Below are 72,089 nucleotides of genomic sequence, written 5' to 3'. Positions count from 1 at the left end.
TAATTTCAAAACCGAACTCTTCTCGAAATAGCCAAATGTTGAGTTCGGTTTAATCGCAAAATATTTTTTTTTTGCGAACTTACCGAACTCTGTTGTTTAAAGTTCGGTTACAAAATATTTTTCCTAATTGCATATATGCATATATAAGCCCAGTTCGGTTGATTCGCAAAATATGTTGAAGTTTGCGAACCAACCGAACTTCTAACACTAGGTTACTTTTAACCTGCAGTTCGGTTGGGAATTTTTTTTGCAACTAACTGAACTATTAGGTTCGGTTGGGAACTTGGTTGCGTTCAAGTTTGCGAACTAACCGAACACACAAGATGTACCCAAATAATTTTATAAGCCCAGTTCGGTTGATTCGTAAAATATGTTGAAGTTTGCGAACCAACCGAATTTCTAACACTAGGTTACTTTTAACCTGCAGTTCGGTTGGGAATTTTTTTTGCAACTAACCGAACTATTAGGTTCGGTTGGGAACTTGGTTGCGTTCAAGTTTGCGAACTAACTGAACACACAAGATGTACCGAAATAATTTTATAAGCCCAGTTTGGTTGATTCGCAAAATATGTTGAAGTTTGCGAACCAACTGAACTTCTAACACTAGGTTACTTTTAACCTGCAGTTCGGTTGGGAATTTTTTTGCAACTAACCGAACTATTAGGTTCGGTTGGGAACTTGGTTGCGTTCAAGTTTGCGAACTAACCGAACACACAAGATGTACCCAAATAATTTTATAAGCCCAATTTGGTTGATTCGCAAAATATGTTGAAGTTTGCGAACCAACCGAACTTCTAACACTAGGTTACTTTTAACCTGCAGTTCGGTTGGGAATTTTTTTTGCAACTAACCGAACTATTAGGTTCGGTTGGGAACTTGGTTGCGTTCAAGTTTGCGAACTAACCGAACACACAAGATGTCCCAAATAATTTTATAAGCCCAGTTCGGTTGATTCGCAAAATATGTTGAAGTTTGAGAACCAACCGAACTTCTAACACTAGGTTACTTTTAACCTGCAGTTCGGTTGGGAATTTTTTTTGCAACGAACCGAACTATTAGGTTCGGTTGGGAACTTGGTTGCGTTCAAGTTTGCGAACTAACCGAACACAGTACCCAAATAAATTGTTAAGTTCAAAGTTCGGTTACTACGAAATTTATCCTAGGTAACCGAACATTACACTGTACGACCAAAACCTCCATGAACGAGCGAGTTCGGTAACCTGCGTGTTTGGAAAACGTAACCGAACTACACTTTCAGGTGTGTTCGGTTACATGTTCTTGACATATGGTAACCGAACTGGTCCAAATCTACATAAAAAATTTCATTTTTTTGAAAGTTTGGAGCAATTCAACCAACATTATCTAAGTTTGAAGCATACCTGGGTACCCAAATACCCTTCCTCCGGTTGTGGTTGGTCAAATCCATCGTTTTTCATGTTTTCCTTTTTCATCTTCTCTAACTTTACTCTCTCAATAATTCTACTTCTTTAAAAAAAAACCATCTGATTTTTTAATCTCACTATCTTTAACTTAATCATCTCACTAATCACTACACTAGCTATTATTAACACTAACTAATCATCATCCAAAATTAATCAGGAGGGTATTTATGTATTAATATAAATATCTAGATAAGGGATGACCTAGATTTACTTCTAATGTTTTTACCCAAAATAAAACCATGATCCCCTAAAAAAAAAGCATGGTCCCCAAAAAATGGTTCTTTTTTTTTAGGGTTTTCTGAAGTTGAAAGCTGTTGACGAAAGGTGGTTTGTCATTGATGGACAATCTTCCCCTTGATATATCATTAGACATATTTTCTCGATTATCAGTTGATACAGTCTTGAAATGTCAACGAGTATGCAAAATATGGAGGAACCTCTTATCACTTGTAAAACCAACTTTGCTGCGATGCACTTATTGCGACACACTCACTATCAAAAGATGTTCAACAATGGTGTTTTTGCTAAGGTAAGTACTCAAGGTCTTATTTTCTTAATTTGGTCAAAGGAAAATAATATAAATATGTACCACAAACTGTATTATGGAGAGTATGATGATACCAATGTCAACGACCAGTGCCTTCAAAACACACTTAGATTGATCAACCATCCTCTTCTAATCCAACGGAATTCCATCATGGTTTCAAGTTCTCTAGTTGGTTCTTGCAATGGTATCATTTGTTTATCTGTTCTTAAGGACGGCTTCCAAGAACCAATCCTTATATGTAATCCCATTACTGGAGAGTATTTGTATCTCAAAGGATTCAAGGAAAATAATGGGTCCTGGGTTAATAGTATACATGGTGGTTTTGGTTATATTCCTCAAACCAAAGAGTACAAGGTTGTTAGAATCATATATAGCAATGGTTCTAGTAGAGGAGCTATACAAGGATATACTCTTGGTGCTGGCAGTGGGTGGAGAAATAAAGGGGTAATCATGCCCCGGTTAGATTCATTACATGGTGTCTATTTTGATGGAGCTATTTATTGGTTAGCTGGTATGGATGGAAAAGAAATAATGGTCTTCAATTTATCAGAAGAAAAGTTCCATGTCCTCCCTCCGGTACCTTTTCCAACTTGTCGGCACACCTCTATTCTCGGATCATTTGGAGAGTGGTTGTGTGTTAGTGCCTGCAAATGTTTGGACGCCGTTCCGTGTTTAGATATATGGACTTAAAAGAAGATATCATCGGAGGAAAATATTGCAGTTACTGATAACGAGGCCGAGTCATGGATCTGGTGTAAGGAGTTCATTATAAGAACTCCGCACGATTCATTCTCTTGGCGTTATATACCATTCACAGTTACAAAGAGTCGTTTGGTTTTACTCAAGTATAAAGATCGTAGGTATCCTTATGAACAAACGCTCTTTTGTTATGATCCCAAAACTGTAATTATGAAAAGACTTGGGAGTTGGAGTTCATTTGAAGCGATACCTCATACAAACAGTTGTATTTCGTTGCAAACTTTAGGAGAAGCAACATGCAAGAAAAGAAATGAATGGACGGGCTAGCTTTAGTCCTTACCTTTGGAAAGATAATACATTATTAACTACTGAATTTCAGTATCAATCATCTGCGTCGAGAAATTTAAACCTTTATGAATTCTGTTTTAGTTTCAGCGTTAACGTGGAAGTATTGATTAGCATCGAAAAATTTAAACCTTTTCTTTGTTTATTTACAATTCTTGTTGAAATTTATGAACCAGTCGGTTGATTCTGTATATTGCCTCATTATACATGGTTGCATTTTAACCCATCCATCTCATTAAAATAAAATGTATTAGCTTTGTTTAATGTAGTTGATCTGTAAGACTGACACATAATGCCAGTTTTTAGTCCCACATTTTCGAAAAAGATAACAACTCTGACACGAAGAAACAACTATATATATAGACAGAGTAGTTTAGGGTTTCAAAGAACAAACTTTTGATGAAGAAGCAAAATCCTCTGTGTACTTCCAATTATTAAATTGTTATTCTAGTGGTTCTTACAATTACTACGTCTGTAACCCGCTCACTCGTTGTTCAACCATCTTACCGGTAGCCAAACCAACCGATTATGTTCAACCCGGCAGTATATGTGACTATTATCTGTGCTATGACCCCTTAATTGGAAAACATATGGTGCTGTGTTGTGGACCTTACAAGTACCCTTTGCGAAAAATCAAAATTCTCACGGTTGGAGATTGATTAATGGGAGACAAAGGTGGAGACGAGGACAATTCATGGAGAGATATAGTTGTTCCAGAAGATTTTCGACCATGTGACGCTAATGGTCTAACTGTCCGTCACAAATATGTATATCAGAAGGTTAAATCATTTGATTCAGAATGGTACCTACTTCGCCTTGATGCTAGTAGGGAACTTTAAGACAAAATCAAGATCAAGCTCCCCGACGAGTTCGCAACTTTGAAGTTCAAAGAAGATCTTACTGTGTTCGAGATGGATGGGTTACTGTGTTTATCGCATTATAATATTGAGACATGAGTTAAAAGCATGCATGGACTTTGGAGAAGAAAGATTATGTTTGTGATGAGGATGAGCATAAATGGGTGGAGATCAGGTTGAACATCAATATGAAGGAGACCTTTGGAACTACTAATCTGTTTATTATGCTTTTGGCGGTTCTTACAGTACCTAAAAAAAGCTGCTTTTCAAAAGTTACTCTGATACCGGTGCTTTTTCGTATTCCTCTTATGACATTGAGTTAAAACAGTTGGAGATCATCCATGGCCCAACAAGTAGTTTTGATCCATTACATTGGCATGTCAATAGCTTTGCTAATTGTTAGAATCTAATTATTTACAAAGTTTCCTTCCTAATTTTTAACCTATTACTGGCCGCACCATGTGTTCATTGTTTAACAGCATTCCAGAGAAGTTCTATTACTTTCAGACTCGAGTGTTCGTACGTTTGCAGTATCAATTTAAAAACGTGGATCATTTTCCAATCGCTAAACTTGATTCTGCTTTTTGTCAAACGATATGCTTCTCTAAGAGGTCAAGGCAGCTATGGCGTGCACAAAATCGGTGTAAAATCTGGACACACCAGCGTCCCATTTGTATAGGCATGAAAGTTTACGGAAATAGAGAAAAAAATGGAAGTAATAGTAAATGGGAACTTCTTAGACTACCTGTGAATTCTTTGGTTGTTGTGTTGAGAAACTAAATCAAAATAATTAATGATACATATCAAGTAACCAGTTCAATAAAAAACTAAACCATATTTTTTAAAATAGGTTTACGAAGAATTAAAATATTATTATTTTACATTTCTTTTTTTTGATCGGTCAAAGAGAATAGATTAAAATACACATAAATCGTGTATTGATACAAATGACAAAGAACAAAAAGCCCACACAAACAAAAACAAAACTAAAGTAAAGAAGTTCCCAAGAATTCAAAGTGTACGAGCAAAAGAATACAGCTTGTGAAACCTAACAATTGAAGAGCCGCTTGCGGACACTGGCTATTGTCAACTGTCTGACTCGTCAGCGTTTTCTATAATTAAATCATCGTGGTTCTTGGCAAGGTCTCTAAACATTTTTTCACGATTAGACTTTAAAGTTGGAAACTCTAAACCCCATAAAGAAGCAGACTCCAATAACTTATCTTCTGATACTTTGTTACTGGCTTTAGATTGAGGGAGCTTTTTCTTCTTTGAACTTGAAAGGGTACTGTTTGTACCCAAAATTAATTCTAGGCACAAAACATGATGATTTGATGATGATTAAATAAATTAGGGTTATGAAACAAATTGAAGACAAATAAAGCGGCACAAGAATTTAACGTGGTTCTGCAAGTTGTGCCTACATCCATGGATGGAATCCCGTAGGGAGAGATTTTATTGATATGATGATCACAATAATTCTTGGAAGGTTAGCAAACTTGAAATTCCATGCCTTTTGAGTTGGATTTTGGGCTCTATTTATAGGAAAAAAACCCTAATTTGGTTCCAGAATAACCCTAAATTTGTAGTTATCTAAAATAACCACCTGGATTTGTACTTATCCTTTAATATTTGTGTCTATCCTTGAAGATCCATGTATATCTTGAAAGATTCTTGTATATCTTCACATGATTTGAGTCTATCTTGAAAAACCCTTACATATCTTCACAAGATTTATATCTATCTTGGAATATTATTATCAATCTCCCAAGACTTGTGTTTATCTCAAAATGAATTCCAAAATAAGTCTTTTGGGCTTCCATAATAAGCTAACCTAGATGGGCTTCTACGATAAGCCATGGGTTTCTTTGATAAACCGAATTGGGCTTCCGTAGTAAGCCATGTGGGTTTCCACAATAAACCAAACTGGGTTTCCATAATAAGTCGTGTGGGTTTCCACAATAAACCCACTGGTTTCTACAATAAACCAAATGGGGCTTCCATAATAAGTCGTGAGTTGGTTTCTTTAATAAACCATCGGACTTCCTTAATAAGTCCGGTTGGGCTTCGTCAATAAGCCATAGTTGGTTTTTTTAATAAACCACTGTACTTCCTTAATAAGTCCGGTTTGGACTTCCTCAATAAGCCAGAGTTGGTTTCTTTAATAAACTGTGTTTCACCGCTATGCAATAGCTTGTGTGGCACGCACGCGCACCATTTTAATGGGATATAAACATCGACACTCTTAATTCTCGACTTGTTGAAGAATTAAGAAAATCAAAAGATGAATTAACTTTCATTGCTCGTTCAAATCCGCCCAAAGCTGTGTTTTTGGCCTTGACCATCTTGTTGCGAGGGTTCCCCCAAGATCGGCTTAATAATTCAAGGCACCAAAAATATGCTTAACCATATCACAAGCCATTGCTCCTCAAGAACCAAACATATTAAAGTACCAACAATGTACTAAACATTCAAAAAGACCAAACACGTGGGCACAAGATTTCCTCTTGCTCTTCCTTTAGCTAACCTATAACTTACGTGTTTGTCTTGTAAATATTCGAACGTTGCATTCTTGAAGCCATGTAACTTCAATTCTTGTATTTTTTTGCAAATGTACTCTTTATTAGAACTTTCATTTCCTAACTCGCATTTCTTGTAGGATATTGCGAGAATTGTTTCTGTGACAATTCATTTCCTTGGTTTTTCTCTTTGATAAAAAAACACTTCAATTTGCTAAACTAGTTTATCTCTTTTAATAGAAAAACCATCGAAACATCCATATAAAAATTCGGTGTCTGGATTAGATTAATAACTCAATTTCAACTTCGAGAACATACCTCCCTCGAATGCAGGTTGCTCCCGTATCTTACTAGGCACATTGATTGCCCATATGCTCCCATACTGGTTTAGAACTTGCCAACTCAATGCTCATGTGTCTGCGAATAATGAATGTACGACAATCTCTGGTGTACAGGTTGACTGTCATTAGCTTTTTGTCATACATTTTCTTTCTTGATAAGCAAAATACTTCGCCTTTGTCTGTCTCTATATTATAAAAACATTCCAAGTACTTCCTCCAGATGTGTCCTTAAATATTTTCCTTCGTTCCTTTCGCTCAATTTTTGCTTCAGCTTAATTATATTGTAACACCTTGTTTTCGCCTTTCTCTTTATTAGAAATACATCGCAACAATTTCCTTAATAACCAAAATACTTCGTCTTTGTCTTTCTCTTTTATAAAAAGACATTGCACGTATTTCTTTAATAAATACATGCAAAAAGTGTTCTCATTTGTGATTATAAATTCGATTTATAATGTAACAACTAGTGAGGACTTACCTCCCCGGTCATTCGTTCCTTCCATCTTAGTCGCCCCCAATACTTCCAAGGATATTGAAAAGGATGCGTCCTATTGTTTGAATTCCTTAACCATGTTGGTTTTGATTGCATGCTAGGCGTCACTTTAGCCTCCCCCGTTATCTGTAGAGATATTTCCAAGAGGACGCCTTCTTTCCCCGTATCTTTGACCCTGATTATACCTCCGTTGGTTTCACGAGTTGTCACTTCGTGGTTCATAATTCCTCTACCTTAGTTCGATGTACCTTGGATGTCGATCGATCCACTCTTGATATCCACTGGATACCGCTACTAATTTTGCAAGAACTGTATTTGATGGTTCTCCTTTTTCGAACTTTGAATCTTTTTCTACTGCATTTGCCATCCTTGGTAAAAGACGTGAATTTCCTTCTTTGGGCAAAACTTGTGTAACTCCTCCAACCTCTCTTTGCTTTTCCTCTAGAGCGATATATTCTTCCTTGTACTCTCTCAATTCATTCATTGTCAACGAGTCACGGATTATGAATATTTGAGTTACAAGAGATATTTTGGAATCAAAGCGTTTACAAATGCTAAAATGAAGTTCTTCGCATCGACTCTTCCAGCAAGTTCGCTGCATATCGTCCTCCATCTCATCACCAGACCTCGTAAATTCTCCCCAGGTCTGCGTCTCAGATTGAACAAGGTTTCTATTCCAATCCTTAGCATGTTATTGCTTATGTACGTTGTCAGAAATATCCTTTGCAGGTCTCTGAATGAAGAAATCGATCTCTCTTGCAGCCCGTCAAACCATGCCAACGATTCCCCAGTCAGTATAGTAGGGAAATCCTTACACAGTACAGCCTCGTTTGGTTCCCATTGCATTAAGGAGAGGGTATATTGTTTTAGGTGTTGCAATGCACTTTTAGATCCACTGAATATGCTTCCAAAGGTTGGAAATGAATACCTCACAGGAATCCTCTCCTCCATTCCTTCCCGTGTAAATGGGGATTTTCCAGCCTCTTTTATTGCCTCTGCTAGTTGCACTCGTCCACCTCTTCGGGAATTGTTGATCATAGACCTCATATCACGCAATTCATCCATAATCGCTTGGTTAATATCATTTCCGCCTTTGTTTTTCCTATTCATTCTTTCCCCTCCATTTCTCCTATCATCCTCGCGCCTTCAATCTTCTTCACATCTCTTATTTTCTCCGCGTCTCCTATCTTCTTCATATCTCCATTCATCTTAGTGTACTCTTTCTTCTTCGCGTAATCTTTATTCTTCGCGTAATCTTTCCTCATTGCGTACCCTCTCCTCTACTTGCCTTATATTCTCTTCAAATCTTCGTCTCTTCTCCTCCCATATAGTTTCTTCTATTTCTCTCCTTATTTCCCTCTCTTCGTTGCTTTCCCTTTGGCGTCTCCTCCTTCTCCTTTCTTCACTCCATCTTCATCATTTTCCAGCATCTCTTCTCTTTGGTGAAAGTTTCTCCTTGTTGACGAACCGGTCCCCGCATTCGATTCTCCTACTCGTTGATCATGTACGGCTCTTTCATCATTGAGCTGACGATTCTGTTGCGTCAAAGTAACGTTCTGTCTTGCGAGCCGGGTTCGTTGCTCCACCAGATATCTTTCTCTTTCTCTTTCTAGGCAAAGTACTTCCCTTAACTACTCCAACGTCATATTTTCTTCATTGACATCTTCCTCTCTTTCCTCTTCTACATGCTCTTCTTCTATAGTTTTGCCAGTGTCAGTAGTATGAACCGATCCTTCTCGATAAGGATTCTCATCAGGATCATCATTTTTCTGTTGATTTGCACCACGTCTTCCTTCCATAGTTGACGTTTCTCCTATCTCCATTTTTCTTCCTCTTTTTGCCGCTAAACGCTTGCTTCTTCTTGATGCTATTACGTGTTTTCTCGATCTAGGACTCTTGCCATCAACCAACCTTTGTCGAGTTAGCCTTTTCTCTCCGATTTTCCAACGTCCTTTTACTAAGTGAATCCATCTCTTGCTCGAGCTCGAACTCAAATCTTGGATGGAAGAAACAACTCGTTGAAAAAGTTTTTAAATAAGAAAACTCAAGAACAGATTCAACTCTTTATCAAAATCTCAAGTGAGAGTAAATTCTCAACATGAGTTCCCTGTTTCTGTATGCCAAAATGTAACTACTGAAAATCCAGTAGTACACTCAAATAATAAATACAACAACTCTAAGATATTATCAAGCAAACGAAATAGAATGATACTTTATTAATTTAATCGAGATGATGATGATACTACAAGAACTGAGACTGACAAGAACCCTAACTTACTTTCACTCAACATGACTTCTCCCCACCCCAAAAATCCAACCCCTTTTACAATGAACCAAGGTCTCTATTTATAGGGAAAACTAAGTAGTGGGATACAACTCATTTCACTTCGTCGGAAATCACACATTTCACGTGATTCTGCTTTATACTTCTCCCAAGCCATTTTCAATAAAGTTATTCCAATCCTTTCGCCGATATGTTCGGTAATTTTTCGGTACAGGTGTCATATTTCTTGTGCAACAATCCTGACTTCGTTTATCACTTTTTTCTTCGTGAGATATCTTCTAGCTCAAGTAATAGTACTTCGTCAAGTATCCCCTCGTGCACATCTCGTAGATTTATAATAGAACTTACTTGGCAGATCTGATATTCACTAAAGTGGCTCTGACATCTGATTTGACCTATCACTGACATTTCTTCTCGAGATTGATAAAATGTCTCATACTCTGGGATTTACTTTGTTATCTCGTTCAACCACGTGGCGAGTAGGTTTTCTGTACTTACAGTGAAAATATCACTTTTCATGAAACAGAGGGAGTAATACATGGAGAGAAGTTAAAATGCACTTCACAAGTGCTAATTTACCTCTTTTGAAAGAGAGCCTTTTTTCCACAAAGAAAATCTAGCATCAAATCTTTCTGAAACTGGATTGAGATAGATTTAAATTCTAAGGGCATGCAAAAATATATGAACTGCACAACCAATTCACTAGCCCAGATATTAATATCTGACACATCTCCAATAGCAATTGCTATGTTGAATAGGAGTGGTGAAATTGGGCACCCCTGCTTTACACCTCTAGTTTTCCTGAAAGAAAGAAAGCTGAGGAGTAACAAAATTAGCTCAAGGAACCTATCGCGCGCACAAAGTCAGCCTATAAAATCAGGACTCACCGGCGTCCCATGAAAGTGTGAAAATACACAAGAAGAAGAAAAAAAAGTAATATTAAATGGGAACTCCTTAGACTCAAACCAAGCACCCTTAGTTTGTTTTGTTGAGAAACTAAATAGATATAATGAAACATCAAGGAACCAGTTCGATGAAAAACTAAATCTATTAGTTATTTAATTTAGTTGATTTCTAAGACTGATACTTGTGATCCAAGCACCCTCCGCCCATCGATGAATGTGAGCCAGAACAGAAACATTAGGAACTTCAATGATGTGGATTGTCTTTTCCAACAATTTTAGTATCCCCTACGATTTCCTAGCAACATGATTTTTTCTTCTGCTTTGCATATTCTTTGATACAATAAGATGTGCCAAATTATTTGCACATGATCCTGAAATCTTTGCATTTCTTCTGGCCAAGTAGGCGCTTGTACAGGCGAACCGCCAATAAGTGGTGCTTCTGCAGGAGAATCTGCAAGACTGACGCACTTATCCCAAGCATTTTCTCCCCATGGATGAAGGTGAGCAAAAGCAGGAATAGTTGGATCTTCAAGAATATTAATTATCGTATCCCAGCAATACTTTGTAGTTTGTATAATTTCTCGGCAACATACAACATCTTTTTCTCTTGGCAAGCTATTTGTTATTATAAGTGTTGTTAATAAATCTGCGCACAGTCCCGTAATGCTACAAATGTGTGGGCAATGGATTAACGGATGGTGCTTCTGCCGGAGAATTATGGTTGTGTTCGGTTTCCCTTGCACCATGTACACAAATAAATCCTGATGCACAAACAACAACACTGAAGGCCACAACCAAGGAAATGTTAATCAACTTCGCCATTAGAATTCTTGGATTAATGTATCTTTCACTTCTGATTCGTTTTTGGATGGCTGAATTGTTTTATGTAAAACCCAGTTGCATATATATCTATTTATATAGTTTATTGCAATATAGTGGCCTAATGCGGTTTCAACATATGTTCTTTTAAGTGCTCATTAATGTAGTTTATAACGTTTTCGATGTGCATGTTTTGATATGACCATTTAAAAAAAAATTGAAGAGGCAGCTTTCATCGTCAAGCTTAACTGACGTTGCAAATATTCCTAATTCCGATACCAACATGGGAGATGAAGCTCAATACCCAAAAATACTCGTGTGCCTGTGTCCTCCGGCTACCTATACCCGTAAGAGCCCAAATTCCTGTTACAGGGCGCTCTGGGTCACCAGGCATGTTCTTTATAGTTTAGATGGATAGGCTCAGGTGTTTCCTAAAATTTGATAGCTGGTGTGATATTTGACCAAACAATCCGGCTTGGTACCTGTTTGAGTTTTCTAAAGAATTTTAGTTTTACATTGGAGTAAACTGTCATGGGTTTTGCTATATGTTAATTAAAATTCTTATTCTCATATCGACTCTACATTTCAAAAAATTAATTACTTAAGATTACTTTAAACCAGATTCATTCATTCTCCAAATTCCAAAACAGGAATTAAATTAGTAATAAAGGACTTTAGGGGTGCAAAAAGCATGTTTCATTAACCTGCTTGCTGTGGCCTGGTTAGTGGGCTTTGACAGACTTTGGGCCTTTGAATTTTTGGACGCCATTCTTTTTTGTGAGGTTTTGTAAAGTTACCCTTTAATTAAATAATAATTCTAATTTTAATTTTCTATTTATTTTTTTATATTTATTACATTCTTTTATTCTTATTTTTTATTATATTTTTCTTTGTTATAAAGAAATTGAAAAAAAATATTTTTCCTTTTTTGTTTTGCGTTTCTTTGTATTTGGTTTGGCTAGGAGAAAAAAAATCTAGTTGAACTTGGTCTACTGGGCAAAAATAAATATAACATAGACGAATCTCTATGTTGTTCGAACAATTGAATTTATAAAAAAAAAATGAACCATTGGATTAGGCTAGAATAAATATAAACAAACAGAAAACACAAAAAAAAAAAGAAAATCGGCTAGGAAGAAAAGATAAAAAATGTAGCCGACCCTCTATTTTTACACTAAAATATGAATAATCATTGAATTCGGCTCGATATGTTGTTTTTCTATCTGAATTAATAATCCATTAAACTCGATTAGGAAATAAAAAACTAGTTGAACTCGGTTAAAAAAATAGAGAAAACCTCGTAGAACCAAACCTAACGAAAATAAAACCAGAATTAGAAATTTTAGAAATCATTGCTTCAATGTTACGGATGTTTCACCTTTCTCTGGTAACAGTGGTCGGCGCTTTACTCCGGGTATCGACATATCCAATGCCATCACTCGCAAACCTACCTAATATTTGGATAAGTGCTCAGATCATGGATATGTTTCTGGGGTCCTGGCCTTTTCTACTTTAGGTGAACTGGCTGAAAACATGATGGTTTTCTTGAAAAGGTCGAGGAATTGCATAGCAAATTATGACCTGAACTACAAGATAGGAAATTCTCATTTTTTATAGATTAGGTATTTCCACTCAAAAGGGTGTGGGGGCTCAGCTTGTTGTCAGGCTATGTTCCACCGATGTTGTGATTATTAATAATAAATGCACTTGTGGCTCTCTTTTCACAAAATAAAAATTAAAAAAAAATCAAATTTTAAAAACTTAAAAAATTTAAAGGATTATAAAATTAAAAATAAAATAATTATAAGAATAAAAAGGCATTTTCGCCATTAACAAAAATATACGGATAAAAAGTGTTTCGAATTACTGCCGAATGACCTAGTAGAATGAAAATCATGGTCTCCTCCAAATTGGAATGGTACCCAAAAAATCATCATTTACTTAACATGTCCGTCATGGTGAGATTTTTGGATTGCCGAATATGAGGCCCGGTTACCTCCCTGCATTATTATTTTTTTTTTGAAAATAAGGAAATATATTACCGCAAAGAAAGCTAATTTGTAGATTCAGTCTCATTTGGAACTGACTCGTGATGAGTCATCTGTCTGATGGCTGAATCTATATGATTAACCTCTACTGATAAGGATACAGAGTTGGAATTAATATCACATATATCATAAGCTTTGAAGTTATAGTTGGAAATAAAAACATAGGTGCATCATGAACCAAAGAAAGAATTTCAACTTCATTTCTTCCTTTTTCCAAGAAATCAACTACTTAGTTTGCTCTTCTGTCCACAATTTGAAAATCTCTAGAATATACTAGTTGTTTTGCCATCTTCTTAACTTCCCCTAGAATTGTTATACATTGCCACTGGATTGTGGTTTCCCTGCCTTGTAAATACATAATAGTTGTTTGATTGTCTCCTTTTATGAACATATTTTGCATATTATTTGTAATGTCCCAACTTGTTGTCTATATCAATGCTACAGCTTCCGCTTCTTCAGCCGAGGAAGTTCGGCAACTCCCTATTCATGCGCCTTTGAACGTACATGTCCAGTTGCACATAATGAAATCGGATCCAGCGTCAGTCTTAACAGAAATCCAGGATGCACCTCAAGTAAACTTATAAGTATTGAATATGGAAATGTCTAGTAAAACTGAGCCTGTAAATTGTTTCTGCATTTGTGTACTATTGTGTTCAGGATTTTTGGATTCCAATAATCATAATGCGTTATATCTAATGTTAATTGCTCCGGGCACCTATTTTTGTTCTCAAAGATTCTATGACACCGTTTTTTCCAGATAAACAAACAATTAGTGGCAGCTAATACCATTAAGATTGAATTCAGATCCCCTTTGATCCATTCATTGTATATATCTATAAAAAATCTTAGTTAAGCTTGAGTTAGAATATATTCCCTGTGAAGGCATTGGAGGTAAGTTTCATACTGTTATTGCATAGACACAATCAAAGAACAAGTGAAAAGTGAAATCTTTAGCCTACAGGAAAAACACACATTTCTTTTCGACTTCCGTTACTGATCCTAGCTTCAGTCTTGTAGGAAATGTATCTTACAACGATTTCCATACGAATAGCTTAATCCTCTGGGATGTTTCCATATTCCATATACCTTTCTTGAACCTTTTAGTTCTGGTAGCAAAAAAACCAGATCGGTTTTGGAATTTAGCATACACAGATTTCACCGAAAATTTTATTTCTAGTCAGGTCCATATGAGTTTCCGAAAATAAAATTTTCGCAGTTTTCCATTCTCAGTTAAGTTGAGTCGGATGTTTAAAATTTCCCTAACCTAAGAGTTTCCGAAAATAAAATGTAACAAATCAATATTCCACTTTTTAGTGTCACTGTCAATTAACTGTGACACAAGTATTATTTTTTGGTTTCCCCTGAGAACATATTTTTCTGGTTGGGATCTCCTCTCTGTTTGGCAACGTACATTCTCCCAAATGTTTATGGAAGTGCAATCACCGACTTCCCAAATACTGTATGTTTTGATGTGTTAAATTTCCTGCAAGATGCACCTCTATATCCAAAAAGTTTTAGATTTTTTTTTATAATGGAGTGCTCTTGTTTTTCTTTTTAATATTTACCTTTCAAAATTTGTGGCCATAAATCCTCGGGATGGCTTACTAATTAACCTTCAAACTATTCTGTTAATCATGGTTTGGTTAATTTTATTAGCCTCAAATTAACCCTCCCTCGTACAATGTTCCACATATATTGTGGAAATATTTGATATAAATTACTTTACAGTTAGTGTGTTTTTCCTATTTGATGTCATTTAATTTCTTAGTAATTTTTTTTTTAGGGAGAACAAAACAACCCACACTAAATATATGCATGGTAAGATAGATTTGTTCTAACATTTTTCAAAGCTGAGATAAAATTGTCACTAAAAAAAGAAGAAGAAGAGGATCACAATATCTTTTTCCCATAATAAGAATCAAAATTCCATTACAAAAAAACAAAAATAACCATAAAAAAAAAGCAAAAATTAAAAAAGAAAGATAAGAACACGAAAAATTCAAAATTCAATATTCAATACAGCTTAAACACTTGGCACTAACTGGAACGACACTGTTGGTTTTTGCGTGCATGAATACAAAACGTTGAACTTCCCAATGGATCAGGACTGGTAAAGTGTACTTAATTCTAAAGTAACTGCTACTAGCACCATTGTTGTACGCTACTTTTAAAGTCCTCCTTCTAGGGACTAGTGAGCAGTGAGTGACTCTGTTGTTGAAGAAAACGCCCTCTTGAGGAGAAGGAGAAGAAGAAGAAGAAGAAGAAGAAGAAAATGGGTAGGAGACCAGGAGTAACAAAGAAGAATCAAGTAGGAGCAGAAGGGAAGAATGATCAGGTTTTTGTACACTTTTCTCTAACTTAATTTCATTTAAACTCAACAAAGTTGTTCATTTTGTTCTGTGTTTGAAATGTTCTGTACAAAGTTATTCATAATGTAGCTAGATCATTTTTTTGGTCAGTAGTAGTGTATGGGTTGTTTTTTCTATGATTGTTATGGCATTGTATGAGGATACCTTGTTGGTTATGATTGTGAAATTTAAATTCATTCTAGGTTTATGTTGTATACGATGCCATTGTTGCATGTTAGTTATTTGTTGGTGATGGTATTATTTTTGATTCTTGGGGTTTTGGCTTTTTAGAAGTTAAAAGATTTTGGGGGAATGGGGTTAATTCCATTATTGCATGTTTGCTTTTTATTATTGATGGTGTTGATTTGGGGTTTCGATTATTGAGGAGCTAAAGATTTTGGGAGAAATGGAATTAATTCTTGTATGATTTCAGTGGTGCATGTTCGCTTTTTGTTGTTTATGGTATTGATTTGGGGTATTGAGGAGTTAAGGACTGAGTGGGAAATATTGGAAATGAGGTTAATTTTTTTTTTTGTAATGAAGATATGCGGGATTTTGATGGATCCTTTCTATGGCAATTGTTGCATTATAGGAAGATTTTTTTTATTTTTTTCATTGTGGACTAACTTGAACTTATCTGTTTTGTGCTTTTGATAGTCTGTCAATGAAAATCCGTCCTCGATTGCAAAGGATGGTACTACTGAAGCAACGGCAGAGTTGACCGGAGTAGCTGCAACGGAGGATGGATCACTGCAGGAAACTAAATCAACTAGGAGATCTAAGCGACTTCTTAAGGCAACATCTCCTACTGAAGATTTAAGTATCCAAAGTGAGGTTGGAACTGTAGAAATTGTGTTGGATAGTGACCCCAAAGCAGAACAAGATCTCCCGCGAAATCCTGAAGTAGAGAAAAAGGTGTCTGACGAAATAGAGCGCCTTTTTAAACTCGTTGAACAACAACAAATGAAAATTGATGAACTGGTAATGGGGATTATTTGGTGTTTTTCATTACACCATTGTTCCTAATTTGTGGATTTGTATTTTTTTGATTTGATCTGTTTTTTTTTTTAAAGCAGGCTGCTGAGAAGGGCTTCCCACTTGAAGATCTAATTAGTGTGGCTGAAATTGGGCTAAAGGCAAAAGCTAACAAGTACAAGAACATGTATGCAGATGCGGAAAGGAAGGTATTGCCATGGCTACTTTACTTCTTGTTGGTGTTGTTAAAAGAAAAAAAGTGCAAAACTTTCTTCGTGATTGAACTTGTAGTTTCTGTTGTGTGATAGTGGCCATTGTATTGCTTCTTCCTTTTCAGATCCAGGGCTTGCAGAAACAAATGCATGAGCTAACCAGAAAGTTGGAATGTGCTAATGCCAAACTTGAAGGGGTGCGTAAGCATTTTAATTTTAATACTACAATAAGCTGAGTTTACATTATAATGTTCAGTAGGTGAGAAGGTAGATTCTTAAAACGCATTTGACAGTAAAAATAAAATCCAAAGTAACTATACTGTAGTTTCATCAGCTAATTGCCAAGAAAACAGGGTTAGCAAAGCTTTTAAAGCATCAAAATTTCAAGGATTTTTCAATGGTGTTATCTATTTGGAAAGTTTGAGTATGTTCGTGTTCAGTTGATGTTCTGGGTCCTCTTCTTTTTTTTTCTCAGTATGAAATGGGACAGCAGTATATGTTTGAGGTAATTGAGAAGTTCAGGGATGCATCTCTCTTTGCTGGTCTAACAAAAACAACCGAAACTACAGTTGAGCTTCCATCAACTGGTGATGGCGCTAATACTCTTAAGCGCTCAGCTCAAACAAAAAAACCAAAAGCAGCCAAAAGAAAGAAAGTTGGTGATATTTCGAACCTCTCGCCTGAAACAAAATCTCAAACAGCCACAAAAAGAGAGTCGTCATCGTTAAAGGTAGTGCAATAATCTATATCGAGTTATTTTGCCCAAATTTAGGAAAGCCAACTTTATCATCTGACAGAAATACAGTAACAATTGTGACAATCTGTTTTACTGTTTGTGCAGGTGATGGGAGTTCTCTAGCAGGCACCCAAAAGTAGGAATCAGAATCTGTCATCGGGTCGACTTTGGTCAGAAATGTTCTATCCAGTTTTCTTTTTCTTGCAACAGCAAATTTCTTGGTTAGAATTCCGTAGAAAAAAAATTGTCCATTTTAACCCCTGATGATTGTTCTGTTAACGTTAATATATGTACTTATCGGTTCAAGAAAGTGCTGAACTCAAACAGCTTCTGCTTTAATGTTAGTTTTCGCGGTTAAATTTGCATAGTTCTTGCAGTGAAACGCTATCTTGATTGTAGTTCTTGCTTAATTTTGCATACTTCTTGCAATGCCGATTTTAATGTTTACAATGGGACAAAGATTGAACATTCATCATAAATACGTGCACAACATTTCACTTGTTGATTTGGGCTGCTACTGCTCTTCATGGTCACGACACTGCAAGTAGATCACACTGATCCGTTCCGCTAGAACTATAGAGCTTTCTAGAGCTCAACCTGGTGTAGTCTAATTGGAAGCCGGTAGTAAAGGTCCCAAAATTTGTTGGGGTAACTTAATGTTCCAAATGCTGAACGGAATGAAGATTTATGACACATGCACATCAAGAACGCTATAAACTAATTGAATGAGTATTTAAGAGAAAATGAAACAGCCTTAGGTACTACTTCTATATAAATAGGCACATTGAATCCATTTCTACATCAAACAATCGTTTCATCCATCCCCAATACATCAGTAGTAAGAAGGGGAAAAAAAACATATAAACCACAATGGCGAAGTTGATCGATGTTTCATTAGTTGTGACCCTTTATGTTGTTGTTCATGCATTGATGCTATTTTCCGTAAGTTGTGTGAAGGATATCAACTATGATAATTCCCCTGCAGAGGCACCTTGGGTAAATCCATTTCCAAAACAATGTAGGGTGCTACGACCATGTGCAGAATTTTTGGGAAACCTGATAATAACAAGAAACATGCCAACCCATAGGGATATTGCATGTTGTCGAGAAATTTTACAAAGTACTAAATTCACATCTTTGAGAAAGATTCCTTTCCTCGCTTTCATCCTTGGCACAAGTACCATCAGTAGCTGATTCTCCTGAGCCAGAGGCATTTAGTTTCCCCGAAAAATGTATTATTTCAGGAGACGCTTCACAAATTTTGGATCGCCTTATTGAAACTAAGACTTTGCCAAGCAAAAAAGATGTTGCGTTCTGCAAAGAAATCGTAAAAACTACCAAGATGTGCTGGGAAAAGACAATGGATTTGCTTGAAAATCCTAATTTAAATCCTCGACCTTTCACTAACCTTCATCCATGGGCAGAAAATACATGAAACGAATGTGTTAGTATTGCAAAATGAACTAGTTTAGATAACTAGTGCATCTACGCGGATGTAAAACAAATATGCATCTCTTTTTTCTTATGTGCAACCATAATGAATAAAAATCATTGAATTTTACGGCAAACTACTTAGTTCCAAGCGTCTTGGTTTGTTCGTCAACAAAAAATTTGTTGTGATTGGGAGAAAATTTCAATTCGTTAGTTTGTGATTCAGTTCTAGAACACTCAAAACTCTTTGTTTACTCAAAAATTTACCCCTAAACAAAAAATATGATAAGGAAACTAGTATGTATATATAGTGCATCTGTTACAATCATGTGTAGACATGAAAAGACATGCTACAAGCAAAGAATCTACAGTCAAATTCTTTTTTCAGTATTGGTTTTTTTGATCGATAAAAGAAGGGATTTTTTTGATCGATAAAAAAAGGAAAATGAAGACGAGTATCACGACAGCAAAGGTACACGTAAAAACCTACGAAATGGGGTATTTGTAGCCATCTTCTTGAACCGTTTCATCGAGACATTTTTATGTGTAAAAGAAGGTGCTTAATAAAAGAATATATAATAGAAAAAAAAGAACTGCCTCGGTTTTTGGACAGAAGAGAAGAGACTATTACTCTTTCAGTTTAGACTATTTTTAGACTAAAAGGAAAATGTGATATTATCTTTTTTTCGGGAATCAAAGAAATAATATTATTCTGACTTTCGAATATTATGATGATTAAAGAAGTCCTTCGGCAAAGAAAAATTGCATTTGTAATTATCTCAACGGATAAAGTCATGTTCATTTTTTAATTCTCTGTTCTTCTAATTTATTCCATTGAATTATAGAGATTTTGTTTGTCATGGAATTAAAAAGCAGAAGAAGAAAACAATCAAACAATGACGGGCGTCTAGCTCAGCTGGTCATCTCCGTTTTCCAAAATTTCATGTGTTCCAGGAGGTCCCAGATTCGAGCCTCCGATTTCAATTAATGTAGTGGTACGTTGATGGAGCTTAGTTTATTAGACTTCCAAATAATTAATGTAATACTCTTTATCTAATAATAAATATATCCAACAATTAGATTGATAATTCAAAGAATTTTGAGTTGAAAAAATCGGGCCAAACGAGTGAATAGAAATAAGGATAATGCGTCCGGTGCTATTGTCCCATTATTTAACTCGTTGATTAGCTCAATTGTCCTCGACTAGTTGACTCAGTTAGCTTTCTTTTTAATGTTGTATCTCTAATTTTTTTCCTATAAAATGTTTAGAAAGTCGGTTTTTTTTCTTTTTTTTTAGCCAAAAAACCTTTCGCTTTTTGAAAAGTCGTATTTTTTCTTATAAAATATCATTTCAGTTTTTGAAATTACCAAGAAACTTGTTGTAATCATTTTAGTTTTAAAAAAACCATTCTTTAACTATAACTCTTCAACATTACTGCAACTGGTCTGGCCAACAAGTCAGCTATATTCTTCAGTAAAAATATTCCAGTTGAGAGGTATGAGGAGGTGATTGAGAACTAGGAGTCAGTAAAATGAGCAATAAAGATAAATATTTGGGTTTTCAAATCTTAAAACAGGGGAATAGATATGCATCTCATAAATTTCTAGTGGAGAAGTTTGATGTTAAACTTATTGGATGGAAACGACATTTTTTGTCACACGCATGAATGACATTACCAATACAATCTGTGCTTGCTCTGCTACCTTTTTACTTTATGGATGTAAGCTTAATTCCAAAAGAAATCATCAACAACCTAAACCGACAGTAAGACATTTCTGGTGGGGTCATTCAAACGGTAGAAGGAAGATGCACTGTTTGAAATGGGATGGTTTATCACAAGCAAAGAAAAGGGTGGTTTGGGACTGAGGTCTCTAAAGCTACTCAACAAAGCTCCAATAGGTAAGCTGACATGAAGATTTCTACATGACTCTTTTTCTCTTTGGGTTTTGATATTGAAAGCAAAGTATCTCAGGGATGTTTCCTTTTGGTCTGCAAAGAAGCAGAAGAAGTGCTCTTCTACTTGGGCTGCCATGTTGGGTTGTAGAAGATACCTGAAAGTGGGGTGTCTTTGGCTTGTGGGTGATGACAGTGACATTAGAATCTGAACTGATCCCTGGATTTACTCCTGCCTACCTACCGAATTCAGGAAGCTTACCTCAATTAGAATTAGGTTGATATACAACAAATGGAAACTGGAATGAAGAACTTATATATCAAAGGTTGAAAAATATTAGCTTGAATCTGATCATGTTTTCATCTAACGATGAATGTTGAATGCTTTGTTACCAAGGTAACTTAGATTACAATTCCTGATTTGGACAATATATAAAGAGGAACGCTAGCAACTGGGAAACCTAATCCTCACACCTCTTGTGTGATACTAGTTTTATAAGCTAGAGTCGATTCTCCTTTAACCTTAGGTTTTTCACGAAACCCTATAGGTTAACGACTTAAAGAATTCATTGGGATTGTGAAGCCAGACCCAACTATTTTCTCTGTAGTTGCGCGATCTGATCTTGTTGTTTTATCATGATTGAGTACAATCGTAAGATTGGCTTGAGATTTATATCCCCGACAGGCAAGATGGAAAAGTAGTCACAAACACCTTCGTCTCATCGTTTGTGATTCCATAATATCTTGTTTCGTTAGTCGATTAAGATTATTGTGAGGTAATTGATATTTCTAGGTTGTTCTTCGAGAATATAAGTTTGGTATATCAATTTGTTCATGTTCACCTTTATTTATCAAAATACGGAACAACACTCGTAGGTATTTCTGTGGGAGACAAATTTATCTATTCCTATAGACTTTTCTGTGTTAGACAGATTTGTTTATTAAAGTTTTCAACTTTTTGTCGTAGCAACTCTTAGTTGTGGGTGAGATCAGCTAAGGGAATCAATTGCATAGTATCCTGCTGGATCAGAGACATAAGGAGCGCAACTGTACTTGGAATCAGTGTGAGATTGATGTGGATTCAACTACAGTCCAGACCAAAGTTAGTTTGTAGTAGGCTAGTGTCTGTAGCGACTTAATACAGTGTGGTGTTCAATATGGACTAGGTCCCGGTGTTTTTCTGCATTTGCGGTTTCCTAGTTAACAAAACTACTGGTGTTTGTGTTATTTCTTTTCCGTATTATATTTTTTTATATAATTAAAATATCACAGGTTGTGCGTTGAATCGATCAATTGGTAAATCCAACCTTCGGTTGTTGATTGAAATTGATTGAACCTTGCACATTGGTCTTTGGTACCGTTCAAGTTATACCTATTATATTCAATCGTGATCGCAGATTTCTATTTGCTGATTGTAGATTGAATTGAGAGATAAAGATATTAACTCTTTGATATGCTTTATTTTAAGATTGAGTATGACTGTCTAGTTGATTCTCTTAAAAGTATATTGGAGTTAGTCCATATAGATTACTAAGCGAAATATTGGGTGAGGTTGTTAGACCCCCGCTTTTTCAGGGATCTTGGTCTGCATGGTTACACAAGTAAGTTTTTCAAAGTTTTTTAGGAAACAACTCATACTCAATTTATTGCTATGGTCAAATTTTTTTTCAATAATCTGAATTTACACTCACTCATGAATTATAAAAACCTCACTTTAATACCTAAAATTAACCACCCATCAAAAACTTCACAATTCAAACCTATAGGAATCTGCAATGTCACATATAAAATCATCGACCAAAATCCCGGTAAACTGAATAAGATCACTCCTCCCTTTCATAACGTAATTCCATTCCAAAGTGATTTTATTCCTCAGAGATCAATACACTAGAACATAGTAATTGTTGGAGAATTATTCCACCATATCAGAACTTCATGCCTCACCAAAGACCCAAAAATAGATCTCAAACTAAATATCCAAAAAGCCCACGATCCTGGATTGGGAATTCATCAAGTTGGGATTTCCAACAATATTTGTGGATTATATCATGTTGTGCATCAAAATTGTAACATACTCAATCAACATTAGTGGTACACCACGTGAATACATCAACTCAACAAGAGGCATTACTCTTGGAGACCCTTTTTCGTCCTATATCTTTCTTGTGCCCAAATCCTATCTAGTAACCTGGGAAACCTTCAAAACCAGCAACTAGTAAAAGGTCTTAACATATCGAAAAAACACCACCCATCGTCCACTTAATTACGCTTATGACCTTCTAATTTCAAATCCTCTACCCAAACCAACAACCAACTCAAGATACTACTTCAATCATACGGATCTTCAGCAAGACAGGTAATAAATACCTCCAAATATGTTATTATTCATCACCCAAGACTAGACCCAGCCAAAGTGACCGAGCTGCAGAAAGTTTTCGACGTGCCAACTACATCGAACCCCCCTACCTATTTAGGGGTTCTATTTAAATAAGGAAGAGCTTCTATACAAACCTTTGAACCCATACTTCAAAGATTGGCATGAAAAGCAAAGGGATGGATGACAAAATGTCTAACCCAAACAGGAAGAATGATACTCATTAAAACATCGCTCACCCCCATAGCAAACAACATTATCCAAATACGAACTCTATCCACCGAAGTACACTAACAGATAGACAGCATCACCAAGAATTTTCTTTGGGGACATGAATCGTCTGTAAAAAATCTTCATCCAATTGGTTGGGATAGAGTAACGACACCAGTTTCCGAAGGAAGGATTGGCATAAGTAAAAGTAGTGAACATTAACAAAGCTCTCTATATGAAAACAATATAAAATCTGCATGAAAAACCAGACTCTATCTATGGGAGACTATTCAAAAAGAAATATCTCAACAAGCGACAATCCTATAGGGAATTCATACCATTTCATCTTCTTTAGGTGCTCAATGGATGAAACTAGCAGTCCTAGTACCAACAATGCAACAATTCATTTTATATAGTATTGGAAATGGTTTAACAACACCCATAAAACAAATTATATCCCACACTACCCAAACCTAAACCCAGCGTTATGCAACCCCATCAGAACAGTGGAGGATACCATTGATCCAATCACATATAACTGGATTCAAGAAAAAAGAAACACTCTCCCCCATTTTGCATATAAAATATCCCACTTACCCCATGATAACCCCCAAGATAAAATTATCTCGCCCCATTCAAAATTTGATAAATACAGTACATCTTCGGGATACAAATGTCTAACCCATAAAGTTGGTCAACCTCATCAAAACCCCTCCCAGATACTAAATTCTTGTGGACACTACCGTGTCCACCAAAAATTCAGCTTTTCTTGTGGAAAATAATAAAAGAATGGCTCCTAACCTTCACTATCCTACATCGTATCCATATGACCAACTCATACATTTGCCCTAAATGCAACTCTAATCAATAATCGGTGAACCACATACTACTCCAATTCCCAATAACGGCCACATTTTGGAACACCTTACTCACTCAACTCTCCAACACACCTAACTCCAGTTATAATCTCACTATCGCCTTAACTCCTCAAACAACCATTCACCAACTCCTACGACAATCTTCTTCAACACCTTGCATATCCTCACTGTATTTTTTACTATGGATCTTATAGAAAGCAAGTAAAGTGCGGGTATACCGACAAAAACAAACAACAATAGATGAAATTATGGCTTGGGCCCTAAAAAAACAACATGAGTACTCTGAGCCTTTGAAATCATCACCTCCTGTGCTACCCGGTGACTCACCGGTACCTAATCATTAGGCCTGTCAATGGAAGAATATCCGTCGGATATTTAGAAATCCGATATCCGACATGTTAAGCACTATCGGATATTCGATATCCGATAATATCCTATAGGATATCAAAATCAGATATCGATTCCGATAGGCTAAGATATCGGATATCCGATAAATATCCGATAGTATATGGTTATAACAAAAAAGCTTAAAAACCCTTGTAAAACATTTTCATAATTGACACTTATCCGATAATATCTGATACTAGACTCGAAATTAGGATAAATTACAAATAAGTTCCTATACTATCGGATATTAACATTTCGGATGGGGTCTAATCCGTTTCTGATATGTTAAGGAAGAAATATCCGATAAAATATCTGATCCGATATTTGATATCCGATAAAACGGATAAAATCCTATAGGATCTCGAATACTCGGAAACGGATACCGGATATCGGTCAAATATTGACAGGCCTACTAATCATTCTGAAAACACCAGAATGATATCAACAATCTCCGTGGGATTGTCCTACCCGAACCTGAATTGGATAGATATCAACACTGATGGGGCCACCCATGTTTTGCAGTTGCAGGCTTCATGTGCAGAGACTCAGATGCACGAATTATGATGGCGTTAGATCAACCTCTGAGATTACAACTGTCTTAATAGCGGAAACCCGGGCTCTGCTCCTAGCAACTAAGTGGCAATAGAAAGAAAATGGCAAAAGGTGCTATTTGAGATAGATTCATAAAACCTTCTCAAATTCATCACATCCCCTTCTGCTCCACCGTGGTACAATGCTGGAATGGTTAATAAAATAAAAAATAGGACGCAACAAATTCGCCACTCAGATATTCAACACAACTAGCAACAAGGAAACCAAGCGGCGGATGAAAGTCAAATGTGAGATCTCTTAACCAAAATTTGGGACTAGACAATCCCTTATTTTATTAGTTAAATTATTTTCCATGACTCAGTGGGTACTAGATATCCACGCCAAACTATAACCTCGCTAGCCCTTCTTATATATAAATGCATGCTTCAAAAAAAAACAAAAAAAAGAAGAAGTTGCTATCCCCCGGAACTGCATATACAACATTTTAATAATTCATTTGCACACTACTATTCTTAACGTGCACAACACTGGTCATGACATGCATATAAGCCATCAGTATCTTTGAGCAAGTGTGGAATTAGGACTAAGAAAATTCATTTCTTTCACTACCTTGTTCAGTCAGTCCATAAAAACAGTGTGCATTTTAGGCTTAAACTCGGGGTAAGAACTAAGAAAATGCTCTAGCCAGCGTCATAGAGAAAGTCCGGTTTGACCCAGTCGTTTAGATAGGTCAGTAAAAAAATGAACATATAATGATCATGTGTAACTAATATTCTAAACACAAATTTTATGAAAAGTGTGTGTTCTGAATGGATTTTTGAGACACCATATACAATCCAAAATCCGTTCGATGCCACAAATTTCATCAGCATCCAGTCTACTAACGTACGGGTCGGATACCACCGGCAATAAGAAAAACGGAGCGGCCGGATCGAATTCGTGGACTCGGACTCAGATATTCACCTCTACCCAAAATAATCCCAAGCCCAGCTAATCGTTTAACCGAACTTCACTCTCCTCCAACTTGACCAATATATTTTGTCTCTAATCCTCCTGTTAATGGTTTAAGGAGTTTCACTTCAACATCAATGGAAGAATCATTTCTGGGCGTTTTAAAGACCCAACCTTGCTGATGAAGTTCAACTACACTTCTTCTGACATCTCTCTGTTTCCTTAAAACAGAGGAAATGGAACGCAAGGTAACATACATTGCCAATCTCTTGCAATCATGTATACACAAGAAAAGTCATATTACAAACAAGATACTACATTGTCAAATTTTAAGAAATGGGTTATTCGGAGATATCTTTTTATCAAACCGTCTAATCGAAACATATTCTGTGTGTAAGAATCTAGAGTCGGCACAGAAGGTGTTTGATAAAATGCCTAGTAGAAATGTGTATACCTGGAATGCTATGGTTGGTGGATTATCAAAAGCTGGTAAAGCAGAAGATGCATATGATGTTTTTGTGAAAATGCCCGAGAGAAATGATGTTTCGTATAATACGGTGATTGGTGCGCTAGTGAGGAATGGATATGGAGAAAAGGCGCTGGAGTTGTATGGTTTGATGAGAAGACAGGGTTTTGTTGCGTCGCATTTTACGCTTACTAGTGTTTTGAGTGCATGTGGGAGTTTGGTGGAGGGTGAAGAGGAGGGTAGGAAATGTCATGGTTATGTTATCAAAGTTGGTCTTAACTGTAATGTGTATGTTGAAAATGCTCTGGTGGGAATGTATGCAAAATGTGGGAGTATTGTGAATGCAATTCGTGCTTTTGATGATATGTCTTGTCCGAATGAAGTTTCGTTCACTGCTTTGATGGGTGGACTGGCACAGACAGATCGATTTGATGAGGCACTGGAAATGTTTGTGAAGATGCATAGAAAAGGTATTCTGATTGATCCCATCGCTTTTTCAAGTATTATTGGTATTTGTGCTAAAAGAGAATCGTGTTTTCCGAATGAGAATTCTGGGTTCTCATCTCGTAATTTTTATGGACAAGGTGTACATGGTCTTATAATGAAACTTGGGATTGAGACAAATCTTCATGTAGCCAATTCATTGATCGACATGTATGCAAAACATGGAGATATGGCAAATGCTGAGATGCTTTTTGCCAGTTTGGCAGTAACAAATGTTGTTTCTTGGAATGTTCTAATAGCTGGTTATGGGCTGCAAGGGAAAGTTGACAAAGCTCTGGAAATGGTATTATTGATGGGTTGCCATGGTCTTGAACCAGATGAGGTCACCTACGTAAATGCTCTTTCAGCCTGTGTCAAGTCTGGGGACCTTGAAACTGGTCGTCAAATGTTTGGTAAGTTATCAAATCCAAGTATAACATCATGGAATGCTATTGTTTCTGGATATTCCCAGCTTGGTAACTATGGGGAGGCTATCAACTTATTCAGAGAAATGCAATTCTTAAATACACCACCTGATCGAACCACCATAGCCAGTATTCTCAGTTCGTGCACTGGAATGGGGGTCCTTGAGTATGGCAAGCAGGTCCATGCTTTTTCAATCAAGGAGAATCTCCATGGTGACATTTTTGTTTCAAGTGGATTGATTGATATGTACTCAAAATGTGGTAATATTAAGACAGCGATTTATATTTTTGGTAAAATGCCGGAACGGGATATTGTCTGTTGGAACTCAATGATTACTGGCTTGTCTCTCAATTCTTCTAATGCAGAAGCTTTTACTATCTTTAAGCAGATGCGAAAAAGTGGCATGATCCCCACTGAATTCTCTTATGCTAGTGTGCTCAACTCCTGCTCTGGATTGGCTTCTTTATCTGAAGGGAAACAGGTACATGCTCAGATTACAAAAGATGGATATACAAATAATATTTTCGTAGGAAGTGCTCTTATTGATGTCTATTCAAAATGTGGTGACGTTGATGGGGCCCGTATATTTTTTGATAGCATGTTTTGTAGAACTATTGTTGCTTGGAATGAAATGATTCATGGGTATGCACAGAACGGATATGGAGATGAAGCTGTTGAACTCTTTGAAGATTTAATTCGATCCGGTGAGAAACCTGATTCCATAACATTCATTGCAGTTTTAACAGCATGTAGCCATTCAGGGTTAGCTGACACGGGAATGGAAATCTTGGATTCCATGAAACGAGAGCATTCCGTGGAGCCACTGGTGGATCATTACACTTGCGTTATTGACTGTTTAGGTCGAGCTGGGCGATTTGTTGAGGCAGAAGTTCTTATTGATAAGATGCCATTTAAAAATGATCCTATAATATGGGAGGTTTTACTTAGTTCTTGTAGAGTTCATGCTAATGTAAATTTAGCCAGAAGAGCGGCAGAACAACTTCTTAAGCTGGACCCACAAAATTCGGCCCCTTATGTGCTTTTATCCAACTTATATGCATCTTTAGGAAGATGGGATGATGCATTAGCTGTTAGGAAACTAATGTGTGAACGAGGGATTGAAAAGAGTCCGGGTTATAGTTGGATTGGTTCTCGGAACGGACAAAATTGTTTTATGGCTGAAGATGATCTTAATTTAGTTAGTGATATAGTTAGATGAGTAAATAACAGGACAGTACTATCCAGGGAAGTACAAGAATGTATCAACAGATGAAACTTGAACTGCCGGATGAAGATATATACCGTAAGCGGCAAAACATCAGCTCTTTTTTTGAAGTCTCCACGAATTACGCAATTTCATAGACTCCGGGCTGTCTTTTCTAAGAAGATTTAGAGTGTCGCTTACTTAGCACAAAATCACAAGATATATGTATCAACAGATGAAACTTGAACTGCCGGATGAAGATATATACCGTAAGCGGCAAAACATCAGCTCTTTTTTTCAAGTCTCCACGAATTACGCAATTTCATAGACTCCGGGCTGTCTTTTCTAAGAAGATTTAGAGTGTCGCTTACTTAGCACAAAATCACAAGATATATGTGCATTTGGGTTAAGAGCTTGTGAATAACTCAGGCATCTGCCAACTTTGTCTACGGTAAGTTAAGTTGGCTGTATCTGTTCATTTACTAATATCTTACATCTCTCTTTATGTCTGTTGCTTGTCATATACTTGTGCTTAAATTTTTTTGGTAAATTAAGAAGCAGGCTTACCTTGGACATGCTAACCTCTTTTGATGCTTTGTAGAGCTTAATGGTACCTATATTCTGATATCGTTAAAGTTGCCTAGTAATTTCTTATACAGTTAGATATTGTCTGTTCAGTAGTTTCACACTTCAAAATCTTCCAATTAGGTTGGTGACCCGTAGGGTTTACTCTGTAGTAGTTCTCTATTAGTTCGACCAAGAATCGAATAATGTGCTTGAGTTAGACTCATCACATTCTTATCAATTTTCAGTTGCTGGCTTGAGGCATGCTTCCAAAGTTTGCTTTTTTGATAGATTTGTCCGTGTGACACATCCTTTTACTTGTTATCGTGTGCTAATTTGCTGTGCTCCATCATTGTCTTCCAGAAGGATAGCCACATTCTCTCTTCCAGCTTCCGCATCAGATATATCTCCAAGAAACTCCTGGAAAAGCATATTGAACTATGGTTGGTCACAGAAGCTCAAGTATGATGACAGATCCTCATCTTGGAGTTGGTGCCCCATCTTTTAAGTCTTCCATGCTGGTACACATTCTATACCCTCCTCTCTCAGTTCCCTTGTAGAATTCAAGTACATTCTTAAGTTCTCTTTTGGGGAGACTTCCTCGTTAAAATGAATTGTGGTCTACCATGGCTATGGAATCTATGAAATAGATCGATAGTTGTGCATATATACGGATAAATTGTTAGTGATATGATACCCTAAGACACATTAGATTTTGTTATGAACCTCTAGATGAAATTCTTAAGCTAGTTATCTAGTTTTTCTACCTAATTTTAAATTTGGAGACCTAATTTGCTAATCATTTTGTCTTTTAAGGCCTGCTGGATGTCCATTTTTGCATAAAACATGACATGCTGACATAAATGAGTGGTGTTACTGTTGAATGTCAAATAGTAATGGATAATGGCTCTCTACTTCTGAATTTGGAAAATTAACACAGTGAAACCGTGTAAGCATACTGAGAGTTTTCCAAACAAGAAGTCTAACCTTCTAAGTAGTAGGACTTGAATAATTATGTACAAATAGTTCTATCCTTACTTCAGTCTGCCTCGTAAAACGGTCTGATATTGTTTGTTTAGGTGTATGGCCTGTGCGAACCCCTGTCTAACTATGTAAAATTTTAGAGTAAAGGAAACAAGGTTTTACGAAGTTTACAATTTTGGTTAAATTTTATTTAAGATGTATTACATTATAAAATACATCCATGTTCGAATCCTTCTTCCGGCTTAGTGGGTTGAAAGTGGGACTCACGCTTACAACCAGGAAAATAGCAAGGGGCCAAGGGCGAAGAACAAGTCAGCGCAACCATGTTGACATCTGGTACACGTTACACAGACCAGTTAGCCAGCCTTCTATTTTCTCTCAGTGTCAGGCTGATAGACATTTGATCCTCAAACAATATATCCTTTCAAGCTTCAAATATTTCTATAGAAAAACAAATTAGAAGTAAGAGTTTTGTTTTCCTTGTCATCTGGCTGTTGTTTCTTGTTCTTTGTTTCTTTGTTTTTGCCATTTATACCGCTGGGGACCAAAGAGAAGACCTAATGAATGGTCCTGAATATACTTCCATAACGTGTGAAGTACTAGATATCAATACTTAGTGATACACTGATACTTGATGCACATTCTTAGCAGTGTTCTGTATTTGAAGAACATTCAAAAGGCCGTAAAGAATAGAGGTTACCGGCGGAATTCCTCATCTGACAGTCTCTAAAATCTCTGTGTATGGTACATATGTAGTATAATCTACAATGATTAACTGTATGATAATGAGATACTACATATATGCATGTGAAGGGCTATTATGACTGTCATGTTGCACTGTAGAGTGCAGATAGTTATATAGAAACACCCAAGGGAATGTGTGATTGCTTTCCCTCTAGCTTATCAATTTATAGGGTTCCACTGGTTCAGTATCAGTCAATTAATATTGGTATGACATATTGTAAGTGCAGGAAATATGTTGATGGCACTCATTCAAGTCTGCACCAGCACCATAGTTGGTAAATACATTGAAAACCCAAGATTTCTGTACTCTTTATGTTCCATTTTGTTTTTGGTTTTTTTATCAAGGGAAATCCTGGTGAAATATCTCAGTCAGCATCTCACTAAGTTAGTTCAAAAGAAGCAGCTTTGAGGGAATAGTTTTGTTTAAAATAAATTAGAAAAACACTGGCATGGGGCATCATATAGTGAATGCATTGTGTGAATTGAATGTTAGCTAGTGAGTGATGAACAGTCTTATGAACACTGAAAAACTGATGGGGTTTTATGTTTTGGTTGGTGGATGTGTGGGTGGTGGTGGGTTTTTTGAGTTTTGTTATTTGAGAAGGAAAGATGATGGATAGACAAAAGGGATGTAAATTAAATGTCATTTGCTTATTCTTTCTCTTATGTATTTTCCTTGTCTGTTTCCTGTTCTTGTGTTTTTGGAAAGTGTGTTTTGTCAAATTTCAAGGAATGATGAAGAAAGAGGGGGTGGATGGATGGTATAGTCAAGGATAATGGGTCCTTGGTCTTATTCTCTCTGAGGTCTGGAGAGGACCATCAAAAACAACACACATTTTACAGAGAGAGGGAAGAGAAAGTTTGTTGCAGGAGACAGTAAGTAGCATGGCAGGGGGGGAGTGAGAGAGGAAGGAGGAGAAGAAGAAATGTCTGATAATATTCTGAATAGTCCTCAAATGTTCTCCTTGTGTTGGCATTGTCCAATAAATGCTGCAAAATGGCATTCAATTGAATGAAGATTAAAAAAAAAAAAAAAAAGAAATGAAATGAAATTTCTTGCAATTGTCATTGTGGGGTCAGTCAGAGGGAGAGACACTGTGAGATCAACCCTCAGCTGCTGCTGCTGTGGTATTCTGATGCTGCATAGACGAGAGTACTGATTACTGAGACTACAGAGACAACCCGAAATTAATGCTTACTTCTGAAATTTTTGCATAATCTTTTTTCTTTCTTTTTTTGAAATTTTGATTTGGTTTGTGATGAATATATTCCAACAACATTCAAAGAATCCCTTTCATTTTGACCCACCCTCTTTTGATCCCTTTACCATGTTTCGCTACTCTATAGCCTAATACAACAAAACCAAAAACATCAGGTCGACTGGTGGTCAATCCTCAAATGTAACCTTTGGATTTTTGTCTTTGTATGTAGTAAAAATCATTCTTAAGTGACCCAAAAAAAAAAACTAAAAAAACTTCAAAAAAAAATCGATCCAATAAACTATGACATTCACAGCCCAAATGAAGTAAGGTTCTCGGAGAAACTCCAAATTTTCTCTCCAGAGGTTAGGAGAAACCCATCTTGAAGTAAGGTTCTTTTGAAGAGGGTCATGCATCACACCTGATTTCCCAATTACTATAGGGAGCCTAGTTAGTAATTCGGGATTCGGTAAACGTACGGAACGGCAAACGTACGAGTATTATACGGTTTTGTAAAATTCAGATTCGGTCCAAAATTCGGTCAACGAGACGTGATTCGTCAGTAATTCGGAACGGCATACGTACGTGTATGATTCGATTTATAAATGTGAGTTCGGCTCTGAAAATTCGGTATCTATATATAACAAATAATTTGTATTTATAAGGTCATAGACCAATTTTTATGCATATGTGTGAGTTATTTAAAGAAAAAATAAACTTAATATGATGATATTAATAATATATACAACATTAGTTATCCAAGAGGACGTCATATGGTGGTTTAGATGCTTGGTTAGTGAGTTTGAGATCTCTCTCACCTTCACCTTCAAATCTCTTCAGTCGTTTTTGTTTCATAAAAATCACAACACGTCTACTATTCGGTCGTGTATGCTCGGGAGGCAGTAAATCCCAAAAAATGGAGTCTTTGAAAAGTAAAAGCTAAAGAATTTATGGCGAATTAAGCGGACGTATCATTCGGGATACGTAAAATTCGTGAACGGTTCGCGAATAATTCGGAAATGCCACATAATACGCGACTTGGGTTCGGAGTTGCAAACGTACGCGAATAAGACGGTAAAATTCGTGATACGGAAAAATTCGCGAATGATTCGCGAATCATTCGCGAACTTACTAACTAATTACATTCTTGACACATCATACATGGGTGAAAAAATGTAGTAGTACTAGTTAGTAAAAATGTAAAAAATAAATATGTATATACGATTCATTAAATGTGATGATATGACAAATGGGAAAGGAGTGCGAGGTGCATTTAAGGATAAAATCATCATTACAAAAGTACGTCATCATTTGTCTATGACATCTCCCATTCTTTTCTTTTTGACTCCACATATTTTTATCAAACAAGGCCTAGAGAATAAAAAGACATGTATATCCCATCAACAGCATCTAGCTATAATACAGTAGCTAGGTTTTTAATACTGTTTCTATGTGTTGTTGGGAGGATGATGCTTGATGCATGAGAGAATTTTATGCATGTTTAGCCTTATAGCTAGCTGCTACTAACCTTCCTAGCTACTGTATACATTATCTGATCATGCATCTTACTCAGTAAAGCTTTATTCAGTTTGTTTGTTCTAATTCATTATCTAGCTATCCCTTGATCGCGTCCAACTTTCACAAAAAAGAAAACCACGATTTCAAATTAAGATAGTCATTGAGTAATAAATTGCCCCACTGAATTGGTGTGAGTGTATTGTATTTGTCATTGTGACATTTAAGTTTATAGATATCTGGAAGATCACAACAATTAAGTAGAGAAATGAGGAGTAGAATACAGTATACAGTACCATCACCCGTGTTCCTAGTGAGTTTTATTGTGTCATGTCTCTCACAATTGGTTCTAGAGATAAGAAAAGGAGAGTACAATTCAGGTCAGAGGCTCAGGGTACATTACTTCTTCAACACCCAATCTTTGTAGACGTCATGATTAGTGATTTTAGCTATAGGGTTTAGGGTATTTGATCATGATCAAGTGTAAAGTCCAATAGTTATAAAAGAGTATGTATGCCTATTTATGTAACCTTACATATAATCAAAATTTTACTATGTAAAGTAGGGAAAAAAATCACTTTATTGGATTAGTCTTGTCAAAATCATCAACCAGTGTTTTGACTGAAAGTTAATAGTGGTCAAACAGATGCATAATCCTCTATCCATACTACAAACTTAAGTTTACCATATTTTGAAGATAAATTTATATCTTTAATTTGAGTGAGGGTTGTCCAAGACTACAAGTGTCCAGTAATGTAGTTCTCTAAAACAGATGCGTGTAATTTCATGATGTTAAGTAATTAGTCAAGAAATGTGATATTTTCATTAGTTATCTAGTTCAAGCATCAGTTATCTAGTTCTTTCTGTAAAAGTAGTCTCAAAAGGAATAAATCCCTTGTGAGTATAAATGAGAAATTTGATATGGAAAAGCCTTATAATCAATTGATATTGAATTGTGTGTATATATGGGTGTGAGGCAAACTTAGCAAGAAGAAATAAAATGGTGGAAAAGGAATTTCACCAAGAACTATAAAAAAGAAAACCCAAAAAAAAATGTATAAAGTCAAACATTGAATGATGAAAAAGATCTCTATTTGTAGTCCAATTTTATACAACTTTCGAGTATATTGACCATAAAATTTGTCTTTCATTATATTTTAGCTATAGATACCGAGTCTTTAAATACAAGATGTAAGACTATATTGAAACAATATCATTTGCTTAGGATTTGGCCTTTTCTATTAGATGAGTAATTTTTGTACTTATTTTCAAAGAGATGGATGTGGACATAAGTGATGCATGTCAAACAAGATCTCTCTCGAGCATGCATTGTATTTGGTAAATTACTCAGACTATCTTCCAATATGGCCCTACTCATTTGAATCTTCCAAATTTCCATCATGAATTTGGTTCAGTAAGTAGGTTAAATATTTCAGTGTGAATGAATGGATCAAAATTCAAAAAACAAAAAAAAAAACAAAAACCTAACATTCATGAAGATTTCTCAAGAAAAAAAAAAGCTTCATATATTTCTATAAATGATACTTAGAGTGGGTAGAAATAGAGAAAGGGCCATGATTGATGACAACAGTTTTCTTACTACAAATTTTGTGCATAAAAGAAGAAATAATAACTTGAAAAGGAGCCAAGTAACTGTGTAAATATATGATAATAAACCTATTTTTCCTTCAATGGGATTTCTGACATTAAGGAGAAGAAGAAAAAAGATAGAAAAATATTAAGCTCATCATCTTCATATCCGTCTTTCTCCCTGGAGACTTCATTCCTTTAGACCATCTGCAATAACTGAAATCCAAACTATTAATCCATTAGAAGACATGAATCAACAAAATTGTGCATGAGCAAATTACTTAGCAACCCACTTGAAATTGAAATGCAACATACAAAATAAAAATCAAAATCAAAAAGCAATAGCAAATTGTGGGTGCATGGTAGATACTACTAGTCTAGCTACAATATCTTAGGTTTCACATTCATGTTTAGTTTAGAGGATAAATAGAGTCCTAAAATTGGTCAAAATCATGGACATATCTTTTCGCTGTCTGTTGATTTTACAGTGCAAAAAACAAAATATATTATAGGTCAACTTTAATGGAGGAAGGAAGTTATAGTTAGTTGGTGAGTCATATCAAAACTCTAGCTATAGCACCCCTACATATCTGGTTTTCTGTTTAAATTACAAAACTGATAATGATGAGTTTTTTTTGTTTTGTTTTTGACTTTTCATTATCCCTCTTATCACACTCAACTCCTCTATCAAACATCACAATCTTGTTATAGCTAAGGGCTAGACAATGATCAAGTCCTAGTTCAATTCTTTGCTTTAGTATTAGTCCTTGATAATTACAAAGTCTTTGCCATATTTGGATTTGTTAATGATATGGAAAGGAAGCCTAATTTAACAACAGCAGGTCTAATAAAGAAACATAACAATCAATAGGTCTAAATGCAAAAAAAAAAATTAAAAAAAATAAAAAAAAATAAAAAAATAAGAAGAATGAGATTGAACTTACTTGTAAAAGATTTTGATTCATAAGAGCATTAAACCAGATAATAAGAAACTCTAAGAAGGTCCAATTCTATCATCTCCTCCAGCAGTTCTTGGTTGATGAAATTGACCTAATTGACCAATGGTTGACGAAACATTCATGGCAGCAACAAGACCACTAGCATCATAAACACCATTACCATCAAAACTCCTAAGAGATTGTTGATGAGGATCTCTAGAGAAAAATTGGTGGTGGTGGTGATGGTGAGTAGGATCCCTTCCTGTTAATAATCCAATACCCATTTGTGGATGAGCTGCAGCCGCTGCCGCTGCAAATAGTCCATGTGCAGCAGCACCAGTAATTCCCACATTTTGATACTTGGAGAGTTCAGATTTTGCACAACTAAGATCCATTTGTAATTGACGAAGTTGGTGCTGAAGGATTGAGATTACACCTACACAACCATAGACAGGATCACGCAGACGCATATCCGCTTCGTATGCAAGTGAATTAACAGCATCTTCACGTTGATTTGGATGCAACTCATTCAGTAGTTTAGTTAAATTGCTTGCACCAAAGACTTTATGGACATTGGCAAATTTCTGTGGCTGATCCGGTGGAAAATACGGTGCAAATACACATTCCGGTTGACACTTTCGACGGAGAAATTTGCAAGCAGCACATGGTGAGTTTGATGATGATGCCATATTTTGCAATACCACCACTGAGTTATCAAAATTGGTTCTTCAAACCTGATTCATGAAATGAAAAATAATCAAGAAACTAGGGTTTAGCAGGGAATTAAAGCAAAACTATACTACACCACTTATGATGAAACAAAAAAAAAAAAAAATCAGAATTTAATTTGCTACATCTGTAAATTTTATCAAGAACATGGTCATATTGGTAAACAAAAAGAATAATGAATTTTCTCTGATAGAGAAAAATCAGGGTACGAATTGAATTCTCAGAAGAATAAATCGTACCATGGAGTTGGTATCAAAACAAAGAAGAAAACAAAACCCTATTCTTTGAAAGAGTAGATGAAATTGACTCAATAATCTAGAAGTAGAAATACAACCCCCAATATCTTGTAAACAAAGAAAGAAATCAGAGAATGAAGATTTTCAAGTACCTTATATATTTTGTTTGATCTTCAAAGAGAAACAATCAATAATATATATTCTCTAAAATTTTAAAAATTTCAATTGAACTAAATGAGAAACACTGAGTATATTTATCATATACAGGTAATATCAACAAAATATATACTCTTAACCAAAAAATTATTTTTTCAAAAATTTCAGATCCTCTCAAGATTTTAGTTTGATAAAACTCTTCAAATATCAAAACTGAAATATTTACTAATAGAATTTAGAAAATTCAAAAGTGGACCTTGGGAGAAAATAGGGATTACTCACTCAAACTTGAGTGTATTTAGGGTTTCAAGAATTTGCCTGGCTGCCGACTTATCACAAATTGGATCGCGTGAAGTGATTATTAATTTTTGATAAATGGGGTTTTCCGTGAATAAATATAATTAATTTCATCGAGCAAAAACAAATAAAATTCATTTTCTTGAAAATATTGAAAAAATATAGAGAATTAAACCCTAGCTCTATAGGTAGAGGCGGTAGAGAGCTAGCGTATGGATCTTCCTTCCTTCCTCTCTAAACACACGTACATACTCGGAAATATGAAGAAAAAAGTCTTTCATTCTTCATTCATCATTTCTTGGTTTCATAAAAAGGAAAAAAAATTCTTCTTTTTCTTTGTTCTTAATTCATTCTCAACTCTAATCGAAGCAACCAAAAAGAAAAAAGTCTACAAGAAAATTACACACCTTTTATTTTCTTGACGCGTCTTTTTCTTGATTTCTTCTTCTTCCTCCTCCTCGCGATTGATGAATCAATAATTCAACTCTTGGGTTCAAGAAATAAAAAGAGAGGTGAAAGAGAAATAATGATTCAAATAGTACTGAATGATGATGATGATGACTGTAAAAATTTTGTGGAGGTAGTATCTGTCTTGAGCTTAACAACAGGCCGGGGAGTCAGATAGATAGATAGATAGATAAAATGTAATCTCTTCTCCTATTTTTAAGAGGGGATATTTCAGCAAGATAAAAGGGAAGCACACACACAAAGGGAGCAGAGTAGTAGCAGTAGCACCAGTATTAGTAGTAGTAGTATAGGACTCACTCAGAGAGGAGAGATTTCAGAAAGAGAGAGAGGGAGAGAGAGAATTCTAGAAAGTAGCAGAGGTGAAGCATATAAAGATGGCCTCCTTCTCTTTGAAAACCAAATCACGGCTAAAAAACAGAGAGGAAAACGATGATGATAGTGAGTGATATAGAATGAATTATGTGGTATAGAGATTGATTGAGAGAGAGCAATAAAAAAATTAAAATAATTCTGAAATACTATTAGTATCAAAGATATGGGACCCACATTGATAAAGAGGAGATGGAGAGTATTTAGTACTGCAACATCATCACTACTGATGAAAAATCTTAGGGAGAGAAGAAGGAATGCCAAGTGAAATGATGTATTATGTGTATTTAGTTCAGGCCCTCAGGGTATTGGGTTTGGGTTTGTTTCTAGCTAGCTAGAGTTTCGGTCAAAATTGTTGAGAATAAGGTCAATGTCTAGTTTACTTGGACACCTGATTCCGGTAGAATTTTTACTGAGTCAATGGTAACTGGTACGATAAGTGAGGAAATCCCGTATAGAATCTTGAAAGTTATCTCAATTGTTGATTTGAATATCTTGGATCAAGTGATTTCACACGCAAAATCTTGTTTCTTTTTTCCTGTTTGTTTAGAACTTGGCATAGGCCAGGTCCTGCCCCTGGCAGCGGAAGCCACTGTGCCTACTTCCCTAAGAAGACGCAGCTCATTCCCCACAATATGATTATTATTATTTGGATCTCCAACCTTTTGAACACGTATTCAATCCGCTGACTTCCTACTTGAGAATCAGACTCCTGACTAACTAGACTAACCTCCAATAATTCAGGCAACATCTTCTTTCCAAAACAATTTTACGGGGTAATTTTTTTAAGTCTAAAGCTATTTGATCTGTAAGCATTTTGATATTTCATTGTTGTGCCGGCTTCGTCATTCGTACTAGATAATCACGCCCAAGAACTTGTTTATTGACACTGTCTCAATATCACTTTTTGGCTGAAATATCAGTTTTAAAACTTAATTTCGTAAAAAGAAAAATGAATCTAAGGCCTAATTTGTTGTGGAATAATGTGTGAACGGACACTCTCCTTGCATCTACACACAGACTGTCCTCCGAATATTGGTTGTTAAAAGTTGGACTGCATCTTTCTTGACCTTTAGTCATACATTTTTGACATAGTTCCATTTCAATTGAAAAAATCCCTCCCCATTTCCTAGCCAACGCAGCCAACATCGCCAGAAAATTAACATACGCGGCCAAATAGTAGTAGGGTTGGGTGAACAAAAACATTACAGTCAAGACTCAAGAGCGTATTTTCCGGGATACGATACCGTGGGTGTAAATCACCCAAAGAAATAATGTGGGTGAAACATGCTCAACTAACTGAGACGCATCTTAAACTCCCGTCTGTTTACATGGCAGAGTATACAGACAAATATAGGTACAATCTCTGCAACATTTGATTGACACGTGTTTTGAAATTAACTATATACTTACCTAAAATAGTTAACCCCCTGAATGGTAAAAAATGGATACAGATTAGATGAGCTGAGAAAATGGGAGGCACGGGTTCAGCAGGTTCACAGGCATGAACCGTTGTTGGATATTTGCTTAAATATGTTTACCGCGATGACATGAAGGTCGGGAGGGTCTCCTCTTGTGATGAGTATAAATTATTCACAAATTGGTTAAAATGATCAAAATCAACAATTCCTGGATGAAAATGACACTTAAATTTTGATACTGTTTAAATGGATAAAAATGTAAAAATAGGCAGGATTAAAAAGTTTTATCCTACCCATTTTCAAATATTTTTTCTTATTTTTAATTTATATCAGGATGCATTCAGTTTCATCCTTACCATTTTTTTAGTTTAAGTCAGGATGAATCCAGTTTCATCCTAGTTAATTTTTTAGTGTTCATTTCACCCGTACTAATTTTTACTCGTCCATTTGAACCATGTTTTAAAAATATTTGGATAAATGACCCATTTTCCGTAAATTATTTCTGAACCCTAAAGTACAACATCTCTGATTGCGTTGCATCCTCTCTTTTAATGCGATTTCCAACAGCATTCGTATTAGGTACCGCTAGTGTATTTCTTGCCACTTATACGATGTGGCGGTTTCATTGATACGGACCGAAAGCAAAAATATAATTTTTTTTACCGCTTTTGATTAATTTTATTTGTTTGATCTGTTATAACATTCGATGAGTGCCCAGTTAAACTGTAAAGATAATCAAACGCTTATAAGTTTACTGTGCAGTGAAGTAATTAAACCAAGGTTCGAAAAACGGGTCACGGCCCAGGTCACAGGTACTAGGCGTGACCGTTATAACGTGTTTTGACGGGTGTGAGCACGTTTTGGGTCAAAAACGCGTTATATAGGAATAAAACGCGTTTTTTTGACGTTTTTTTTTTTAAAATAACGGGTGTGATAACGGTTAAATAAGAAAAATAAATAATTTGTGATCTGAATTTCCTATGTAACGGTAATTACAGCTGTGAAAACGGTTACAACGGGTCTAAATAACGTTGTTACTACGTTTTTTCATTTTTTTTGGTTTAATTTATTTATTTGATTTTTTATTTATTTGTTTATGGGTTTTTAACATACAAATTTAAGGATATCTAGTAAAATTCACAACCCTAAGTCTATGACTTATAACAATGCATTGTAGTTATCATCTACCGACAATATTTATACACGCATACTATCACTATCCACTTGATATGTTCAAGTTGTCACTCGAATAGTTCAATGCATTCCCCAATATTTCAATAATGCATATTCGGATTCAAAAGCAGTCAAAACTTTGTTGTCAAATAATACTCCTAGGCTCTTAGCTACTTGCTACAAGACTAACCAACAAGGAATGCAACAGGAAGAGAGTCAGAGACTAGCTAGAGAAAAAGAGAGTGAGAGAGGGAAGTCAAGGAGTCGATTTATCTTTTTCTTTTGCATTTGGAGGTGTGTACAGTATATGCTACATGTGTTCTGTACTTTAGAGTTCAGACTCAAAAGTTAAAGAAATAAAACAAAAAAAAAAGTAAAAAGAGTAGTTGGTTTCATGATCAAAGACATAGCTAGCCTGTGCTTATATACGCATGCAACGAGATTCCAAATGTTTCAAGAATATTTCGATTTTCTAGCTATTATGTCTTCTTGCCCAAAGGAATGCTTTAAAAGGACAAGAAGAGAATTGAAATGAAATCAATACCTCTGGTTCTCTGGTTCTCTGCTTCTTGCTCAAAGGAATGCTTTACATTTTGAATTTCTCAAATACAAGTTTAAGAGGTAATATTAATTATTTTTTGTAGATTTTTCATTCAATTAGAGATATAATTTATTAATACGTTATTAATTTATTTATTATCGTTTTTTTCTTTCATGATGTTAGAGTAGTGAATATAGATGTTTGAGAAATATCGATGTTTTTTTCTTTCATGATGTTTGAGAAATATTTAAGAAATGTTAAGTGAAGAAATGTTTCATTCTATTAACGTATATTTACTTAATAAATGTTTCATTTTTATCTAAGAAATGTTTTAAGAAATATAGATTTTTTGTTCATTTTATTATCATTTATTTAAGAAATGTTTTAATAAATGTTAATATTCATAATTAAATAGTCCATCAACTTGAATCAGTTGGCACGTAAAAAATCATTGTTTCTTTATAAAAAAAAATGGCATGATGAATTGATATATGTCACTTATTGCTATGTGAAAGTGATCCTTTATTGAAAATGATCCGTTTCTTGGATTCAGATAAACCTACCATGGGTTATTTGTTTCATGCACTTGCTACATGTGTGGAAACTATAGAAAGGGGTTTGGGTAAAACTCGAAATAATTCTATTGTAGGTGTGATTAACCGACGATGGAAAGATCAGTTGAGTTCTCCTCTTCATGCTGCAGCGCATTTTCTGAATCCATATTATATCTACAACCCAGCAGCCAATCTCATCAACAATGAAATTTCTCAGCCCCAAATTTGTCTCAGTAAAGTTATATCAAAAATGATTAGTATCCCTCAAGAACAAGCGACATGCATGCTAGAGGTGTGAATTTTTATTAACAATTAATTTCGTAATTATATGAATTTCTATTCACAGTTTTTGATATTTTTAGGCGGGAAGAATGCAAATGATGCAAGGCCAATTTGCATCACCATCAGCAAGATTGGCTGCTCTGCAAGGTGATCCTGAAGCTGGTGGTTGTCACACGGTGCTCAGTTTCCATCACTCCAGAGGATCGCGGTAAAGATACTAAGCCAGACAAACACATCGTCTGGATCCGAGAGGAATTGGAGTGTGTTTGAAAGAATTCACACCAAACTACGCAACCGCTTAGTTTCGTCAAGAATAAACGATTTAGTATATGTTCAGTACAATTTAAGATTGGAGCAGCAAAGAGTTCAAGGTAAAGCAAAGCGACATAACATCGATGTCCACGATGTTCATAGCCTGCTGACAGATGAAAATATGCTTGATTGGATAGCAGGGGATGATGAAACACCAGTTTTACCTCAGGAAGAACATTGGTTAAATGAATTGGAAGAGGAAGCAGCTAATAATCCAGAGCCTCTCCCTCCACCATACGAATGGCATGATCCAGAAGTTGAAATCTCATATCAAAGGTTGCCAGTGAGTAACTTTGTTTATGACTTTGGTAACCTAACATTTGGAGACAATACACAAGGTCATGAAAATGAAAATCCCATATACAATTATCATTACACTGAAGATCGTCCAGAAGAAGATACCCGAGGAATTAATGAAGAGTATAATTCCAATATTAATATCAATAATGAAGTAGATAATCGTAATGATAATGAGGAAGAAGACTATGGTTATGAAGATGACGATACTGTTAACTACGACAGCCAAATGCATTACGCGAACCAATATGAGGCGGAGGAAGAGGAGGAGGAATCAACTGAGAATCGTCGAGAAAACAGAAAATACTTGAATAAGTCGAAAAAAAATGCCGGTACAAGTTGGTTTGTCTAAGTTTAAAATTTCAAGCACTACTGTCACTAGGTTACTTATTGTAAGTTTATAACATTTGAAGTGTTTAATGATTATTTATGAAATTTTAGTTGTAAGTTTGAAATTAAAAATTGTATAAGAATTTCTCCAACTCAAATTTTTTTTCCTTAAAAACGGGTTTAACCGGTATGAAAACGGAAAATACGGTGTAAAAAACGTGTGTTAAAATGTTATTTAGAAGAAAAAAACTGAAATATTAATTTTAGAAAAACGGTAATCACAGGTGTGAAAACGGTTATAACGGGTCTAAATAACGCCATTTTTTCCTATTTATCGGTGTTATTTAGGTAAGCGTGTTGGTGAACCTCACGGACACGGTATATGGGCGTGAGCGTTATAACGGACGTTTTTTCGGAAAAAACGGCCGTTTTTCAAACCTTGAATTAAACTATCGAGCTATACTACACTGAATTCATCATATCATCCACAAAATTATTAGCAAGGGACGGCTGAAAATGACATACGTAGAACGACAAATGAACACACAAAATCTAATAAGAGATTTCATGTACTTGTATGTATGATTATTATTTTTTTTGAAAAAAAAAAACATCATACAAGAAAAGTCGATTCGTATGGCGACCGGAGAATTTGACTACTCTCGTATCAACTATCAATATTTGCAGAAAGACAAACTGAACTGCAGATTACCTTACCGACTTACCACAGCAAAAAGAAACAAAACAAATAAATAAAATTTGAAACCAAATCCGCAGAAAATTATCTTTAATGACCAATTATAAAAAGGTAAGTACACTTTGAAGTAAAAAATTCTAATTTTCTTGGAGTCATGGACTATTATTCATTATTAGACTCTTGATTAATGTTCACTACTCCTACATTCTTACACTACTTTATTTCTACTTTGCAACTTAAACGAAGGAAGAAGAATGTATGTTTAGTATTAAATCAAGTAACTTAAAGGAGAAATGAAAGGTCGGGGGAGTTGCAGGTGTCTCTAGCAATTAATGCATCAAAGTAAATAAGGAGACAGAAACATTCACTGAATGACTACCCATTTGTTCTGAGCTAAGCCCCTAAAGCGTGTAATAGGAATACCCTAACCACATGTCTACTAATTGAATAGCTACTCTAATCACATCCTCATCTGCCAAAGAAACCGGGCGCCTCTCTGCTATTAAGGAGGGTAGGCACGGAGCTAATCACTACTATGACTACTGTCTCACGCTTTCATATGTTCCCTTAATAAAATAATTAGGTATAAACTAAGAACCTGCTGATGACCATAAGTTACCACAATGATTAACATGAGGGACCTTCAAAAAAAAATTTAAAAGAAAAAACAAAGAGAAAAGTAGAAGAAGATGAAGAAAAAAATGCTGGATTCATGGCATGCCATTCAATTGTAACTGATAAATCTCTCGGTATCATGTACTCTCGTATAATTGCCCTCTAATTAATCTATAAATTTTATGCTACAAAAAAAAAATGCAAATGTTTTTAGCACAAACGGGACTAACTAAGGACAAGTCATAAGGTTTAGGTGAGCAAAAACAGTAGAGCATAGTATACTATTCCCAGGTGCTATAAAAAAAATCTAAAAAATGTCGTAGAAAAATAAGCTAATGCAAAGGTTGTTGAATTTTGGAGGTGATTCGAGCACCCAGTTCCGTCACCGGTGGAAAAAATATTATTGGCGTACATAATAGTTTACAAAATAGTAGTAAGAAATTTAATCCACCGTGAGAAATTGTTAGAAAACTCAATATTTAAAAATCAAAATCACAGCCTAAATCAAGCCGTGTCTCTACAGAAAGGGGATACAAGTTCGAAATTCGAAGCTTTGCTAAGGCTTACTTTTCAGCATCCTGGATTTTTTTTCCAGCCGAATGTTTCGACACAAAAAAAATGCCGTCTCTAAAACGATTATCCAGCTGAAACTTGGAGTTTTCTATGGATGGGTGTAAACTTGTTCGTACACAAAACTATAGGCAATTGACCATCAAATATTACTCTTGCAAAATCTCCAGATCCAAAAATGAATAACCGACCAATTTATTGATGTAGTGATATATAGCAATTTGAAAACTATTGGCAATTAATTATCCAGCACAACCATGGTTTTCAGAAGGGCTGCCGGCTGCATACATACATAATCAATGAATCACAAGGCTAACTGATGCATCAACAGAGAAAATACTGTTGTCGAACATAGCTTGGCCCTCTTATATAAACCCTAGATATAAGACATGTAACTTCTCTTTGGCTTTTGCTGTTCTGGTTTCAAATTTCAACAAGTGGCCCTGGAATGGCATGGCATGGCAAACTAGCAAGCTGCAAATAATAATATGTGATGAGTCCCCAAAAACCTATAAAGAGTAAATACATACATGACAAGAGATGAAGTGAGAAAGGGATTGAAGGTTGACTGATGGATCATGGATATCTGTGTAAAGAATAAGAGTGTGATGGTGGGGGTGAGGGAGAGAACAAACATGTCGTATTTGGTCATTGTAGTGAATGAATTGAATGAAATGGTATATTTAAGCAGAAGAGATAGGGAATGATAAGTGACATTTCATGTGGGGGGATTTACTTATGGATGGGATTGTATTCTCTGATTTGTCTATTGCATTCAAAGCTAGCGGTGTTGTGTGATGAGAGATGAGAGGAGACTGTTTTTGTATTGGGAAATGAATGTTTGTTCTTTTCCCCCCTCCCCTCATCTAATTAACCTGCTTTCAAGTCTTAAATGTAGCCGTGCATGGAACTGTGCACGACTTAGACCTACCATACTGTGTCACTATTGTGGCATGGCGGGACTCAACATACACGGCACCACCCCTTGAGACAAATTGGAATTTCGAGTGTGTGTGGGGGTGGGGTGGGGGGGATATTTGTACCGCTGGCTTAAATTTGTATAGAAGTATTTCATCTGTCTAAAATTTATTTTTACATAAGCCTTGAATATCTTTTTTTGCCCCCGTAGGAACAAATATTTTTGTCTTTCTTGGAACAACATCACATTTTTATGAGGTCCATTATTATCCACCTAGGCCATTCATTGTGATGAGCCAAGGGGCGCTGTAGTTATAGTAAAATGAGATAGTTGTCCCTTATGTAAATTAGCCTAATTCAAAAATTAATACCTAATTAAAACTCGTATTAACAAACGTAAAAGTACAATTTTTATTACTAGCTTATTTTCGTCTTAAAATCTTTTCTTCTCCTCATATTCCCTCTTCAACTTTCATAATCGGATTTTAAAAATTTGCATATTAGAAATTACTTTCCGACTAAACCATATATTATTTATATATCTGTGATTGATAAATTGAGTAGTAATCATAAAAATTGAAATTACAGAGAGAACTTATTGCTAGGAATTATGTTTCAAAAAAATAAAATAGAACCAGTGGAATCTGATGGAAATCAAGAACATGAAGAAACAGTTGGACTATTTCTTAAAAAATATATCCAAGCGAACTTTCGAGTTTCCCAGTTGAAATTTTCTAATTTCCTAGCCGAACCTTATAGTTACCTAACTGAGCTTTTTGTAAATGTATGTTTTGGTTTTATTTTAGGTTTGTTTAGGAGCATGGTGGTCTCGACATTGCCGAACATAACTCTGTTAAACACAAAATGTCAATTCGGCTAAATGTTCTTAAGTTTTCCAAGATGAACCTAGTCCACACTGTTATAGCATTGCTCGGTCGAACTCACAAATATTGCTATTTCAAGTATTTTGTCAAATTTAGTTGATCAAAACTATATCTTGATTTCTAGTTTACCATGTAGTCATGTCTCCGATTAGGATAGAAGTTTGTAGTTGAGCATCGGACTTCACGACGTTCACCTATTTATGAAGAAGATCTACTGAATACTTTGGAAGAACTTCGTCGACAAAAGGTGTGTGAAGACTGAATCATTTATTCACCCAGATATTCACTATTCTATATACTAAATGAGATTAAGTCATATGGTTATGTAGATTTTAAATCGTTACACATTAGAAATTCCAATCCGAGTTTATCTCGTAATTTATTTCTCGAAATATGAGTTAAGCTTAATGTCATTAGAACAATTTATTGTTCAAGAAGATCAATTGAAGATAACCAGGAATGTTTCGATTTGATTCTATTCAATCATGTGAAACAACATTAAAACATTTTACATAATTTGTGTAAGATTATCATTTAATATTAACTTGGGATGTTTCGTGTTAATTAAGTGATCAATTGAGAATTACTTGGAACAAGTGGTATGTGTAAGATTATCTAAGTCGTTTTTCGAGGATGTTTCACATTGATTATCGAGAGTTATTTAGAACTACTGAATTCTGGATACATGACAGTATGCATACCTAGTACACATACTGGAGATACTAGTTTGGGTCCGGAAATTCACTATACGTACCTAGTACACGTACTGGCGTAACTGTGATAGGTCCGGAGCTATAGTATGAGTACTCAGTACACGTACTGGCGAAACTAGATTGTGTCTGAAACTTTAGTAAGCATACTCGGTAGACGTATTGGACAAGTTCTAAGATCGTCAATGACAACTTGGTACACATACTTAGTATGCAATCCAAAACTTCTGTACTCGTGAACGTAAGGGAAGTATGCGTACTAGAACCCATACTCGGTATGCATACCTTAGCAATATGTCTCACGAACTGGAAGTAGTTCACATACCTTGTACACGTACTTGTTAGAGAACTTCTCGGTCGAACTCGCAAGCGTTTATATCTCAAGCTTGTTTTTCAATGTTAGTGATAAAAACTATAAGTCTTGATTTCTAGTCTATTAATAGTGATGTCTCAGACTAGGATAGATTGTGTAGTTGAGCATTAAACTTCATGGCATTCATCAATTGAAGACGAAGAACTACTAAGGAAATCTTGTGGAACTTCATCAACAAAAGGTATATGGAGATTGAAACTCATCTGTCACTTGGAAAGTCTATTTCTACTCAATCTCCTATATTGAGACAAAAGTCGTATTACTATATAGTATTCGATTATACACATTTGAGATTTCGAGATGAGTTTAACTCGCTTACATATTTCTCGAAATATGTGTTGGTAAGCTTTCGCTTCAACCAGGTTCATCTTATATTCTTGACGAAAGTCAAAAGATAATCATGTGAAAATTGTCGAGTAACATCTTACATGGTTTTTGTGATACAATCATTTGGTGTAGACTTGGAATGTTTCGTTATGATTATTTCAATAACTTGAAAATGGCTTTGATGCTAATAATGTGTGAAAACGACTATTGTCATCCTCTAAGAAAGTTTTAATGATTTAAATAGAGTTTAGAACAACTGGATTTGAATATAGTATGCGTACTTTCATATATGTAATCCATGTCCGAGAACCATAGTATGCATACCCGTATGCGTACCTGTTGGTTTGTGAAAGTCCGGGTACCGAAGTACACATACCGGTACGCGTGCTTGCGTAAGGTATAGGTCCAGAAATTTCTGTTGGAGTTTGGAAGTGATTAAGGTATGCGTACCCATTCGCATACTGGCGAACCAAAACTCAGTCCGGTCAGTAAGGTATGCGTACCGGATTGCAAACCTAAGTGAATATTGTTCTAAAATCGGTTTTTTGATGAACTAATAAATTTATATAATAAGGAATGAAATCTTTGCAAACCATGGCTATAATGTTCATGAATTGGAATCAAACTGATTTTGCTTCAATTGTGTTCTTGTATACTTCTATGATAATATAGCAATTGAACAACGCTATAACTAGTTTTATTTGAGTCATTTGAATTAGATGTAGTTAAGATGAATAAGGTTGATATGAAATTGTTCATATAGCTAACTTTGGTTAACTACCGTTGAGCCAACCTAGTGTACACGTTTAGGTACGGTTACTGAAAGCTAATGAAGGTACATTCCATTTGTGTATAACAAGCTATGTTCGATCTAACGGTTGAAAGATATTAGCTTGAGTTGAATCAGGTTTTCATCTAACGGTGAATATTGAATGCTTGGTTACCAACGTAACTTAGATTGCAAACCATGATTTGAAAATTATATAAGGGAGAACTCTAAAAACTAGGAAACCTAATCCCCACACCTCATGTGTGATACTAGTTGCATAAGCAAGAGCCGATTCTCCTTTAACCTTAGGTTTTTTCACGAAACCTTGTAGGTTAACGACTTGAAAACTTCATTGGGATTGTGAACCCAGACCCAACTATTTTCTCTGTAGTTGCGCGTGTTTTAATATTTCCCTGTTCTATCGTGATTGAGTATTATCTTCTCTAAGATTTTCTCGAGAGTGATCTCCGATAGGCAAGATAAAAAGTATTCACAAAAATCTTCGTCTCATCGTTTGTGATTCTACAATATCTTGTTTGGCTTCTGTATGCTTAAGATTATCGTGAGGTCATTGATAATACAAGGATGTTCTTCGGGAATATAAGTCTGGTTTATCAATTGGTTCATATGCACCTTGATTTATCAAAAGACGGGACAAAACTCATAAGTATTTTTGGGGAAGACAAATTTATCTATTCTAATAGACTTTTTCTATGTGAGACAGATTTGTTTATCAAGACTTCGACTTTGGGTCGTACCAACTCTTAGTTGTGGGTGATATCATCTAAGGGAATCAAGTGCTTAGTATATTGCTGGAAGCATAGACATAAGGAGCGCAACTGTACCTTGAATCGGTGTGAGATTGATTAGGATTCAACTACAGTCTAGTCTTAAGTTAATTAGTAGTAGGCTAGTGTCTGTAGCGGCTTAATACAGTATGGTTTTCAAAACTGGACTAGGTCCCGGGGTTTTTCTGTATTTACGGTTTCCTCGTTAACAAAAATTTTATTTTCTGTGTTATTTCTTTTCTGCATTATATTTTGTTATATAATTCAAATGTCACAGGTTGTGCGTTGAATCGATTAAATGGTAAATCCAACCTTTGGTTGTTGATTGAAATTGATTGATCCTTGAACATTGGTCTTTGGTACCGTTCAAGTGATTTCTCTTATATTCAATCTGGCTCGCAAATTCATATTTGTTTGATTGCAGGTTGAATTGAGAAATTAGGATATTAACTCATTGATATACTTTTCTCTAGATTGAGTTTCAGTGTCTAATTGATTCTCTTGAAAGTATATTGGATTTTGTCTATTCATACTGCCGAACGAAATATTAGGTGTGGTTGTTAGACCCCCGATTTTTCAATTGGTGTCAGAGCAGGAAAATACATTTAAGACCTTATAAGTCTGTGTTTGTAAGCAATCTGAATATGGACATAAATTCTATCTCCATAAGCGTACCATCAGTCTTCGATGGCTCTAACTACTCATGGTGGAAAATTGCTATGCGTGCTTTTCTTCAATATCGTGATTTTCAAACATGGGTACGTGTTGTGAATGGCTATGATCATCCGGTTAATACAGAAGGTGATGTATCTACACCCAAGGACATTGGTAGATATAGTCCAGAAGAAATCCTTGCTGCAACGCAAAATTCTGACATTTTAAATACTATCATACATGCCATTACCCTAGATCTTCATCACAATGTAACTACATGAACTAAGTCTAAAGAAGCCTGGGATATCTTAGAAACTGTATTCGAAGGGAATACCTATGACTATCCCATATGTGTTCAAAAGTTATCTCTATTATATATCGGTATGAAAATATTGATGAAAGATAGAATGAAATTTTGACAACAAAAGTTAAGCCTATTGTGCCTTTATGAAAATATTGATGGAAGATAGGATGATCTTTTGTTTACAAATATTGACTCTATTATATGTCATTTTGCAAATATTGATGAAAAATAGAATGAATCTTTGTTTATTCCGCAGTATTGGTCTTTCCCTAATCCACATCATGTGTATGTACTGTGTTGCTCCGTAAGTTTTCTTATGTCGAGCATGACCAATTGAACTGATCATTTTCTTTGTGTTTAATTCAATTGATTCATTGGATATACCTTCATGTTTCATGTGATTTGATTATGTCCAAAGAAATCCTTTTTTTCTTGTAAAAGTAAGGTCGATCTTGTTGTTCTTTCGGGAATGAAATTTTAAGGGAGAGAGTTCTTTATAAACTTGTGCTTAATTGCCAAATATTTGTGGGGAATGCGGTTTTGGAATATTCTAGGAGTTTTCTTCTATCTTTTTAAACTCCTTGATGAATGCATGTAGCTTCGGTTATATGATTGCATATAAACAAGTTGGTATGTTATTATCTTTTGGTCATGAAGTATCTCTATGGAAATTTCATTAGGATCCCACTAGTTTTAGTACCTTTGCCAATTTATATTGACAAAAAGAAGGAGAATTAATGTGTAGTTCACACTACAAATACATATGGTTTACAGATCATTATGTAAAGGGGAGTGGTTTTCATGTGAGATTAAGTAGTGACTAAGGGGGAGTGATACATATCACCATAGTATTATTGTAAGAGTTGTGGTACAGTTGAACTTTGATGTTATATAATTATACTATTACACTGTATAACAATGATTGAGAGCAACTATTTTCTCATTGTTATTGCTACGGATCTTCAACAACTATGATGCTGAATTGAATATCTATGGAATCATGGAGTACTTGGAAGTGACGAAGATTTCGAGTAATGTGGAAGAACCAATGAGATCAAGCATTTGGATAAACTACAAAGTATTATTTATTTTGTAATCCATATGTATTAATAGTTTTGTCACTAAAATTGACAAAGAGGGAGATTGTTAGAGCACTTCTCGGCCGAACTCCACTACATCATTTTCTTGGATTTGTAACTGATATTCGTAACAGCCAACTAGCAGTTACGAATTCGTAACAGGAAATTGCTGTTACAAACTAGTTGTAACAGCTTGAAGCTGTTACCAATCTTGTCAGATTTTGTAACTCCTTGAGTTGTTACGAATTCGTAACTGGATATGATTCCACGCGTGCCATCCATGGTCATAGATTCATTTTTTTCCACCCAAGCAATGGATAACTAGGGATATTTCATCCCTTGGTCACAGTTGCACATGAGCTTAGCTGAGATGGTCACTTGGTCATATAGAATCATACACATGACTCGAACCGCACTTCATCTCTTTTCACTCGAATCACTTCTCTCTTTCCACTTTCCTCATCTCTGCAGAAGCAAAGTTTGGGATTCAGTTTAAGGATTTCGATCTGAAGCTGAAGATAAAATATAAGTGATTTGTGTTTCGATTTTTGTTTGAATCCGTTATTTTCTCATCTCTTTCCACTTTCTTCATCTCTACAGAAGCGAATTCAGGGTTTCAGCCTGGAAGTGAAATTTGGGTTTCAGTTTGATGGTTTGAGGGTTTCGATCCGAAACTGAAGATGTAAGTGCTTAAAGATTTCAATTTGTGTTTCGTTTTTGATTTCGATCTGTTCTTTTCGATTAAGGTTTCATTAAGGTGTTGATGAGTTAATTAGATTTTCAACTTTATATGAGAGCGTTTAGGGTTTCAATTTTATCTGAGATTTTCGATTCGGTTTTCGATTTATATGTGATTTTCGATTTGGGTTTCGTTCGTCTTTCGATATATATGTAACATACAGATGATTAATTCGATATAGTTGCTTGTTCTTCTATTTAGTATTCTTTTCTTCATATTTTAATTTGGCGCATTCCAGGAAGTATTATGTTAGTTTTGTTGGTTCCTAGAGTATCGTACATGTATTATGTTGTTACTACTTTTCAAGGAAATCCTTAGCAACATTTAGCCTGAAATTGATGAGATTATTTGGGAATGTAATGATTTAATTGAAATCAAGAATGACTGGCTAGGGTTTGGATTTTAATTGGAGTTTAATGATTTAATTTGATGGCGTTATTGCAGAAAAGAATTGGTGTTTGTTGTGGGTGATATTGAGATTGGATACGGTGTTGGAGCTATTGGTAGTTGATGTGAGACTGCAGGGAGCTTGAGTTTGCTGTGACCGTGTGGTTGAGCCGTGAAGAAGATGATGTAACTGCATGTTAAGGTGATTGCAACGATGGTTAGAATGGTTTTGTGCAGCAGTTGGTGTCATCAAGTTGCAACAGATGATATGAATCCATGACAGGGAGTGTTGGGTTTGAGCTGAGAGTTTGGTTTGTTTTGAGTCTGTTTTGTGCAAGCCGAAGCAAATATGATGGTCAAGAATTTTCAATCAAGGTGTATAATGGAAATAGGTTTAAGAGTTTTCATATCATCATCTTTAAGTGTGAATGAAGTATCATTTTTTTATTTTTTTTTTGTTGTATATTTATCCATGAGTAGCAAATATAGTTACTTCTGTTTGGATGGTAGTTTACCAAATATGTTTGCTTTCAAGAGTTATTGATAATGTGATTGTTTGGATTTACAGATGCCAAACGTTTAATTGGTAGGAGATTCAGTGACACCACTGTCCAACGTGATATAAAGTACTGGCCATTCGAGGTTCTCTCTGATCTAGCTGCCGAGGAAATTTCATCCACAGTCTTGATTCAGATGCGTGAGATTGCTGAGGCATACCTTGGTTCTACTGTTAAGAACGCAGTTGTTAGAGTCCCTTCCTACTTCAACGATTCTACTGCTGCAACTGACTGGGGTTGGGGAGTAGTGGTTAATGTGGTGAGAAAACCTTCATCATCCTCGAGCACTCTGCCAACATCTTCTTCACGCGGTAGTGATTACATTGTGGATACGTTGCTCCATTGTTCTCCTGGGATCAAGTGAAAATGGGACTCACTCCAAGCCATCCCCATCTCGTCCTGGGGAGAGGGGTGAAATTCACATGGTGAGTTGAAGCTCATGTTAAGCAAAAAAATTTACTAAGGGTCAGTTCACTGATCTTGTCAGCTGGGCAAATTTGAATAACATAATGGTTCTCATTACATGAATGGGAAAATCTGGCAGTGCAGGAGTTGGGAACTAGGTTTCCTCAATGTCTTCCAAAGCTCAACCATGTGAAGGTATATTTAATTTCTTAAGTTACATATATATTTTATGTTTAGTGAAAAAGCGGGGGTCAACACCATCCAATATTTCGCTTAGCAATCTGTATGGATTAATTCCGATATACTTTCTAGAGAATCAACTAGACAGTCAGACTCAATATAGATAAAAGTATCTCAAGGAGTTATTATCTCTCTCTTGATTTGATTTACTCGAGCTAATAGAAATCAGCGAGTCTTTAATCAAATACAAGGAATAACTTGGATGGTACCAAAGACCAATATCCAAGTGTGAATCAATATAAATCAACAACCAAAAGGTCGAATATTCTAATTGATTGAACTTCAAAGCACAACCTGTATTATTTCAATTATAAAAATAAACAATATAATTCGGAAATAGAAATAACACAGACACCAGAATTTTGTTAACGAAGAAACTGCAAATGCAGAAAAACCTCAGGACCTAGTACAGATTGAACACAGACTGTATTAAGCCGCTACAGACACTAGCCTACTCCAAACTAACTTCGGACTGGACTTTAGTTGAAACCAAACCAATCTCACACTGAACCAAGTTATAGTTGCGCTCCCTACGTCTCTGATCCCAGCAGGATACTACGCACTTGATTCCCTTAGCTGATCTCACCCACAACTAAGAGTTGCTACGACCCAAAGTCGAAGAATTGAAATAAACCAATGTGTCTCACACAGAAAAGTATATTGAAAGGATCAATCTATCTCCCACAGATAAACCCTAAGATTTTTGTTCCGTCCTTTGATAAATCAAGGTGAACAAGAACCAATTGATAATCCGGTCTTATATTCCCGAAGAACAACCTGGAGTTATCAATCACCTCATAACAATCTTAATTGTATGGTGGCGAAACAATATGTTGCGGAATCACAAACAATGAGACGAAGATGTTTGTGATTACTTTTTATATCTTGCCTATCGGAGATATCAATCTCAAGCCAATCAATCTGATTGTACTCGTACGATAGAAGGTGCAAGATCAACTCACACAACTACGATAAAAGTAGTATCGGTCTGGATTCACAATCCCAATGAAGTCTTTAAGTCGTTAACCTGGTTTTAGAAGAAGAAAACCAAAGGTTAAAGGAGAATCGACTCTAGCAAACAAACTAGTATCACACGTAAGGTGTGGGGATTAGTTTTGCACATATGCTATAGTTTCCCTTATATAGTCTTTCAAATCAGGGTTTGCAATCAATGTCAGCTTAGTAACAAAGCATTCAATATTCACCGTTAGATGAAAACCTGATTAGATTCAAGCTAATATCTTTCAACTGTTAGATCGAAAACTTAGCTTGTTACACACAAATGAAATGCGCGTTTCTAAGTTTATGTAACCATACCCAAACGTATGTGTTAGTTGGTTCAACAATAGTCAACCAGATGGTTAGCCATATGATTACTTCCATATCAACCATATTCTTCTTCACCATAGCTAGTTCAAATGACTCATATGAACTAGTTAGAGAGTTGTTCAGTTGCAATAAAATCTTATGTTACTACACAAGACACAATTGAAACAAAGATGATTTGATTCACTTGAATCGGTTATGAACTTTATAGCCACGGTTTGCAAACTGCATTCCTTAGTATTTATGTATAAGTTCAAAACAATCATCCTTAGATATAACTACACTCAAATTCGCGGACTGGGTTCGCGGACTTAAGTTCCCGGAAGGAGTTCACAAACTCCAGCAGATATTCTCGAAACGAGAACTTCCGCCAGTTCGCGGACAGAGTTCACGGACTGAGTACACACCACTATTCCGGTTTCTCTTGATCAACAAAGTTCGACAAACTTTGGTTCAAGGAATAAGGACTTGTACATATATGTGTTTCCACAACAATGCTTATGTCCACCATTGGTTATATAATCTAAACTCTCATTTCAATCATTGAAACATTCTTAGAGGATGTTATACAGTTGTTACACCATTTGTCGTCAAAGAAATTTTCAAAGTGATTGAAACATATCTTGACTTTCGTCGCTAGGTAAAGATAAACTTGGTTGAAGTGAAAGCTTACCAACACATATTTCGAGATATAGATAGGCGAGATATACTCGGCTCGAAATACCAAATGTGTATAATCAAAGTCTATATAGAAAAACGACTTTTGTCTCAAGGTAGGAGATAGAGTAGATAGACTTTTGAGTGATAGATAAGTTCAAGTCTCCATATACCTTTTTGTTAATGAAGTTTCACCGGTTTTCCTTGAGTAGTTCTTCGTCTTGTATGATGAATCTCCATGGAGTTCTTGAGCTCAACTACACTTTCTATCCTAGTCCGAGACTTAGCTATAATAGTCCAGAAATCAATACTTATAGTTTTGATCACTAACATTGACAAACATGCTTGAGATAGCAACGCATGCGAGTTAGACCGAGCAATGCTCTAAACTTTTAATAGTATATTTTATCATCTCACAACATGGTTATCCTTAAAAATGCACAGAATCCAGGCGACACTTTATTGTTTGCCTAGCTAAACTCTTCTTTGTATCTATCATGTATTCAAGTATCTAAAATGGTGTTCAAAATTTGTACTTACTTCACTGGGGCGCATATGAGGATTTGTTATTTTTGTTTATCTGGTCCATTCCATCAATGTATTGGCACTCAAACCAAACAAGCTTTTTGTTTCTTGTGTACTTTCAACTTTTTTCACCTTCTTGTAGGACATGGCCATTGAGGACCAAGAATTTGTTGATGTGATGACTCAAATTGAGGAACTTGAGAAAAATTACATGATGATCCAGTACATAAGCTCAATGGTCAAGATATGCCTGAAATTCAGGGTGGAGAGGTGGCCATTACAAACTTGCATTCATGTAATCAGTCTTGAGTATGTTCTCCAGCTTCAATACAATACGAGAATGGTGGGACATCAAGAGGCCCAGGTAAAGTTTGCGTTGTTCGTGCTCTGAGTATATTAGCGTTTAAAAAAAAGGTCTTTCTAAGAGTTAACAAAAACAAAACAGCTGAAGAACTAAAGACACGTTATATGGTTAAGAAAATGATCTGTCATTTGTATACTTAACGGCACAGTTTATGCGGTAGATAAAATGTTCAATTAGTTACTGTACACTCTCATCTGTTTGTCTAAATTGTGTCACCTTATCTCTTCAGGTTCAAGTTCTGTGGAAGCTAATGCAATTCTGAGATGCGTCTACCAGTAGCAGCAACTGTGAACTATTCTGATAATACAGGAGCTAGGAATCTGTATAGCATTTCGGTGAAATGTATAAAAAGTTGGCTTAATAAATTACCATCTGCTTGTGTTGGTGATATGGTTATGGATGGTGTCTACATGTACTTAGAAGGTATAATAATATCTCGCTTCTTATTTTTAGGTTGTTTTGTTTTGTTTTGTTTGGTTTTGTTCTTGAAATGCATTTTTTTTTTTTGAAAATCTTTTTAATCTTTGTATGTTAAAATCTTCAGTATGGGGATTTATGTAAATATTTTCATCCAAAGCCAAATCTTCAACACCCTAGCATTACAGGAGTTATGGGTATGTTAGCTTCGACTTTGAAGGGTTAGTCTTATATTACTGGTTTAAATCATGATGCATAACTAGTTCTCTTCCCTTCTTCTTGTGAGAGCTAAAACCTTGCAAAAGATTCAATTGTCACTCTTAGTAGCCTCTTATGATGTACTCAGCTTAAACTGTGCCTATTGAATGAAATGCCAACCCTGGTAGTAACTTACTTGTGGATCCGACCTTCAAGTTTAGGTTAATATAGCCGTAATGTTGTTCTTTATGACATCTAGTTTGATGAATTTGCATTCTCTCCATATATTATGTAGCTTCTCCTCGTTGAACCTTTTTATAAGCTCTTCCATATACCCTTCAATACCTATAGGCTATGGGTTGTAGATTTTTTAAATTGAAAATTGGAGTTGTTTGACTAGTTTCGGCCTTCAGGGTTAGCTGAGGCATCTAGTTTGCAGATTAAATTATTAACAACCAATGATGATCCTACATTCTCTAACCTAATAAGAGAGAAATTTTTCAGTACCAATTCCTTGAGCATGCTTCACTATGCAGTTTGTTTGTTTCATTTAATCCTAATCTCCACCACTTTCAGTAACAAGTTTTGCTGAGACAACCAGCCACCAATTATTGCTTCCGGGAATCAAATTGCAGGAAGAGGAGCCTCCGTTCCAAGTAAGTTTGCGTCCCAAGTTAGGGTAGTAACCTCAATTACCATGTCCAGATATTTCAAACACCTCTAGTTATTCATTTGGTTTGGTTGATCAGTCGCCTATGTTAGCCACAATTATGCAACACAAGAATATAACTTTGATCCTAATTGACAATTCCTTGAGGGAACACATCCCATGAGATGCAATCTGAATAGAATCTTTATTGTCACTTTTAACACGTTTCCCTCCTTAGATTGATTGTTCGTATTTTCATATGCATTGGATTTGATTAGAGATGGCATGAGAGTTTCATTGGGTAACTTACCTCCATCACTTAGGCCACCTCCTGAAGGAGGATATCCTACAATTCCATACGCTGACTGGGGATAAGTCATGAATCACAATTCACAATTACAAAAGCACAGAGAAGCAAACATGCGGATTTTTTCAATTTATTGTTGTCTGAGTGGTTCTGTTTATCTCATACTTGTGACATGTTTGGTGGTCATGTACTATTTCTTGTTGTTTTTACCAAGTTGTTTTTCCTGTGTTTCAGGGGTTTGCTGAGCTTGAATATGCAAATGCTGCGTTTACATGGGAGCAGTAGATGATAATACTCCAGTTGTCACTTCAAGTAAGTCACTCTGTAGGACTTTGTCTAGCAGTTTCCAGAGAAAGAATGTAGAAGAGTGTTTAGGTACTTGTCAGAATTTGATACTCAACCGAATTTTTTTGGTACTTAGAAGAACTTGTATTTTTTCTTGATAAGAACTGAATGAATGCTGGTATGAACTAAATGGATGATGATATGAATTGATTGAATAAATTATTATTGAATATGGATGGACTGAATGTATGAAGGTTATTTGGAATGTCGGATGATTTCCGGCAATAAATGAACTGTCAGTCAATAATGACCGGTCAAAATTGGTCAACATTGACCAATCTTGACCAGGTCAATGTTGACTGGCAGTAATTTTTTGTTGTTACAAAAAATATCATAACGGAAAAGGACTGTTTCAACCTGAACGTAGTAACGACCCTTACCTGTTACAACTTTCAGTTACAAAACATTCGTAACTGCTGGCCTCTGTTATGAAATTCCACGTAGTAACAGCTGTTGCATGTTACAACCTTTGTTACAACCCAAAATTCGTAACAGCAGGGCCGTTACAAAAATTTGTCATGCCATGTTTTGAAACAGAACCTGGCTGTTACAACCCTGTTTTGTAACATGTAGAATCTGTTTCTAATCGGCCAAAATGGTGTAGTGCTCGCAAGCGTTGTTATCTCAAACTTGTTTGTCAATGTTAGTGATCAAAACTATAAGTCTTGATTTCTAGTCTAATTATAGTGATGTCTCGGACTAAGATAGATTGTGTAGTTGAGCATCAGATTTCACGGTGTTCATCAATTGAAGACGAAGAACTACTAAGGAGGGCTTGTGGAACTTCATAAACAAAAGGAATGTGGAGACTGAAACTCATATATTACTTGGAAAGTATATTTCTACTCTATATCCAATATGGAGACAAAATTCGTATTACTATATAGTATTCGATTATACACGTTTGAGATTTCGATCTGAGTTTAACTCGCTTACATATTTCTGGAAATATGTGTTGGTAAGCTTTCTCTTAAACCAAGTTCATCTTATATTGTTGATGAAAGTCAAATGATGATCATCTGAAAATTACCGAGTAACATCTTACATGGATTGTGTGATACAATGATTTGGTGTAGACTTGGAATGTTTCGTTATGATTATTTCAATAACTTGAAAATTTCTTTGATGCTAATAGTGTGCGAAAACGGCTATTGTCATCCTATAAGAAAGTTTCAATGATTGAAATAGAGTTTATAACAATTGGATTTGAACATAGTTTACGTACTTAAATATATGTAATCCATTATGGGAACCATAGTATACATACCCGTATGCGTACCTGTTGGTTTGTGAAAGTCCGGGTACCTAAGTACACATACCGGTACGCGTACTTTCCTAAGGTATAGGTCCGGAAATTTGTGCTGGAGCTTGGAAGTGATTAAGGTATGCGTACCCGTTTGCATAGTGGCAAACCCAAACTCAGTCCGGTCACTAAGGTATGCATACCCGTTTGCATACCTAAGTGAATCTTATTCTAAAACGGTTTGTTCATGAACTAATACATTTATATAATAAGGAATGCAATCTTTTCAAACCGTGTCTATAATATTCATGAATTGATTCAAGTGAATCAAACCGATTTTTCTTAAATTTTTCTTGAATTCTTGTATGAGAATATAGTAATTGAACAACTCTAAAACTAGTTTCATTTGAGTCATTTGAACTAGTTGTGGTTAAGATGAATAAGGTTGGTATGAAAGTATTCATATAGATAACTTTGGTTAACTACCGTTGAGCCAACCTAGTGTACACGTTTAAGTACGGTCACTCAAACCTAAATGAAGGTACATTTCATTTATGTATAACAAGCTAAGTTCGATCTAACGATTGAAAGATATTAGCTTGAGTTGAATAAGGTTTTCATCTAACGGTGAACATCGAATGCTTGGTAAACAAGGTAACTTAGATTGCAAACCCTGATTTAAAACTATATAAGGGAGAACTATATAGAGTTCAAATGTGATTGAGCTCACACCAGTTTTGGTGTGAAGGTAGAAGATGGCTTTACATTAGTCAATTTAAAGAAGCATAAGAACCAATACTGTAACGATACATTCATTTTAGCAACACAAGCGCGACAAGTTTTCTATTCTCGAGAGCCAAATACATCTAACTGGTATGTGATGGTGAAACTGATAGACACATTTTTGTGTCTAATTTGTCCTCAATGTCCGTATTGTTGGAACTCTATTTTTGTACTAGTATTGTGTTTTTATGTATTTTTAGGAAATAAACATTTTTGGAAAATTCGGCTCGAAAAGTTGATTTTGGCACCCGGAGAACAAGTGTTATTCGGACTCTCGCTTTTGGATAAGGGGTAACCTAATTACTAAGGGGCACCCTCAGGTCACCCCAAAGCAGCTGTTATTCGCACCCCTAATCTGGATAGGGGCTACCAGTTTCTTCCCAATTTGAAACGATTTCGGCGGGAATATTGCATGCAGACGTTGCAGATTTTGGAGTTGAATTCTCGGGCTGTTTTAACGAGATTCAATCGCTGTAAATGATTGGGCTGGACTTGTATTGATCAAACAAAGTTAGTTTGGGCAGTTTAACTAACCAAAATGGGTTGGATAATCTGTTGGAGGAAGACAGCGTCAACAGCAGGAGCGTGAACATATTTCGAAGATATGGTGATTAATTAGCATAAGATATCATAAGATTTGCTTCTATCATATCTTAACAAAGTTTGGAAAGTTATTAAAAACCAAATATCTGCTATTAACGCGAAATCAGAGGGACGAGGCCGTGAAGAATAATAGAAAATATTCGGGATTAAACCAAGAGATTTTTGGGCCTGTCGAGTATAAAAAGTCCTGTGGGAGTTCAGAGAAGCTTTATCAAGAGTTTGGGGAAGGTTTGGGACGCAGAGGAGCGAAGAAGAAGGATTAGCACCAATTCCCACCTGCTGCTGCTGCTGCCATTAGAGGACCTTGAAGAACACGAAGAACAGACTGCACAGAGCGGTCTTATTTTCCGCAGCATCCACAGCAGCAGCGGAGTGTCGTTACTTTACTGCAGTTCCCTGGTATCGTTCTTCTCTGGACGCTTATAGGGGGTCGTAGTTTCACTGTTTTATATTTTTCACTCTTTTAATCATATTTTGAGCATCAAGTATGTATTTTGAGAACATGATTATTATGAGTAGCTAAACCCCAACACTGGGATGATGGAGGAAGCCGTTCTTTACGCATACAATAATTATATTTAATTCTTTTTTGACTACTTGCACTTTTTATAATTTGTTTTATGATTTTTTTAATTGGTTGTGATATCGTATGATGATGTATGCTTGGTCTTAGTGCTTTTGATGCGTCATACTAGTGATATACAATAAATCTTCTAAAAATCTACTTTGGCAAGAATAAGAGTCGATATCATTTGAGCTATAATTGTTTGGAATAAATATATGAATTGTGTGAATGATTAATGGTGGAATCCTGAGTCCTACTGTCTCTTGATCCTGTGACAAATATTTTGTATATATTTTTATTTATAAATATTTTCAAGTCCGAGCAACGAACTCGTATTTACCGCACGAAAAATACTACAACAAAATGGCGCCGCCGACGCGGACTTGTATATAGATTTGTTTTTAGGTTTAATTTTTTTTATTTATTATTATTTGTTCCTTTTTACGTTTCTTTTTGTGTCTTTGATTTACAGGTTCGAAGTGGAATACTATGGACTTGGGAACAAAAAGCTTAAAGCTAAAAGCTAAAAGAGAAGAAAAAAAAACACATAATTTTTTTTTTTTTTTTAGGATTTAATTTTTATTATTATTATTTTTTTGTATATAGCTTTTATTTTTTAGAATTTGTAAATAGGCTTTATTTTTCATAATTTTTTTTAATTTTTGGACTTTTTATTTGGACTTTATTCTGGACTTTTGGACATTGTTTTTTTATTTTTTAACCCTACGGAAGGGTCTTATTATTAATTAAAAAAAAATTATTAAATTGTTTGCAGGGAAGGACGACGATTACGATATCGTCTCGGCCCCCCGGGTTCGTACATGACATAGGAGTCGTGGCCCGAGTCGACTTCAACGGTTCATCCCCCGTCTGGTACGGGAGGTAAGTGCAATCGAAACACTCGCGAATCTCCTGTAAGCGAGTTACTGTATTCCTTAAGGTGATTCATTGATTGAGGACGAATTTGGACTGTTTTTAAATTCTTAGTAAAGGGCAAGGCCTGGCCAATACAAGATAAGGGTTCGGATTTCATCACCGCTCCCTTCTTGCCCGCCTTAGGAAAACGAAACCTAACGCGAACCCAAGTTTTAAAATTTGGAATAGAACGAGACCGATAGGGTAACGAGCTTAATAGGAAACTCGTTCGAAAAATATTGGTTCCTCTTTAAGCACACTTCAAAGTTCATGATGGTTTCTTTGAGTTGAATGCGTGACTGCGCCGCCTTCTAATGTGGTGAGGCCTTGGGTATCAAAGCTCTACTAAGCTTACCTCGCCTCGATTCAACTTACATTAGCTCGGATTGATTCCAGAGGGGTGTGCTCAAATTGTAACGAATTCCTTTTCGAAGGAATAGAAGCTGGTCTAGAAAACAATCTAAGTGGAGCCATCATGTTTTTTGTTTGCTAGAAATCTTTAGGTTTGCTTTGGTGGAGTCGAGTCGGCCTTGTTTGTGGTTGTGTAGAATTCCCTTTCATTTAAGAATGTCGAGCTGGTATGATAGAAGCCAATACAATGAATATCGACCTGAATTTGAATATGGACATCATCCTTTCTATGACCATGTTGGGAATAGTGGTTGGGAACGCCGTCATTTGGAAGGATATGGGTCATACCCTGGTGAGCCCAATTACTATCCACAAATGCATCAGTCTTACAATCAAGAAGATTATAGTACTAGTTCTTCGTCTCTAGAGGATACAATCAAACTATTGAAAAGTAGTCCTTTTTATGATCCCTCTGTTCATATTCCTCCTTTAGAAGAGTCCCTCAGGGAGTTAGCTGAGTCGACGAGTAAGTTAGCTGAGATGAATAGTGTAATTCTAGACGAAAGAACTACAATAATGAGTGAACTTTCTATAGAGGAATCCCTCAAGCTGATGGCTGAGACGAACGAAAGACTTGCACGAAATAATCTTACATTCCAAAATAGTGTTTCCAATTTTACCCTTGATGTAAATAGTGAATATTTGCCTAATTTAGAGGACGAGGTCAGAATAAAAGACACTACTTATTTAGATATGGTTCAATCATCTTCGTACTATGATGATGAGGATAGCAGTAATGAAGAATCTGAAATATGTAGGCATAGTGATCAGGAGTCTAGTAATCCAATTGAGCTGTATAGTGATTATATTATTTCTAGTTCAAATCCAAATAATTTTTATGATTATTCACCTATTCAAAAGGACGAGGATTTGATTAGGGATACCACCGTTTTAGACGATGTAGATTTTCCTTTTGATTACGAAGCCGATAGTGGTTTAGAGGAACGGGTTCATTTCGAAAATACTGTTTTAGAGTCTAGCGACTTAGAAACAATAGTCTTGGAAGAAGAAGATAGACCCGTAGAGATGAGTAAAGATGCACTACCTGATAATAACTTAGAAGAATCTCTTGAATATTTTAAGGACTCTGAATATACAGAAATTCAAGAAATAATTAGAGGTCTATCTAGAGACACTGAAAACTCTAAGTTTGGGGGTGATTATCACTTCCCTAGTGCCTTACCTTTAACTCTCAGAAAGTCCCCACACTTAGGACTTGATATTTGTGCCTCGACCATTTTACAAGATTTCCTTCATACTCGTTTTCCCGAGCCTAATGATGTCCATGAAGGAGTTCAGTTATTAGAATCCCATCCTCTGGTTGATGTGGTTTGCCCAGACTATGATACCCAGATTGACTTTGTTTTCCCACCAAATAGTTTTCTTCCAACTGTGGGAACGTTTCAAATGAGTCGAATATGAAGTTCTGAGACTAAGACTACTACTCTCACTATGGTCAACTATGTAAGTCATATCTGATTGACTTAGAGGATCCACAATTAATTAGGTTATTACTTCGTGATTCTAAGTTCGTATTTGAGTTTTTACAGACTCTAAGACCTAGTGATTCGGATCCCATCTATGAAGAAACGCAACCAATGAAAATATTCTATTTAGACCCTTTCATAGAACCTGAACCTGAACCACAATTATCGATAGTTTTCAGGAAACTAGGTAAGGGCATGCTATTCTTGTCCATTTTCTTGGTTCACTGCAGTTTCCTATGGTCAGCTCTATTTGGTTTTGAAGACCTACAGTTATTTCGACTGTTACTTTATGATTCGAGTTGACCAATCCTTTTCTAAGTCTGGCTGAATACTTTAAACTTAGCACTCCTTGGAAGGTATCCCATGCTCATGCAACACGGTAATATCTTTCCTTAACTCTTTCGCTTGAAATGGTAACAATTTCTCCTTGTTCATGCTTTTAGTTTCATCTTTAGAACATTGAGGACAATGTTAGATTTAAGTTTTGGGGTATGGGAGAAACTTTTTAGTTGCAATAAATAAACTCCAGAGCTTAGAAATTTATGCCTATTTAGGATTGCACTAACTAATCTAAGTGGATGGAAGCATTTTGATCGTAGGAGTTGAGGAACCAATCTGAATAGATGGAAACATCTAAATAGTCTATTCATAAAAGCACAGAGCTCAGGTGTTATAAATAACATGATAGTTTCACCATATTTTGTTGAGTCCTTTTCACTTCTATTTTTATTTTATTTTTTCATTTTAAACTATGTTTCTCTAAGTGATTAGGTGGTGCACACGATTCAAGTTGTTACCACTGCTAGGGTGAATTAGAGTGATTGAGTTACTATATATATAAAAAAAAAAGTTGAGACCGGACCAATTAGACCAATCGGAATAAATATTAACACTTGGATAGCAATATGCGTGTGTTCTCCCTGTTTCCGTCGCTTAAGCAAGCGTGGAATGCAGGACCCGTGAGAACTATCGTGTAATATGCTGACAAGAAGCATGCGCTTGGATCCAAAAGATCTATTCATGCAGTTAAAAAGAAAAAATTGGTTATTGTTCTGTGTAGTCAACTGCTGGTTCCCTTGTATTTGCCAGTTTGTTGATCTAGATTTAAGTTATTGACCACTGGTTCCCTTGTATATGCCAGTTGTGTTGATATTAGTCAGACCGGTATCTCAGTCCATTAGGATAGGTTCATTCTGGCAGTGGCCTTCAGACAGATATGTGAAACATCGATCATTTGGTTAACATCAAAACCATCTACATTTTTCTATTTCCATCTCCTTTTTCTATCCATATGATTAGTTTGACTCCGAATATGATGTCCATAGTGCAACTATCTTAGTAAAGCTCTGTCACTTTATATGAATTTTAGTATGCTTGAGTGCAAACTCGTGTAAAACAATTGGAATTTCGCATCAGGGTACTTCCTCCTATAGTCAATAAGTATGCCAACCAAGGAGATTCTTTAGTGCCTTCCAAAGTTCTGCGTAGATAATCTACGGTCTGGAGTAATGGTTTTGTGGGCACACCTCTGGTAAACCCTCCCGAGATTAACTCGGTTTTATTTATTTTTTATTAGTTTTGCTCGAAGACTAGCAAATAATAAGTTTGGGGGTATTTGATAGACACATTTTTGTGTCTAATTTGTCCTCAATGTCCGTACTGTTGGAACTCTATTTTTGTACTAATATTGTGTTTTTATGTATTTTTAGGAAATAAACATTTTTGGAAAATTCGGCTCGAAAAGTTGATTTTGGCACCAGGAGGACAAGTGTTATTCGGACTCTCTCTTTTGGATAAGGGGTAACCTAATTACTAAGGGGCACCCCCAAGGCAGCTGCTATTCGCACCCCTACTCTGGATAGGGGGCTACCAGTTTCTTCCCAATTTGAAACGATTTCGGCGGGAATATTGCATGCAGACGCTGCAGATTTTGGAGTTGAATTCTCGGGCTGTTTTAACGAGATTCAATCGCTTTAAATGATTGGGCTGGACTTGTATTGATCAAACAAAGTTAGTTTGGGAAGTTTAATTAATTAAAATGGGATGGATAATCTGTTGGAGGAAGACAACGTCAACAACAGGAGCGTGAACATTTCGAAGATATGGTGATTAATCAGCAGAAGATATCATAAGATTTGCTTCTATCCTATCTTAACAAAGTTTGGAAAGTTATTAAAAACCAAATATCTGCTATTAACGAGAAATCAGAGTCCTCAGGGAAAGAAATAACGGACGAGGCCGTGAAGAATAATAGAAGATATTCAGGATTAAACCAAGAGATTTTTGGGCCTGTCGGGTATAAAAAGTCCTGTGGGAGTTCAGAAAAGCTTTATCAAGAGTTTGGGGAAGGTTTGGGACGCAGAGGAGCGAAGAAGAAGGATTAGCAGCAATTCCCACCTGCTGCTGCTGCTGCCATTAGAGGACCTTGAAGAACACGAAGAACAGACTACACAGAGCAGTCTTATTTTCCGCAGCATCAACAGCAGCCGCGGAGTGTCGTTACTTTACTGTAGTTCCCTGGTATCGTTCTTCTCTGGACGCTTATAGGGGGTCGTAGTTTCACTGTTTTATATTTTTCACTCTTTTAATCATATTTTGAGCATCAAGTATGTATTTTGAGAACATGATTATTATGAGTAGCTAAACCCCAACACTGGGATGATGGAGGAAGCCGTTCTTTACGCATACAATAATTATATTTAATTCTTTTTTGACTACTTGCACTTTTTATAAATTGTTTTATGATTTTTATTAATTGGTTGTGATATCGTATGATGATGTATGCTTGGTCTTAGTACTTTTGATGCGTCATGCTAGTGATATACGATAAATCTTCTAAAAATCTACTTTGGCAAGAATAAGAGTCGATATCATTTGAGCTATAATTGTTTGGAATAAATATATGAATTGTGTGAATGATTAATGGTGGAATCCTCAGTCCTAGTGTCTCTTGATCCTGTGACAAATATTGTGTATATATTTTTATTTATAAATCTTTTCAAGTCCGAGCAACGAACTCATATTTACCGCACGAAAAATACTACAACAGAAACCACCACCTAGGGATTTCCATGAATTAGAGGAATATAATGAAAAGCATGACACAAATTGCCAACCAGTGGATACTTCAACTCTTGGTTTCCAAATGGATGACGAGAGCGAGAGCTACTTAAGAGAAGATGGTGAATATATCATAACGGTTCCGACAAAGAAGAAGAAGAAAAGGAAGTTCACAAGTTAAGTCAGTATACTTTATTGTTTTTACTATATTGAATTTTTACTGTCATTGTTGATAAACACATTTTTTTGTCTGAATTGTCCTCAATGTTTGTATTGTTGGAACTCGATTTTTATACTAATATTGTGTTTTCAGGTATTTTTGGAAACAAACATTTTTTGAAAAATCGGCTCTAAAAGTTGGCTAAAAGCACCAGGAGGACACATGTTATTCGAACTATCACATTTGGATAAGGGGTACCTCAATTTATAAGGGGCACCTCAGTTGGACACATGCTATTTGCACCCCCCGGTTTGGTTAGGGGGACATCCTCTTCATCATTACAAATTTCTGGTTTTGGCGGGAAAAAAACAACTCTCAACTGGCAGAATTAGGGTTGGTGATTTGAGCTTGTTGGGGTGAGATTTAAATGCTGGAATTGATTGGGTATGTTTCTATGGGCTAGACAGGGATGGTAGAGGTGTTAGATTCGATGCAGTTTGACTGGAATTTCTGGGAGAAGATAACAGACAACACGCCCACAAAAGAAATATTCACGGGATCACATCGAGTTATACGTGTACTGCTCATGTTTGGATAGAGATTGGTCTCTGCAGAAGCTTGGAGAAGTTAAATAAGGAATATTAGGAAGCTGCAGACGCGTGCAGGAGTAGAAAAAGGAAACAAAATATTCCCGAAGCTGGCAGAGTTAATGAAGATAATTCCGAAGTTATTACAGGGATTTTGAGGTCCTGTCGTGTATATAAAGAGTTCTGGGATGTCATAGAAGAGTTACAGAGTGATTGGGGAGAGACCAGAGCAAAGAAACGTGAGTTTGAGAGAATTGATGCTGCTGCCATTGAAGAACATACGAAGAACATAAGACCACAAGGAGCAGTCGTAATTGCTACAGTGATTGCGACACATGTTTGATAGTCTACAGTGTCATTGATAGTTTACTATTATCGTTCTTTGCAACTGTTGATTTGTAATAAATATAATTGTTACAAACCCGGATTTAATTATTTTTCCTCCCATTTCATCATTTGTGAACCATTTTGTGAGCATTAATAAATTATTTGAGAGGGTTTTCACCATGATGAGCGGCAAAATTACTCGGTGACTGAGGGAAAGGAGGAAACTATTCATTCATGCTTAATTGGTAATTTCTTTTATAATTTATTTATTATTTGTTTTATTTTATTCACTAGGATCAACATAAAGATAAAATTGGTTTTCTTAATTAGTTGTGAATCAATTCGATGTGTTATGCTTAGAATCAATTCTTTGATAATTCATGCTTAGGGATTACAATTTAATATTTGGATACCTTATCGACTAATAGTGAACTAACGAGAAAAAGAGCTTGATGATAATTTCAGAAATATTGTTGTAAACCAATCAACTAGAAGGAATAGTGGAATCCGGAGCCTTACTCCATTTTTAATTCTTGAAATCACTTTTTACGTTAAGTTTTCTTTATTTTTAAGTTTTACAAGTCTAAAATCTATTGCTTTCACAAGTCTCAACGAACCTATTACTACAACTCAATTGAAAATCACATCAATTTTTTGGCGCCGCCGACGCGGGCTTATCTTTAGGCTAGATTTTTTAGATTTTTTAAGGTTTTTATTTGTTTTATTTTATTTGTTCTTCTTTACGTTTTTGGGTTTTTGTCTTTTCCTTACAGATTTTGGAATTTGGAGTGAAAGAAAAATTTGCCAAAGCTTTTGGTGAATACTTAAAGATTTGGAGTAAAATCAAAGCGAAAGGAGCGAAACAAAAGAAGATGAAAAATTAATTAATTAAAAAAAAAGAGAGAGAGACATTTTATTTGGTTGTTATTTTTTTTAGATTTTTTTTTGTTTTAGATTTTCTTTTTCTTTTGCACTATATTTTTGGATTGTGGACTTTGGGATTTTATAAAACCCTACGGAAGGGTAGTTTTAAATATAAACTGTTTGCAGAGAAGGACGGCGATTAGGATATCGCCTCGGCCCCTCGGGTTCGTACATGACATAGGAGTCGTGGACCGAGTCGACTACAACGGTTATTCGCCTGTCTTGTACGGGAGGTAAGTTTTTCGAAACACCCGCGAATCCCCTGTCAGCGGGTTATTGTATTACTTCGTTTGCATATATGTCAAGGAACTGAATACGGCTGCTTTAATTTCCTAGTAAAGGGCAAGGACTGGCCATACAAGATAAGGATTCAGATTTCATCATCGTTCTCTTCTTGCCCGCTTTAGGAAAACAATACTTAATGCGAACCTAAGCCTTAACATTTGGAATAGAACGAGACCGATAGGGTAAAGAGCTTAATAGGAAAGTCGTTCGAAAAATATTGGTTACTCTTTTGAGCATACTTTGAAGTTCATGATGGTTTCTGTAAATTGAATGCGCCGTTTTGTAATGACGGTGAGGCCTTGGGTATCAAAGCTCCACGCAGCTTTTTTTTTATTATTTCACCTTGATCATTAATCAGAACATAAATCAGAAAAGACTTATCTGTCAGAGACAGATTGGTTTATAAGTCTTTGCTTTAGGTTGAATCTAGTTCTAGGCTGTAAAGGATGTCATCTAAGAGAATCAATTGCACAGGGTCTTGCGAGATTCAAGAGGCGTAAGAAGCGATATTTTAACTGAATAGCTATGAAAGTTGGTTCAGGCTCAACTGCATTCCGTTCTGAAGTTATTCGTTGTAGGCTAGTGCCTGTAGTGGCTTAATACAATTTAGTATTCAAGTCTGGACTAGGTCTCGAGGTTTTTCTGTAATCGCAGTTTCCTCGTGAATAAAATTTCTAATGTCCGTGTTTATTTCATTTCTGCATTATATTTTGTTTATATAATTGAAATATCATAGGTTGTGCATTATATAAATCATATTTGATAAATCCATCCTTGTTTGTTGGTTAAGACTTGATTGATCTTTCGAATCGTCCAAGTAGTCCCACGTTATAATCAAGTTTACATACTTGTTTATTTTAACTACTGACCGTGTAGAGAAAGAGATAAAATTCCTTAATATTATTGTTTAACCGAGTTGTTACTCTTGGAATATCATTAGGGTTTATCCATACATGTTTCCCAACAAAAAGTTGGGTGTGGTGTTTTATCCCTTTTTTTTACACACACGATTAAAGAGGATGCTCAACAACCTATATTTCTTTTTTTTAGCTGAACCTAATCCAAAAATCCATTAAAGAGGATGTTCGGCTACATGTATTTCTATTTTCCTAGCCGAACCTAAAATTGCTTTGCTGATCTACCCTTTATAAGTTTTCATTTTCACAAATCACTCATTATCGGATCGTTATGAAGACTGAAGATTCACGTTCCTCAAAATTAATTTGACTAACTTAATTATTAATAAATTAACTTAATTATATAAATTAACTAAATCAAATACATAAATTTAATCTTACTAACACAATTTATTACCTTAACTAACTTAATTATTATTAAATTAATTATAATGATATTTTGTCCATTAAGAAAAATATATAAATAACGGGAGTTGAGTTTCACTTCACAATG

At 35.7% G+C, this 72,089-nt stretch overlaps 2 protein-coding genes and 1 long non-coding RNA gene across 4 annotated transcripts; 2 read left to right on the top strand and 1 right to left on the bottom strand.

The window, feature by feature from the left end:
• Positions 1–26,368: 26,368 nt before the first annotated feature.
• Positions 26,369–31,669, top strand: LOC113329592 (pentatricopeptide repeat-containing protein At4g20770-like). Of its 2 annotated transcripts, XM_026576454.1 has the most exons (4): positions 26,369–27,183; positions 27,298–29,277; positions 29,754–29,911; positions 31,346–31,669. In XM_026576454.1, the coding sequence occupies exons 1-2, from the start codon at positions 26,484–26,486 to the stop codon at positions 28,839–28,841; spliced, it is 2,244 nt and encodes a 747-aa protein (XP_026432239.1). In that variant the 5' UTR covers positions 26,369–26,483; the 3' UTR covers positions 28,842–29,277; positions 29,754–29,911; positions 31,346–31,669. The 2 variants fall into 2 exon arrangements, with proteins under 2 accessions (XP_026432239.1, XP_026432238.1); XM_026576453.1 differs by having other exon boundaries at positions 26,369–29,277.
• Positions 31,670–35,409: 3,740 nt separating this feature from the next.
• On the bottom strand, positions 35,410–38,641 carry LOC113330203 (protein ASYMMETRIC LEAVES 2-like). The gene is made up of 3 exons (XM_026577058.1): positions 38,186–38,641; positions 36,367–37,094; positions 35,410–35,638 (listed from the first exon to the last, which is right to left on the bottom strand). The coding sequence occupies exon 2, from the start codon at positions 37,047–37,049 to the stop codon at positions 36,417–36,419; it is 633 nt and encodes a 210-aa protein (XP_026432843.1). The 5' UTR covers positions 37,050–37,094; positions 38,186–38,641; the 3' UTR covers positions 35,410–35,638; positions 36,367–36,416.
• A 14,019-nt stretch (positions 38,642–52,660) lies between these two features.
• LOC113329491 lies at positions 52,661–54,060 on the top strand. The gene is made up of 3 exons (XR_003349913.1): positions 52,661–52,895; positions 53,397–53,714; positions 53,908–54,060. It is a non-coding gene; the product is annotated as an uncharacterized LOC113329491 (long non-coding RNA).
• The last annotated feature ends 18,029 nt before the right edge of the window (positions 54,061–72,089 follow it).

The sequence above is a fragment of the Papaver somniferum genome, unplaced genomic scaffold, assembly GCF_003573695.1.
Source record: "Papaver somniferum cultivar HN1 unplaced genomic scaffold, ASM357369v1 unplaced-scaffold_117, whole genome shotgun sequence".
In the NCBI taxonomy this organism is placed as follows: domain Eukaryota; kingdom Viridiplantae; phylum Streptophyta; class Magnoliopsida; order Ranunculales; family Papaveraceae; genus Papaver; species Papaver somniferum.
This window is presented reverse-complemented; position numbering and strand designations above follow the sequence as displayed.

What these genes read in the sequence shown, in the direction of transcription:
- LOC113329592 (XM_026576453.1), top strand. Translation starts at nt 26,484, where the DNA reads ATGGAACGCAAGGTAACATACATTGCCAATCTCTTGCAATCATGTATA.
- LOC113330203 (XM_026577058.1), bottom strand. Translation starts at nt 37,049, where the DNA reads ATGGCATCATCATCAAACTCACCATGTGCTGCTTGCAAATTTCTCCGT.